Source organism: Adelges cooleyi, unplaced genomic scaffold (genome assembly GCF_023614345.1).
Source record: "Adelges cooleyi isolate 19-005CV unplaced genomic scaffold, UGA_ACOO_1.1 ACOO_flye_CR_arks_rails_tigmint_CR_PRNA_307, whole genome shotgun sequence".
NCBI lineage: Eukaryota > Metazoa > Arthropoda > Insecta > Hemiptera > Adelgidae > Adelges > Adelges cooleyi.
In genome coordinates, this window is record NW_026095978.1 from 2,910,013 (window position 1) to 2,982,101 (window position 72,089).

At 30.2% G+C, this 72,089-nt stretch overlaps 1 protein-coding gene and 1 pseudogene across 2 annotated transcripts; one reads left to right on the forward strand and one right to left on the reverse strand.

The window, feature by feature from the left end:
• Positions 1-18,995: 18,995 nt before the first annotated feature.
• On the reverse strand, positions 18,996-43,188 carry LOC126839602 (uncharacterized). 2 transcript variants are annotated; one of them, XM_050574996.1, is made up of 7 exons: positions 42,984-43,188; positions 21,755-21,863; positions 21,299-21,372; positions 20,539-20,689; positions 20,157-20,230; positions 19,509-19,659; positions 18,996-19,166 (listed from the first exon to the last, which is right to left on the reverse strand). In XM_050574996.1, the coding sequence occupies exons 1-7, from the start codon at positions 43,065-43,067 to the stop codon at positions 19,105-19,107; spliced, it is 705 nt and encodes a 234-aa protein (XP_050430953.1). In that variant the 5' UTR covers positions 43,068-43,188; the 3' UTR covers positions 18,996-19,104. The 2 variants fall into 2 exon arrangements, with proteins under 2 accessions (XP_050430953.1, XP_050430952.1); XM_050574995.1 differs by lacking the exon at positions 42,984-43,188 and adding an exon at positions 23,625-23,896 and having other exon boundaries at positions 18,999-19,166.
• An 18,908-nt stretch (positions 43,189-62,096) lies between these two features.
• Positions 62,097-64,071, forward strand: LOC126839777 (uncharacterized; annotated as a pseudogene).
• The last annotated feature ends 8,018 nt before the right edge of the window (positions 64,072-72,089 follow it).

Consider the following 72,089-nt stretch of genomic DNA (forward strand, 5'->3'; position numbering starts at 1 on the left):
GTTTTTAATTTTTTATAAATCCCAAAATAAAACAACTTCTAATGTGTTTTTTTTTATTTTAGTGGATGAAGAAGATATTAAAATCCTGACATCCAATCATGAATTTAAGTACCGTTGATCCGTATCCTTTTACTGTAATATTAATGGCTCATCACAAAAAATATTCTCTTCCTTTATCTTTTTACACTACATGGTTAACTACTATATATTTTATATGTTCTTCACAAAATAATTTTTAAAAATTTTATTGTACGTTTTAATTGTCAATTTTTATCCACCTAAAATATTTCTAATAAGAACCATTGATATTAAAACTGATTCTATCTCAAACATTTTTATCATTATTGCAATGACTGTGTGTATTAATTTGTTATTTTTCAGTAAAATGTGATGTCATATCCATGGCTTTTATAGATATATTTAAATATCTATGAACAGTTTCATTGAGGAACAAAACAAAATGGACCGTTGTGTATTGTTAACAGTTTCACTCGTAATACAATTTTATTTAGCGTTGAAGGACATTTTTCTAAATATAATATTTATTCACTCGTTTTAATAATGTATGAATAGCATAACTTCTTTGAATTTTTTAGTGAAATCAAAATAATGTTGGGGCTTTGTGTTTATATGTTTATATTTTTTAAATAAAAAATATACTATTGGTGATAAAAATAATAAAATTGTTGTGTTATGTCTATTAATTTTTTTGGATACAGTATAGTTCTTACTTTTGTTTATTTGTAAAATTATACCCTAAAGAATTTATATATATATATGTTTTTTTTTTTAAAGGAAAGTCTACCTAATGTAGAAACTGCTTTAATTATGCGACAAATTCATCACGAGTCTGATGCATACTCTCCTGAGTTACGTACTTTTGCTCTGACATTACATTTTTACTCGCCAGCTGCATATAATTATATTATATTGGTCGTAACTTGAAAAAGAAACAAATAAGTAGTGATTTTACAATACCTAGTGAATTTGTTTAAACTTAGATGCAGATCTGTGATACAATAAATTGTCTATTGAGTTTGTAAAGAAAAACTATTTTTCAAAACATACTCGTTTTATAAAAAGTTATACAGAATTTTTATTGATAAAATTTGAATGAAATTGTAATGGTTTTTAAGTATTTATTAACGATATACTATATACATATCTATTTAAAATAATACATCATACGAAAGCATTGGATACCCGACAAAATATTAGGATATAGAATTGTCCACAATTTCATAAGTGGATACATTGAATGGACAAGCGTCGCGAAGCGTTACTGTTATTTGTTTGGTCACGTTAAATTTATTCAAAATATGCTTTGTGCTCAAATAATTGTTTTAAACAATTTACACTAAATAAGGAATTTTGGATTTAATTTGCTTACTATTTTAATTCTACAGTAAATATTTAAAATGTTGCCTATTTTACATTTATAACTTAACTTTTTTTTATTTATATAAACAACTTTATTAATATAAAATAATACAATAAAGTGGACTGTGTTTAAATGATTAAGTTGTCTAAAGACTAGATATTTGTAAACAGTGATAAAGGAACCTACAACAAAATCACAGTTAAGTTTGAAATTGTATTAATTATCGACTTTATTTAAGTCGGTAGTTCCAAACTGTGATTCAAAATACTTTTACTTTTTTTTCGGTTTTCCCTATCCTGTTGGCAAAACAGATTTGATTTTCTGTAACGGTAAATTTTTCAACATCATTGATATTTCATTTTTTTTAAGTCAAGTTGTTTATTATCGAGATCCCGTTAATTAAAATATGGATCTATAGTTTGTGACTCAATTACACAAAATCACACAATTATACTCAAACTTCAGAAATAAAGTTAGTGTTTGTGTCACGCAAACATTAAATGATCTGAACTTGTCTTTTTTATTTTATTAATAACTATTAAATTAAATGGTTTATATGTTTCTAATATTTGTATTAGTACTTACTATTTATTATTATAACTTATAAGATATATAATGTTATAATAATAGTGATTCTAAAGCCTTTATAAAAAAATATGTCTGTTACAAAAATTTCAAATTGAAAAGTTAATTCTTTTACAGTTGAATTCGCTTTTTTTTGATTTTATGTATAATCAGTATTTTCTTATTTTTATTATTTTCTTCACTATTTTATATGTAGAAAATAAAAAGCTTAATAGATTTTAGTTGTTTAAAAAGAAAACCATTATTTGATATTTCCTTGTTTACTATAAAAATTAAAGTATTGACATTATTAAACTATTATAACAGGTACGTTTTACTAAGATTATGTAAAAGTGGCAATATCAAATCAAAAATAGCCTTTGCTAAATTGTAGTCTCTAAATTTAACAATTATTCTGTAATAAAACGCATTTTTAAGGATTTAAATTTTATGGAATTTGTACGCGACAAGTTTGTTTGATTTTATAAACTTATATTTATGTATAAATACAAATAATTATAAAATCAATTATACTGACTTATAATGCATAGTTGTTAAAAATAATATTTTTTTACCTTTAATGATGCAAATAATGGTTAAAAGAATTTTTGCTGTAATGCGTATGCGACAATTTGCCTACTTTAAAGAGTTAAAAAACAATTTTCATTAATTTTTACTGAGTACTTTACAAAATTTAAACATTGATAACACATAGTAAAACAGTTGTATTGATAAATTTCAACGACAAATATATAGTATAGTATAACATTTAAAGAACAATAATACTCTTTTGTCTGATAATATTAGTATTTAACTAATAAAATATTCATAAACTAATTATTATTATAACAATAAATTTAAAAATTACAAATGTTACTGTTTTGAAAATATTCAATCAAAAATATTAAACGAAAACAATATCTATACATTTGAAATTGTTCAACTTCTATAATACTGATTTAAATTTTTTTCTTTTAATAATCGTTGTAATTAAACAAATGAAACAAAATCAAAATTCAATAAATAAAATTAACTAGAAGAATTATCTTAGGCAAGTTCAATTAAATAATTTACTTGATTAACTGAATTCATTAAATACAAATTAATAGAATTACAACTTTTTAAAGAGAGAATTATTGTATATTAATAAATTTGATATAAAATTGAACTTTGATAGCCAAATACCTGTGTCAGTTATAGCTAAAACTTTATGATAAAATATCCGTAATGTATGTCAGACACACAATATATGGGTTAAATCATTGTAAGAAATAACTAAACTGAAAGCAGACATTTGAACTAACTTAGATAAGTTTAATCAAATAAAAATAATACACTTACATAGGCTTAAATTTTTCACAGGCATCTAAAGAATTAAAAGTTGAACTTTCATCACTACAAAGGGGTTCTATTCTTTTAAATCGTTATTTTCATTCATTCCATTATCTGATGATGTTCTTGATTTTGGTTTTAACACTGGTGAAATATTTGTCACTAATCTAACTTGTTCATGTTTGGTACTTAGGCCTGTATTTTCTTCTAGTTCAAAGCTTGAACAAATATCTGAAATTGATTCTTCATTAGATTCTGACTTTGAATTTATCTGAATAGAATTATAATAAATTAGTGTTTCATTGGTTTTGACATACTCTTCAGTCCGATCCTGTGATCTGCATCGATGACTGAAACGCTAGACAGTAGATGATCATCAAAATCATGTCTAAGATGTTTACTTCGAAATAGTATGGCATTTCCTTTAATTGATTTAAAATGTTTTGCCATAAACCGATCGGCAGTCATTGGTCTCGTTTCAAAACGCAGAATACGTGTTTCAAATCACAAAAGTCACTTTCAACAGGAGCTGAAGAAGCACAGTGTATGGAGATTGAATAATTGAACCATAACTCCAGTCCACATTGGAAAATGTTTGCATAAGCGTAAAATAATATTACTTAATTAATGTAAATAATACGCAGAATCGCGGTCACCTTTCACCTTTGAATTTGCGACAGCAATATTTTTAATGTCCTGTTAAAAGAGTACCTACTATCTTACGTAAAATTGCTTCAATTTTAGCTTCGATGCAGAGCGGCGAAGGTGTTGGTTTTACTCTGATGTGGGCTATTTTTTGTCATAATTAAACCAATTGCTCTATATGCATGTGGTACATCGGCCACGACAAAATCGGACGAAGGAAAGTTAGGAGTGTTTGAAAGAAAGATATTAAGGAAAATCTTCGGTCCAAAGAGAAATAACGATGGAGAGTATGAAATGAGAAACAACGAAGAATTGGGTAATCTCCATAAGGAACCTACTATTCTTGGGTCCCTGAAGAGCACGAGGATAAGTTGGGCGGGGCACGTATGGAGATCAGAGGGAATGATTGGATCAATAACTAAATGGAAACCCGACACTAAGAGACCTAGAGGACGCCCTAGACAAAGATGGACGGATAGAGTACAAGAAGACTTGAAACTTCTGAACGTAAGGAACGCAGAAGAATGTGCAAACGATAGAGAGGGTTGGAGACAATATGTTGTTGCGGCGATGGGCCTTAAAGGCCTGTAAAAGCCCAGAAGAAGAATAAGACGAAGTGGGCTAATTTTTTTATCTGTATACACAATAACTTTTTTAATACTGAACCAATTCCTTCGAGTAGCAACTCTATAAATCACAAATTTCATCTAGTTGGTACTTTGGGGATGGTAAAAGTTGAAAAAGTTTACTTCTTCACAGTCGAAATTTGAAAAAACAAAAAAAAAAACCGTACGAGTTTTTAAATTAGAACTTTTACTGGCTATAATTTCGAGAAAAAAAGTCGGATCGAGTTGAAGTTTATAAGGACTATTTATTTGCTATGCCCGCACACGTCAGTTGTATCAAATTTAAATTATACCAATTTCCCACCCCCTAGGGGGATACAAGATATTTTGTTTTTTGGAGTTTTTAGCTGTAATTTTAAGACCTTTGGATTAAAAATTTGCCAGTAGTTGGAACTCATATGTATCCATAACATATTAAACGAAAAAAAATTCGGCACTACAGTTTTTTTCCAATTGCCGGAAAACTGTGTTTTTGCAGATTGCGTATATTTTAACAAAAACACCTAAAATCTTAAAAAAAATGTATCAAGTTATTAAAACAATTATATGTAGATCTATGCACAATGATACTATTAAGTTTTGTGCTCAAGTACCACTTTTGACTTTAAGTTTATACAAATTAAATTTTTGTTTACACTACAAACACGGTATACCAGATGTGAGAATCGAACAGACGCTAAAAACTGTCGGTTGGTAACGTCGACCCGTGTTAGGTTAGGTTAGGATCCAATGGTCTGTATCATAATATGGTGTTTATTACATGATTAAATCGTGTAACTGATTACAGTAGATACACGATTTATTGGGAAAAAACCGATCCGCGTAGTTATTAAGACACTTAATCGTTCTGACACGGCAAAACCACTGTCGTTATCTCGTTTTATTACCGTACCGAAGGTCAACTATGAGTATATAAGGTCCAACTACCTGCAAATTATGAAGAGCACTGTTTTTTAATGGATCCATATTAAGTGTTGGTTTTTATGAAGTCTACCACCCCAAAATTTATTTCATATTACTTAATTTTTTTAAAAGAAAACTAATGTTTTGCATATTGTTATACTGTTATTCATTTAAAGAGATTCGCGCTGGATTGTTTAAATTATCTTATATTAGATAATCTGCTTCGTGCTAATTAAAATTTTTTAGTTTATCAACTTGTAGTTCTGTTAATTTATAAAATATTTCATTATTTTACTACTATGTTCAAATTAAGATATATTTTAATAATAATTAAGTCATGAATGATAATACTTTATTTTATGACAAGATCAAATCTCGTGAACATTTAACTTTGTGATACTTCTCCTATACTACTCGTATTATTAAAAAAACACAATTTTTAAAATCTCCATAAAATGTTATTGTTAAATAACAGGCAACAGCCGACAGCTAGTGGCTATAAACGTTAGTAATATTTACTAATAAGTAATATATGTAAGTAAAATTTCTTGTTTTCTCCATCACAGTACCAGTATAAGATTTAATTTTAATTTAAATGTTAAAAACTTAATTTTTCTTTTTAAAACAACAAGAAATTAAAATACAAGGTGGGGCAGTAAAGCGGCGATTTTTCAATGTATTTTTTAGTTGCATTTTGTTTTGTACATTGTCAATCTAGTAAAATAGAAGTATAATATAGCATTGAAATAATATAATCCATGAAGTATAAATAGTTAGTGTGAGATTGCTCTAATGGAAGTATATAATACATAAATATTAATTTTATTGAGAATAAGCGATTATAATTTAAACTATGGAGTACAAACGATTGAAACATGAATCGTCGACCATTCCAACTCAATTTAACAAGACATTGTATACGTGTTATTTGGTCCACTATGTTTTTGCAAAAAAAAAAAAAACAGTACAGTGAGGTCTGCTTTGATTCCATTATGCCTATACTCTACTGTACTAGTCCTCTCGGATAAAATCACTTTCAAATTAACGCTTTGATGCTTATTTGTAAATACAGAACCTTAATTTAATACTTTTTAACTTTGCTGGTTTATACTGTGCTTGGTTTTTATAAATTTACTAGCTAAATTGATGAGTTGACCAACATTATTTTACATACATATTAGCGCTATATTTCACACAATTTATTGGGAATTAAGTTATTTTTTTACCTGTCGTGCCTTGTAGAGCAACATTATATTAACCAATGATGAAAAACTTTTTTTTTAAAAATTGTCTGCATATTTCTGCTATTTTGTATTGTTATTTCAAAGGTAACAAATTAAATGTAGAAGTTCAAAAACCAGAAAAAAGTTAATAACTTGGTACAGTAGAAAATCCATTTTAAATCATTTCGAACTACTTTAAGCTAACAAGAATGCACACTAAAGTATAACGCAAACAAACCAGGTATACTCCATACCTGGTTCGAATCATTCCGAAAATTTGATTTAGTATTTGAATTTTTTTTTCAACATTTTTCTATACATGTGTCTAATTATTATACATAATTGATCAAATTACTAAGGATAGATATATGATTTTATATTATGTACAATCTAAATTCGTATCATTCGTTGTCTTACTTTGATCCACAACAAAAACTTCAAATTTAATTACAAAATTAAAAAGCAAACGTCCTATTTAAGATACACTGATTAGTCTTAGGTATCGATATTTTTTTCTACACATGTTATATGGTGTTTGTTAGACATATCTTTAAACTAAACTTTCAGCCTTTCTCCCGAGGGGAGGGAAAGTTGTCTAAATTTCTGGGTTTTCCACGTGCAATTTTTTGTTACAAGACTTTTTATATTGAATATGCTAAGGTTATAATAAACTGAAAATATTTTCGAAAATCATACAATGTCGGCACTTGTACATACATGAGAATGTCTGGGTACATTTTTTTTGCCATCGATAAAATATATTCATACATTTTAAGCTGAAAAATACGTCTATCTAACGACAAAAACAATTGTCAATTTTCGAATTTCAAATTTCTTTTTATTGTATGCACATTAGGGTGGTTCTTATTTATAAACTTTTAAAACTTTAATGGGCTGCCCCGCAATTTTGTTCATTATTATGAGAAAAAAATTTGGGTAGAATTTGGTTTTGATAACTCACCCCCTTCACGTGCCGCAAGGGGGTTGAAAAATGACCAAATGGGGTAGTTTTATAGTTTTTTGTTTAAATAAAAAAATATTGCATTTAGCATAAAATTACATATTAACTTTATGATAGATCATTAAATTCTCTATAAAAAAGGTTTTCACAATTTTTTCCAAAAATGCATTATTATCCAAGAAAAAAAATAAAACATAATTTTTTTCATTAACGATGAACGATTGGAAATCGAGTAAAACAAAATAATTTATTATACAAAATTTATACAAAATTAAATTGTCTACAAAATAGATCATTAGGAAAAATTTCATACGATCAACCATCATGTATTTAAAGATCGTTTAAACAAATATATTGTGAAAAACGAAAATTATCGTTAGAAAAAAAAGTATAGAAATCGACCCGGGAACGAAATAAAATAATCATATTTTTTCCTATAAAAATGTTTTCCAAATAAATGAAAAAAATTATGTTTTATTTTTTTTCTTGGATAATAATGCATTTTTGGAAAAATTTGTGAATACCTTTTTTATAGAGATTTTAATGATCTATCATAAAGTTAATATGTAATTTTATGCTAAATGCAATAATTTTTTATTTAAACTCAAAAAACTATAAAACTACCTCATTTGGTCATTTTTCAACCCCCTTGCGGCACGTGAAGGGGGTGAGTTATCAAAACCAAATTCTACCCAAATTTTTTTTTCCTAGTAATGAACAAAATGGCGGGGTAGCCCATTGAAAAACTTTTAAAAAAAATTCTTCATCTATGACTAAGGACCACCCTAAGGACCATCTTAGTGCTACTTTTTTCATTGAAAATTTGAAGGTCTTGGCATGTTATTGAATCGGATATACTATTTACATACTATTTAAGCACATGGCTATTTTTTAAACTACTGTCTTTAATAGTCCGTAAAACAAATAGTAACCTAACCTTAAGTATGGCTATCGACGGATGTTCACAAAGGAAAAAGCCATTACAATTGGGGTTGGGACTTGAGTTGACCAAGCTGACTAAACTGCGTTTTTCTTAGATTTTATGTAAAAAAATTGTAATATATCATTAAACACTTCTATTGACATCTGTGCAGATTGATACTATTACGTTTTGATATTCAAGTACCAGTTTTAGGCTTTAATTTAATTTTTATTTTTTTTTAAATTTGGGACTTTTGATTTTTAATCTTAGTTAATTGAACAAAAATTAAGTTTGTGTTTACATTTAGCCCAAGGTCAACACGAACATTAACTGAATAACTTAAAAAAAACCCTTTGGTTTTGATATTATACAATATTTTTTTCGTGTATACAACCCATAATGTCAAATGTAACAATTCAAAGTAAAATTTGTAAAATACTGCCACACCAAGTAAAAATATTATGTAAGTCCGTGTGCACAGGTGCCAAAGCACTATACACATTTAATGTGAAAAACAAAACCAATCGCTTGTGTTCTAAACGACATAACAAGTTTTTTTATATTAAATTCGCTTTATGCGATTTTATATTATATTTTCTATACTATCTGATACCAAGAATGTGTTATTAAATAAAAAAATCACCATTCTTGTATATAGATTTAGACGAGTATCAATAAAAACTTGGTTTGGTTGTTATATTAGAGAGAAACCATTGTCCAAAAATAAATTACCTAATATTTTCCAAGGTATATTTTGTAATAAATTGATTACATTTCCACAGGCATCGTGTATTATGCTATATGTTCGGGCCCTGGGCGAACAGTGTTAGGCCGCTTACTGGGTCACCAATTGCTCTAACTTACCGGTCAGTCTGTGTGTGTGTGTAGTGATGTAAATAGCTCTACTGGAAGTGAGAAGAGTTGCTTACACAAAACCAGAGAGCTATGTGGTGAATTAGTGTGTTATGTGTGTACTATGTGGGCGTGTAAAGGTCACTCAAACTAAATAAATAAATAAATGGAACTCAAATTTTGATAGCAATAATAATAATATTTAATAAAAAAAAACAAATAGCCCTTTTGGCTTAACAACAATTAATGATTGAATATTGCTTGTGAATAATAATTCACAAACACAAAAACAGTTAAATAAATAATTAAATAAATATTGAATTGGAATAAAATAATATAATTATAACTCACAGATTACAAATATTGTAGAGCTGCTGGCCAACACTGCTACCCTAGCCTAAAATAAAACTAAAACACATATAAACAACAATAATGGGTAATATAAAGGTAACAACTTTTTGTACAATCATTGACTAAGAACTGTATATTTTTATCACTGTAGACTTTAAAGTTAATTAGTAACAATAAATGCCTAGTATCCTACTGCAATTAGTGCAGATGACACTGAATCAAAAAACAAGACAAAATTAGTTTGCAACTTTATTTTAAATGTAACGGACGAATACCGAACGACAACAAAACAAAAACTATATTATCACAGACGTGGCACATTTTTTTTACATTATTTAGTCCGATGCATGTTGTGTGTTTGTGTGTGTGAAGCTGACCTACAGTGTACGTGATCGTACGTGTTATCAGTACGGCGGCAAGTAGCGGGGTAGGCTGGTTGACCGGTTGTGGCCAGGTACAGCTATTGCTATTCTTATCGTGCCGCAACACTATATATTCTGTTATTTAATTGGAACAACGATACAACTGATTTTAATTTTTAACAATTAACCAAATCAATTTAAATACTAACACGTACTTTCATTTTATACAAATATCATGGCAGTACAATACGGACACCATGCTTAGTGTATTATTTTTATATGACTTCGTATTAACAAATAAAATAGTTTTGTCCTGCACCATAACGAAAAGTAGTAAACTAGTAAGCTAATATTAGCATAATAAAAAAAAAAACTTTATCACCGAAGTGTAATTTGCTAGGATTATACTTGAGTATCCAATCTCCAGAATCATACATAAATACGCATGTATAATTCACGCAAAGTAGAATTAACAATAGAATGTCTTTTATGTGGCTATCGTGTAATAATACCTCAAAAATTTCGAAATTTTATTTAAACGGAACTTCATTCTTGCCATATAGGCATGACGAGTATGAAAAGCTTAGCAAGATCGTATTTTTTGGGGCTCTCGTTAGATAGAGAAATTAAAGACATCGCACGCAACTGCAACGAAAGTTTAAGTTCTAAACCAAATCCACCCAAGTCAGTCATAACGCCTTGGAAATGGCCCCAAAAGCAGTGGACTAGGATACATATAGATTTTTTAGGCTCATATCAAAATAAAACATTTAAATTATTATTGACGCAACAACAAAGTGGCTAGAAGTATTTCCAGTAAATGCGATGACAGCAGAAACAGTCATTACAAAAATGTCTGAGTTAATTGCACGTTTCGGAATCCCGAGAACAATAACAAGCGATGGCGCTAATTGTTTTTGCGGTGTTGAATTTCAGGCATACTGTAAAAAACTTGGTATTAGGCATTTAACAGGAGCTCCATTCCACCCTGCTTCAAACGGTTTTGCCGAGCAGGTGTAAAAATCATAAAACATTTTTTTTCTTAATGGTTTACTTCATTAATTCATTTAAATACATTTTTGCTGATGTAAACTATATATACACCACATTCAGCCATACACGAAGCTCCCGCTCAACTCATGTTGGGTCATTCGATACGAACAATATTTGATTTATTAATACCAAATACCAACGAAGTAGCTATTAATAATCAAGTAACCCAAATAAAAATGGGGGTAAAAGAGACTTAAATTTAGATAAGGGGATGGCATGATGTTATTTAAAGATTATAGATAAACAGGTGAAAATTGGCAAAAGGGTAAAATTACTGATAATATTAGTCATAATACTCATAAAGTAGTTTTAAATGATGGTTCTGAATTGATAAGGCACAATGATCAGATATGGCCACACGGCCAAAAAGAAAATGGGTTATCTCCCGCTTCTAATTATTCAGACACCTATTGTTGACCAAACAAACTCCGATTTCTTTGAAACTACTGTACCAATAAATACCAAAACAGAAACATCTCCTAAACCCGATTATGAAAGGTACTTAATTTGGCCAAAAATTAAAAAAGTTCCCTCCTTCCCCTTCAAAACGTTGACAAACCAAACAAATATTTATAATCCGTTCTCCAAAAGAGAACGAGACGTTTTCTTTGTTTCACTTTTTATGTGTAGTTTCAGAGTTTAAGTTCGGAATTTTGAGTAGAGCTATAATATGTTATACGATTTTCTCAAAAGTCTGTAGTCAAATTTCTTTTATTAAAATAGTCAACTGGTATCTTAACAAAAATGTTGATTTATTGCTAATAATTAACAGCTTCTAAGATATATGGAACCCTAATCGCATCCACCCTAATACTCAAATTACAGTTATAAGCACATATTGACAATACAAGTGTCATCTCTGTTATTTAGTTATGCATAGTTTTTTTTGTATATTTTTTTTTTAGAAAAATGTTGTATGTATTCAATACGGTTGAAATACATTCTGTTGTTTTGTTCAAAGAGTCTATGAGTTTTTGTGTAACTTAAATTTCACATGCCGAGACGCGTGTGAAGGGTAATAATTGATTTTTTAGATGTTAATTCGACGTTTAATTTTTTTGTACAGGCAAAAAATCTGTAGTTATGCTGTTGTCGATTCGTCATGATATACCTAAAGACAAACAATTCGATAAAAATATATACCTACTTGTTTTTACGAATATTGAAAATTGTTCGAAAACAAGCTTTACACGAAAAATACATAATTTATAGTACAATGATTTCTGATTCGCAGAACAGGATGCTACTTGAGTACACCGTTCCAGCAAAAAGCAAAAAATTATATAAGTTGTTTACAAGCATAAAAAATATATTATTGCACGAAATTACATTTCTTCTCTACCCACAAAAGTTTCAATAAATTAACACCTAATAATATTACATCAATTTTCAAATCCTAAACTATAGGTACAAATTTAACTACACTGGACTCTAACAACCCCATACAGACTTATATTATAATTATGGTGACTAGTGTTATGTGTGCTTATTTTACTAAAAGTGGTAGGTATATTTATATATTATCTACCAATAACTTTGTTTACAAAGAGTGTACTCGATGTACTTATTTTAAAGCTTATAGAAACGTATATATATTTTTTCTAATATGTCATTAGCTTATGCAGCCGGGTTAGAGCCCTTAAAAGGCAAATTTGGGAAATTTTGCCATCAAAAGTCGATTGTTGATTTGCATAGCAAAGGCCACCGACGGTCGGCTATCAACTTAGCAACCGCTAATAGAATTTTTAGTTCGGAGAAGGAGACGTCTTTTGGACAATTCGAAACAGGGAATCGATAGTGGCTGTAGGGTTACTTATTAGTTAGGATTTTGAGGCCCTGGAATCACTCTAAGACCAATTTATCGACGAAAACTACTATTTTACTCAAATAGTAGTAGTTTATGTTCATCCAAGGATAGTTTTATACATAAAAACGTTAAATCGTCTATCATGGACAGCGAAAGCAGTGTAATGTCTGTAAAATAATTGACAGGTTTTGACTTGCTATAACTTAGCTAAAAACGGTCGCAATGAGTCAGACACATTATCGAGTATTTAGTAAGGATGTCCATATTCGCAAATAGCCTGAAATCCCAATTTTCTTTAACCCTGCACCCCCCCCCCCCGCCACTATGTAAATTAGAAAATAAATTTAAAAAACCACAGATACTTTATACCACAGTTGGTTTATGCTCTTTAAACAAATTGAGGGTTGAAGCTTGCAATTTGGTAATTTCCTTTACCAGTAAGTTACGATGGAAAAATTAAACGTATTTTTTTGCGGTGGCCTTTGAAGAAAAAAATGGTTTATTATTCATTTAAGTGGTGCCAAGTAGAAGTATTATAACGATAGAGGCGGTAGGGCTACCTACTTTTTTTTTTTTTAAAGTTCCCCTGACATAGTCATCTAAACTTATTGTTAATATAATTTTACATTTTTAGCGTTTGGAAAATAGATAACATAATTATGACAATATATATATATATATATATATATATATATACATGGTGATTAGTTACGAAGTTTAACAGATACCGTGTGGTTAACATTAGAGAATGGTATAAAACATTTACGTTTTGATGTTTAAATTACAAAATATGATTGAATTATAATAATAGGTCGTGCGGACGACCACGCTTGAGACGGCGTATAGTGGGTGGCTCCCTTAGCCTGTAGAATTTCGCACTGCTAGCAGAGTTGATGTGGTTGAAAAAGTTGACAGTTAACTTTTAATGTATTCAGTTATTGTGGGTTTCTGAAAATCTTGATGGAGTGCAGCATTACGAACAAACCATGGAGCATTTGATATTATCCTTAGAATTGGAGCAGCAATGATCGTGGAACTGTTTGCGAGATATTTGTATAATTTACGTCCATTAGCATTATCAGATTTGTATTTCCAAGTTGTGTGTTTACAGTTAAGGTCACCTACTAACAATATATTTAGATAGCTTTTTAATATTTTATCAAAATCATTTATGTACATTTGAAAGCTAGGCGACTGATATGCACTAATAATTGTAGTGATTGAGTGATTGATTGAAATAGTATTTGCTACGGCTTTTAGCGTTTGTAAAGGAGGTAGAAATATTTGCTGATGTTTTATTTTGGATTTGATTATTATCGCGACGCCACCTGCAGGTCGAACCGCTAGCCTATCTTTGCGATAAGTAGAATAGCCGTTAAATTTAATATTGTTGCTATCAATTAGATGAGTTTCAGTCACGCATGCTACATCAACATTATGTACAGATAAGAAGGTTGCAAATGTATTACGATTTTGTTTAATTCCATTAGCGTTTCAATTTATGATGACAAGCTTATGATTATTTATAATATTAGACGACATTAATATTATTTAATAAAGCAGGTAAATTTTCGATAACTTTTTTAATGATTTGTGACATCAGTGAGCTGATTATAGGCATTAATGACTTTATAAGCTTGTTACTGATATTTGAGTTGTTTATTTCTTATTTGTTTATTTCCTTCTGGTGTTGATGTTGGATTTTTGTTTTAGTTTTTTTGGCGTAGGTTGGAATATTACTTGAGTATGGATTTATTTGGTTAGGGGCTTGGTTTTTGGGATTTATGATAACGGTATTAAGCACTAATTGGGTATTATTGTTATCTTTTTGACTGCGTGATTGCGTTAGGTGATTAGGAGAGATTTGTATCGATTGGAGGTAATTTTACTTATTTTTATTTCCTTATATATTTTACATCCTCGGTAATTGGCAAGGTGATTTTCGTTGCAGTTGACATATATTGGTGGGCTATTTTTGTCCTTAGTGCATTTGGAGTAATGGTGGTTTTCTAGGCATTTGACGCATCTTGGGGGTAGTTTACAAAAGTTTTTGGTATGTTGAAAACGTTGGCAGTTTTGACATTGTGGTATGGACGAATCGCTTTTGCGACTTTCGACTGAGATAACGCAATGAAGAAGGCGGTCAAGTAAGTATATATTTTTCTCGGATTTTTCTAGAAGGGCAGCAACGATTGGTATTGGAGAGCTGTGACGATTTTGAAGACGAGTGACTGAGATGATTTTGAAATTTAATTCGGTAAAGGCCGAAAATATAGTTTCTTCTGGTATAAAAGTTGGTATATTTCTGATTATTACGGATAGGTTTATTTCTTCAGGGAGTTGATAGGTATGATATTTGATATCAATTTCGGATAGGTATTTTGTGATTGTACGTTAATCGTTAACGGTTGTAAAATTCAATTTTAAAAAGATATTTTTATTATTGATGTTAAAATTTTCTACTATCATAGGTGTAATTTTATTAAGAAAATCAATGTAATCGTCGATTTCATATATATATATAGTGAAGGAATTTGTACTTTGGCAATTTGTACAACCTTTGTAATTTGTACAAAATTGTATTTTGGCCACAAAACACAAAAACATCTTACTTAAATTTGCAGTATACGTATAATTCTACCTAAAAAAAAAAATCATGGTGATTTTCCGGACCGTAATACTATTACATATCCATGATTTAATGTTTTGAAAATAGTTTTTTTTTTTAAATTTCTACAAAAAAATTGTGTATTGCACAAAATGGTCTAATACAAAAATAGTCTACAATAATGTCAACTAGAAAAAATACTGTTCAACTCATTCAAAAATGTCTATTATGTAACATGCAAACAAAACTACATGGCAAATTATTCAGCTCTGTTAAAATATATTTTTGTTTAAAAATAGGCCGTTAAAAAAATTGCCCAACCACAGGGCCGTATTTCAAATTTTGGTGCCCTCGGGCATCTAATTTATGCAACCCCCTCCCCTAATTATAAATATTACAGATATTTTATCCATTGTCGATATTCTTTATTAATTTCTACTTACAGGGTCCACTTATCGCGAACCACTCACTATCTCATAGGGTTTAATAAGAAATTAAAATTACATATATAATACATTATTCTCAATTAAAAACGTTAATGAAATGTATGCGTTACCATTTAAGTTACAAAAGTTGCTATCAATAAAAAAAAGTTGGGAGGGGGATAAAAACAAACAAATGAGTGGAAAATCGAGATCATGTTGTATAAAAACAATATGAAAAAAAATTCGTATTTTCTTATTAAACCTTATGAGATATTGAGTGGTTCATGATAAGTGGATCACCCTGTGTTTAATCTTCGTAATATAATGTAGTTCAATATTAAAATCTAACAATTAATATATGAAAATTGTTTAATTATTAAAAGGTTTTTTTATATGACAAATTGACCTAATAAAATACAATATAAAATAATACCAACATTTTTTTTTTAATGTAATTATTTTCTTGCTTCATTATTAGCGAAATAATTAATTTTATCACTATAATTAATTTTAAGAGTTAGTTGAGATTCAATGTTTAGAATTGCCAGGGTACAATGCGTTTATTATTTTTTTCATTACATTTTTAAATTAATTTTGCTTAAATATCTTGCCACCCCTATGAAATGACGCATTACACCGTGTAGCTTTAAATATTATGCATTTTTATGGGTACTCTTATGCTTAAAACAGATAATGTGGTAACGCTTTTATAAAATGTGTAGGAAATATAATATCTGTTTTTTTCTTTTTTAAAACCGATAAATTTGCTACATGGGTGATCATGATATTTTTTGCGTTTAGTATAAAATCATTTTTTTCGAATTATTTGAACAATACACGTGCACATTATTTTTGTACTTATTTACCACGTCTTTAGACGTGTAAGAGGCCCTCGGTTAGGTTAGGGTGTTTTTCAATTATTGACAAAGTCTACACAACGTTTACCGTTTTGAAATAATGTGTCCTATAAACTACACTGTGTATTCTACCTACGGTATATTATGCCACACTAGGAAATGTGTCAATACTAGTCTTCAGTATAAAAACACTCAATATAAGCATGCGAATATAGTAAAAAGACTTTTGCATTGTATGTTATTTCCCCAATTCTGCAAATATGATAATAATTCCAACTATCTTATCAGTCCCGCGGAGTTGAAATAATAATTATTAATAAATATCCGTCAGCCTAAAATAAATCACATTTTAGCTTTCTATAAAATTTCCAGATTAGAGAGCAGTGGTGAACATAATTATTAATATTTTGGCAATTTATTGAAAATAACAAATAATTTGATAGATATGTTTATCATCTAGCATGGTTAAAGGAAAAAGAGGCTGGTATTTCATAGAGAGAGCAGGATGATAGATATCACGGGGAACTAGATAATCAGGAGATTTTTTAACAGTTGCACCTCGGATGTTTGAAAAAAGTAAATCGAGAAGGGACCCAGAACGGTTGCTAATTGTAATTAATTGAACAAAGTCCATACTGATAAACAGATCACCAATTAAAGAAGACTCGTTGTTGAACGTACCGGTGTAAATTAAACCTTGGGTAATGGTATTCCAAGACACTCCTGGAAGGTTGAAGTCCCCACAAAATATACCATTGTTGCAGTTTGCTAATTCCCAGGCAATGTTGACGGAATTTACATAGCTGTCTTATAATGATTTGTTGTAAGAATATATATCACACTGATAAGAGCTGAAGGGCCATTATGAATGGAAATCCAAATAAATGGTTGTTTAATACACCATTGGAAACAAGCATTGGATTAAGAGATTCCTGAACGGCGATTAGAACTCTACCATTGCGGGAGCGAATACAGATTTCTGTCACATCTAAATATTAGGTAGTCGATAAAACTTAGTTCAGCTTTGTTTATAAATCTTCAGAGAGTCATGTCTCTGTGAGTATGAAAATGTCATAGGACTAAAGGATAAAGTTGGAATACAAATTGATTAATTTTGATCTGAGGCCTCTAACATTCTGATAATATAGACTTAGATTAAACAAAAAATTATTTAACGGTGAATAGTAAATTTTAGAAAATATATCTTTGAACAAATAAAAGTCTTGGATAAAATTATCTAATGAATAATTAACATTATTACAAAAAATACATTTAATGTTTACCGCAGATATTGGATGATGACAGTCTGTGTAATTGAAAGTATCATCCTCTAGTTTTTTGAAGAAGTGGTTCCGACTTTCGGTATTGGAACTGGGTTATAGAAGAGTTATTTGGCATAAACACCGTCGGTTATTAATTACCCGTTATCCATAACACTTACCTTTTCTCTATAGCATTGTCATTTCATTTTAATTTTACATTATTGTGTTGAAAGCAGATGGAAAATATTTAAAGCAAAACAACAAAAAAGCTTAACCCGTAGAACGTGGGTTCTCAAATTCGTATTTTTTTTTGTATTTTGAGATCTGCCTGAATTCCTCCGTCGCCTCGTTGCCTATATTCTACTGTATAGTCCTCTCGGATAAAATCACTTTCAAATTAACGCTTTGATGGTTATTTGTTATTGCAAAATATCAGGAGTGGCCGTTAAAGTATTCGCTGAACATAGGGAAACCGCAACGAAAAAAAGGACGTAAATGGAAACGTATTAGATCCTTTGATACTTGGAAATGAGCAGACAGAGATATTATCATGTGTGAGTAATCCAATAATATAATATATCTAATTAATAATATAATTTTTTTTTTAATCCTCCTAAAATGATATTAAACAAATGTTTCAAAATACAATACGTCATAACGACTTTTATAACTATAAAATCCCTGTTTCTTTTCAAATAAACACTTATAACTTACTATTTGTGCAATATTATTTTAATTTATAAAAAAAAAGAAAAATTACTACAATTTAGTAGGAATTTAAAAGGGGACTGGTTTTGTTTACGGGTTTGATCCGTGGACTGATTTGCTGGGATTCGGTAATAATTTAATAAATAGTGACGAAGTATAAGAGCAAAATAGTATATTAATCAATCAAATCTACATTTGTATGTGAGTATGTGAAATATTACATACATGCAGTAATTCGAGAACAGTTAATGTTATAATCAAACTATGAAGAAACCGAACTTCGAAAGATGATATTTTCAACTGTTTCCGCTGTGAATCTCCCATCTGAAATTATAAAATATTAATTATTATACATTATGTAAACAAACATATCAAGCAAATTGAGTTGAGAATAACAATGTTACAAAAAAAAAACGTCTTTGTTTCAAATAATTGTATGAGTAGAATAATGTAATATCACGTATCTCACGTTTTGCTAATTCTTTTTTTGTACATCAAAAAAGGTTTTTTAATTTGTTAGTTATTTTTCGAGTTTTAATATTTAGTTTGAAAAAAAATAATTTACATCTATAAAAATGATAAATTGTATTATCATAATATTTTCGCATTAGTTTTTGAACATTTTACTCAACACATTTATTGAATATAATTCTATTGTTTTATTACTTTTCCAATATTTTATGAAGTGCTCATATTTGGGTACTCCTATGGTTACTTCCGGCGCTGCATCTGCTATTATCCTGCATATTGCTATGATATCTCTATGGCTTTTCAAATTACTAGTATTATAACTCTGGATCACACTTTTTACTGTTGCCTATTATTATAAGAGTAATAATTAGAAATTAAATAGTGTATTACAAGTTACAAATAAAACTGATTCCTCCTTAGCGAAATAAATACTGCTATCTACAAGACACAAAATAGGCCATGAGGTTTTTATATGCAAAAAACATCAATTATATAGTAGTTAACGTATTAATTTCATATTATGTAAAAAATGGAAGAAGATATTGTATTTTATTTCTCTCTTACTGTATCAATAATTGGAAAAATTCGTTCGAAAATGGTTCTTTTATTAAATATTTTTTTATATGTAAAGAATCAGTGGCAAAATCATTTACCATAAAAATCCTACTGTTTTACTATTGGGAAGGTCGTACATATCTTTTAGGTTTAAAAGAAAGACAATATTTATCGAGATCAGAAAATAAAAAATGGCAGATGTCTAACTTTTTTGAATATTTTGAATATCTCACAAAACCAACCTAACAAGCCATTTATCTGAAATACAGTATTATGGTTGTTATTTACCTTTAATTTCGGTGTTTTTGTAGCAGCAAACGCTAGGGCATAGGTCATCACATCATCCTTATGAAACATACGGTCTGAAAGTACAAAATATTACACATTTTTTAAACAAACGAATCAGGTCAAATGAGTTGAGAATAACTATGTGGTATACTAGAAAAACATTAATATTTAAAATAATAGTTTTTAGAATAATAATGTAATAAAAATATGGTCCCAATTTTCTAAATTTTTTATTAGATTTATTTATTACTAACTCTTAGTTAAAAAAAAAATACTTTTTTATAGTTATTACATTTGATTGTTAATGATGATGTCTTTTCAATGGTTTTTGACCATTTTACTCAACATATTTATTGAATATTTTTATAAATCGTTTAATTACCTGATTGTGATTCTAGGCTTTCAAACATATCCATATTTTCATCTGTCATGTCAGCTTCATTAGCTATTTGGTAAAATATAGCTTTTATTCTATCAAATTTTACGGCGCGATCTTGCTTCAAATTTCGCTTGACTATATCTCTAACAAAGCTCTATAATTTTCAGAATAAGAATTTAATTTTAAAATGTATTTTATAGTTAACACAAAAACTAATCCTTCATTAGCGAACCAAAACGCTAAACTATGAACAAACGTTTGGAGAAACCCCCTTCCCGCGGAACTTTTTGAAGCGTACCCAGCATGTATGTTACGATAAAAATAATTTTCTTAAATTGTTTTGGTATTTTTTCGATTATTTTGGGCAAAAAAAACATGAGAAAAAAAAATCATAAAACATTTTAAATAATCTTTTTATCCTAACAGACATGCGGCTATAAGTTTTATTTTAGGAAATTTTTTAAATTTTAATTCTTCATTTCTGTTTAAAAAAATGGAAGAAATCTTTTTGTAAGCTTATATATATATTTTTTTTTTGTGTAAGAAACCAACAACAAAATCATTTTATGGTTTGAGAGAAAAACAATATCATTCAATAAGCTGAGAATTTTTATACTTATAATAAAAACTTATACTTTTTAAAGTTATAAGTGTTAATCCTGTTTTAAATGAGAGAATTAAAAGTTTGATTATTTTGAATATCTTAACACAAACAAACTAACGAGCTTTTTATTTGTAATATAGTTTTATAGTTTTTATTTACAATTAAACTTTGATTTGTGTTAGCTGTAAACGATAGGATGAAGATTACAGCTTCGTCATTTGTATATCGAAAACCTGAAAGTACATAGTAATATTTATTATTAAAATGACCAAATTTAACAGCAAGGGAATCGAGAATAGTATCGTGTTACAATTGAAAAACATTTGTTTTTTATGTTATTGTAATTTAAGAATAATAAAGTCAAATCACATTATATATTCATAGTGATATTAGTTAATGAATATATCACATGATAATCATCACATTTTATAATTTGTTTAGTACATCATCAAAATGTACCCGTTTTTTTAACTTTTCATTTGGTTTAAGAGTTATGATTTTTTGATTACAATTTTTTTTTAATTTTCAACTATATAAGTAACAAAATTGATTATTAAATTGTTTTTTCAATATTTTTCTACTATCTATTACGTAAATCCACATCATTTTCATTACAATTTTCGTTGATTGTTAGTCCTACTTCGACTGCTACTTCTTGTAATTGACTAAAGTCCATTTTGCCATCATGCCCCACTTTTGACGCGACTAGTTCTCGAACCATATTCTATAATTTTCAGAATAAGTGTAAAAGTATGTTTAGTATAAGTGAAAAATATTCTTCTAAGCGTAACTGGCGATTGTAAGAACATTAAATACGTTTTCTAAACAATATATCGCTTCTCCAGTGGACCAATGGTGCAAGTGCAAATTTTTGACTTTTTGACTTAAATACGAAAACAGTATGATAACATTGAATTTTATCGAGTAAAACCATGGCATAAGTGTAATACCTATTATTGACCGCTAGAGAGCAGTTTTGTCGTTTACCATCGTGTACGGTTACCATTGCACTAAATATTTAAAACACGTTTTCTGTTGAACAGTTAAATTTGCACTTACACAGGCGCGTAGCTAGGAATTTTTTTTTTGGGTAGGCCCACTATAAGCCATTGATAAACAAAGTAATTAATGTTTATTCTTATTAATAATTTAATTTCTTTTTCTATATATATGGGGCATTCTGAGTCAAATCACGCGGTCATCGGCCTGACCTCAAATTTTGTTGAAATTTTTTTTTTCAAACTTCTTTTAGTCTAATATAGTACACTTATTTTTTGGAAATTTTTATCACTAATCTTTGCCCCAAAAATAGAAGTTTTTTAAGTTTTTTATTTAAAAAAATCGATTTCGACCAGTTTTAAATTTTTGAAATTGTTATTATAAAATCAGAGATTTAAATAAAATCTTTTCGTCTACTAAAGAAAGTGGGGCGAGATTTATTTATTTATTTTTTTTTAAAAATGAAAATTTTCCCGGGTGGTCACCCATCCTGGATCAAGCAGCAACGGACACATAGCGCTCACACTATGCCCCTGTGTATTATTTTTAATGTTATTCGTAAGGAACATTTTTCACTTTTTACTCCAAAAATATGCAAAAAATCAAAATTTACCAAGACTTGTTTTATTTTTTAATAAGAAAATTGAAATAAAATTTTTTTAATTCAGATTTAAAAAAAAAAAAATTTCTTTATTAAAAAAAAATTAGAAATATATCTCGACCCACTCCCGTTATTAGACTAAAAGATTTGATTTGTCTGTGATTTTATGAAAAAAAATTCAGAAATTTAAAACTGGTTGAAATCAATTTTTTTGGAAAAATGACTTTAAAAACCTCTATTGTTGGGGCAAAAATTAGTGATAAAAATTTCCAAAAAATAAAATCTAATATTAGACTTCAGGAAGTTTGAAAAAAAAATTTCAAAAATATTTGAGGATGTCAGGCCGATGACCGCGTGATTTAACTCAGAATGCCCCATATATAGAAAATGTTGGGTAGGCCCGGGTCACCAAGCCTACCTACTGGCTACGCCCCTGCACTTACACCATTGTTCCACTGGAGAAGCGATATTACGTTTGGCATATAGTCTTTTTTATTCAATATTATTTAAGACTATTTATTCCAATACTTTTTTTATTCTACAAAATCTAAGTTGCTTTCTAACAATTTTTATACGACAAATTGTAATACATTTTTTTTTAAATATGTCAACAATTAAAGAACATAACTAAAGAAAAAATTAATATTTATAAAAAATAAAACATATAGTCTAAGGTTTTTTTTTATTAGCATAATAATTATCCAATTTAAAAATTATATGTCAATCATTCGAAAAATTATTCGTCGGTCATTCGAATAAAAACATGATTTAAATAAATATTTAGGAAAACAATTTTCTAAATAATATCCATCTCTGTATAAAGTTAAACAAGAATTTCAGCGTTTTATCTCGATCATAATAAATAATAAGTGCTGGTTTACTTACAATCTGTTCTTCAGTTGGGGGGACACCTTGACATTGGAAAAAGAATGACGCCATGCAAAAAAACAGTATACTTTTCAAATACATGTTAATTTATCAAAAAAATAAACTCGGATTCAGAATGTTAAATTATAAGTTTTGAAAAAAAAACTGTTTTGAAACTATTCGATACTTATGAAGATTTTATAATGTAATTTGAGTATTGTATTATTGATTGGTGACTGTGATTCAAATAGTATGAATTAGCGCAGTACCTACTATAAGAACATATACTTCAGGACTGAACACAATTTCAAATTCGTAACTATTGAGTTGTGCCGTTTTAAGTAAACAGTAGATATTCAAAAACTTTTTTATTTGCATTGTATGCCATTTTTCATACACGCACTCTCTCGTTGTTATTTTTTAGAATAACTTACTACATTTACTTGTAAAACCGTTTTCTCGTGTGTAAAACATATGCAAATATTGCTAACGTTTTTCGATAGTGTTCTGTCTAAAGAATATTTCATACAATTTAACTTTTTTATACTAAAATTTTTAAATATATAATATTTCTGTTAGTACCTCTCGGTTGTGAAAAGGGAAAGGATAAACTATTTTTGGCCAATTAGGTTACTTTAAGTTCTTACTTATTGGTTAAAAACAATTATGATTTTTAACATACACGAAAAACAATTTTAATGATAAAAATCCACGGTGTATAAACAATACTTTCTCAGCTCCGCATCGTAGCTGAACATAATATACAATATTTACAATTTTCTCAATTGAATCAAAGAAATAGATAATAATTGAAAATTGTTTTCGCTTAGTTATCTAATCAATGCTAAAAACATAATTGGAAAATCCAAACTTAACACGCCATTTTTGTGTTTTTTCAGCTTCAGTTGTGTCTTGACCCACGATATAACGTAAACCGCTGAACTGATTTCTTCGTGTAGCAACTCTATAAATCACAAATTTCATCTAGTTGGTACTTTGGGGGGGATAAAATTTGAAAAAGTTTACTTTTTCACAGTCGAAATTTGAAAAAAAAAACACGAGTTTTTAAGTTAAAACTTTTACTGGCTATAATTTCGATAAAAAGAGTCAGATCGTGTTAAATTTTATAAGGAATATTTATTTGGTATGCCCGCGCACACGTCAGTTATATCAAATTTAAAATAAACCCATTTCCCACCCCGTAAAAGGTGGGTCCAGGTTTTTTTGTTTTTTTAGTTTTTTAGCCGTTATTTTAAGACCTTTAAGCTGAAAATTTGTCAGTAGTTAGAACTCATATGTATTCATAACATATTAAACGGAAAACAAATTCGGCAACACAGTTTTTTTTAATTGCTGGAAAACTGTCTTTTCGCAATTTACGTATATTTTAACAAAAAAACCTAAAATTTTAAAAACAATTTTTATGTAGATCTATGCAGAATGATACTATTAAGTTTTGTGCTCAAGTACTCCTTTTTACTTTTAGTTTACACAAATTCAATTTTTTTTTTTACCTAAGTTTTTTCTGGCTGATTAAAATTGAGAACTGATATAAAATTCGTAATTATTATACCATAGTATGAAAGTAAAACACAATTAGATTAATGTAAATAATAATATTCGCTGACGTTTATTATGAAACCCAAATTACACGAATGACGAATTGTGCTGGTGCAGCACTCGCGTATGGTAGACAATCCCCACCATATACATATATTTATATAACCTGCTGACACGTAACACCTCTTTTCTTTTTTAAATATTTAAAATCAAATCAAAAATAATATACTTAACCATAATTACATTTTTAATATTATATAGGTAGACAATACAAATTATTACAAAAGCAATATCAAATTAGAATATTTCGTACAAAAGTAATATTTATGTGTAGTAAACATGTTTTTATAATATGCAAAAATAATACAGTAACATACTTATTAATAATCACAAGGAGAAAAACGTTGAATAGGGTTTTTAATTCTAACAGGTCTAGGATGTAAGAATGTCCTTAATTTTGTATACGCTTTGTCACAATTCGGTGATCAATGCCATTTAATATCCCTATTTAGAAGCAAATAAAGTGGTTTTAAAATATCTGTTGCGTTAGGTTTAAATTTAATATAATATGTTACTAATCCTGAAAACGATTTCAGTATGTTTTATTTTCTGGAATTTGAGCTGAAGAAATAGCGTCAGTGTGTTCTGACAATGTGTGTAAGGCTTGCTCAACAATTTTATAACCTAGATATTTAATACGATATTCAATATTTAGTAAGAGTAGCAGAGAAGTATAAAATCAGATGTATAGCCCTGCAAGAAGTGAGATGGGAAGATGCAGGATCTAGTAAAATATCTCAAACAACCATCATTAACGGAAATAGTGAACAAGGACAGATTAGGGACTGGTTTCGCGATACATGAATCAATAATTCACATGGTAAAGGACTTCAGGGATATTAGCCCAAGAATCTCCACATTAACACTAAGGACCAGAGATTTTCGAATAGTTCTAATTAATGCTCATGCACCAACCGAAGAAAAAGACGATGAAGAGAAGAAAGAGTTCTACTCTACATTAGAAGACGTAATGGATACAGCAGTTGGTGATGTTAAAATAGTTCTATGTGATTTTAACGCTAAAATCGGCAAGGAAGCGCTGTATAGAGCGGTAATTTGGACACAAAGCCTACATGAAGCTTCGAATGACAACGGTATGAAGCTGATTAATTTTGCAGTAGGAAAAGGACTATGTATAAAAAGCACTATATTCCCACGCAAGAAGATTCATAAGTACACCTGGGTATCCCGTGATGGAAAATATAAGAATCAGATAGGCCACGTTCTGGTAAATGAGAGGTTTAAAAATGGAATTACTAATGTTCGAACATTACGTGGGGCAGACTCTGATTCTGATCATTTACTAGTGGGTTTTTGGATACGAATAAAGCTAAAAAAGCACATTAAATGTAATGCAACATCCATGAGAAGATATGACGTGGAGAAGTTGGAAGACAAGAGGATTCTCAAGGATTATAACAGCACAACCAAGAAGATTTTTGAAGAGAAGCAGATAAAACATACCAGTGATGTGAATGAAATATGGAATATTGTCAAAGATACTATAGAAGCAGCAGCGACGGGAGTAATAGGAACAAAAAGAAATGTATCAAAAGTTTTGTTCAATAATATATGTGAGGAAGCACTACAGAGAAGAAAAGCTCCTCGTGAAGAATGGTTAAGGTTACGAACAATGAGACAAAGAGAACAAGGTTTATCACACGACGAAAGGAGGCAAATAACATTTTAATATGTGAGAAAAGAAAATTTGTATGTAACTTGCTAGAAAGGACAGAACAATATTTTAAAGCAAATAAAACACGTGATATGTATAAGACTATTAAGAATTTAAGTGAGGATTTCAAAAGAAGCGAACGTTTTATTAGAGATAGTAATGGATCCTTGGTTACTACAAATGAAGATATAGCTAAATAATGGGAGAAATACTTTGAAGAGCTACTGAACTGTGAAGAACCAGACAAATTGTTCATGTATGACCTAGGAAATATAAACGACCAAGAATGCCTAGAGCCAACTTTAGAAGAAATAGACTTACAAATAAAGAATCTGAAAAACAATAAGTCTCCAGGCGAAGATGGTTTCCAGACTGAATTGCTTAAAAAAGGAGGGGAGGACGTGACACAATGGATCTGACAAGTGATAAAAAAAGTATGGATAACGGAAGAATTTCCAGAAGATTGGAAAACGTCCCTAATCTACCCAATACACAAAAAAGGAGATAAACAAGACCGCAATAATTATAGGGGAATTGCCCTATTGAATATGGCGTCCAAAGTGTTCTCAAATTGTATTCTAACAAGAATAAAGGAAAAAGCAGAACAGACAATTGGTGAGTCTTAAGGTGGTTTTAGACCGGGGAAGTCGACGACGGACCAAATATTTATTATTAGACAATTATACCAAAAAACATGGGAATTCTATAAGAAGATACATACGTTATTCGTTGACTTCAAAAAAGCATACGACAGTATTCATAGGGAAAGTCTCATAAACATTTTGAAAGAGTTCGATTTCCCCCAGAAGCTGGTCAATTTAGTCTCAATCAGCATCATGGAAACCGTGGTCAAAATAAAAGTCGGAAATATGAAGTCGGATCCAGTTACAGTAAAATCCAGCCTTAGACAGGGTGATTCCATCTCACCTATTCTCTTCAACCTGGTTTTGGAAAAAGTAATAAGAGAGATGAAAATTGAACCCCACGAAGGAATAAAACTCCGGAACTCGGCTATTCCATTATTGGCATATGCCGATGATATAGTACTGATGGACGAATCTCAAGATGGAGTTAAACGGCTCTGTGAAATACTTAATGACGCAGCACAGAAAGTAGGACTACAAATTAATGAACAAAAAACTGAATATATGATTATAGGTATAAACAATTGGATGGATCACGTTTTGGAGGTAGATCATTTTAAATTTAAGAGAGTTAATTCTCTCAAATATCTTGACTCAATTGTGAGTGAAAAAAATGATATCAACAAAGAAGGTGCCGCGAGAATCCAAGCGGGAAACAGGACTTATTATGGTTTGGTGAAACTATTAAGTTCTAGATCATTATCAAGAGAGATAAAGAGACGTTTGTATATCAGTCTAGTACGACCAGTGATATTGTACGGATCGGAAACCTGGGTACTAAGGAAATCAGATGAGAATAAGTTCTTAATACTAGAAAGGAAAATATTACGGAAGATCTTCGGTCCAATAAAAGATGACATCACAGGAGAATGGAGAAGAAGGAAAAATATAGAGCTACAAGAAATTTTTAATGAAAATAATATAGCAGAGACGATCAAGAAAAGAAGGTTGCGATGGGCAGGACATACAATAAGGAGCCAGAACTCTCTACTAAGAATGGTGTTGGAACAGAATCCAGTAGGAAAAGGCCTTGGAAATACCAAAATTGAGATGGGAAGATATAGTTAAGAGGGATAAAGAAGACTTAGGAGGCGGAGCAAACTGGAAGGATTTGGCGATGAATAGAGATGGCTGGAGAATTGGTTGTGAGACGGGATGGTCCTAGCGGCCGATTAACCCAAAAGAATAAGAAGATATTCAATTGGTTTTTTGAGAAAACAACATTTATTTCTTTTAACTCTTAAACCAAATTTCGAAAGAACATTAAGTAATATTAACCTATCGTTATGTTGTTTTATCATTTTACCCGCAATTATTACATGTAAACAGTGTAAAATTTAAACGCACATTGAATCACACTAGTGTTTTTTTAAAGTAAAAGAACTATGTTTTCGAGTAAACGCTTAGGCAAGAATTCAGTAAAAAATAATTTAATACAAAAATCCAGTACGCAGGGATGAAGTGAAATTTCTATCAGTCATTCGACTGATACATTAAACTAGCGATATCATATTATTGACTAGATTGTAATTTTTAATCACATATAATGAATTCCAATAAGAGTTTCCAAAAATTATTCAATTTTTTGTTGATTGGGTAATCTGATAAAAATTTCTTATGTTTTTTTTTGTTATTCCATTCTTTATACCATGGAGTTCATTAAAAATATGTAGATAATACCCGTTGTTTGAACAATTAAATCTAATTAAATTTTAAAAATGCAATTAACCACCAATAATTTGAATAAAAATCCACCGTTAGTTGTTCCCGCACGTTAGCCGAACTCAATAAACACAAAATTACAATTGAAAACGTGATATCTATATATTTAATTATATATATATATATATATATATATATATTATATATATATATAGTCGGTAACGTTAAGCGTTTGCACAGGTTTTCCAATTGACCCCCAGCCCAATGACATATTTATGTTAAAAAATTAGGGGCCTCATTTAGGTCAAGACGAACCAATAAGTCCACTGATCAACGGAATGTCGCAGAAGCCTGTTATATATATTATATATATATATATATATATTTATATACAAGGGTGATACATTAATGATAATAGGCTTATTTTTTTTTTTTGAAAACATTTTTTTACACAAACTGAAGTGTCTCCAATTACCAAAACTACAAGAATTACAGGCTTTAGTGACAAATTTGAAGGTATTTGTATATTATTGTAAGGTGTATGTTTTACAACGATATATTATTTTGTTTTTATTATCGATGAACAAAAAGTAGTCCAAGTAAACGAATGTAGTCAAATAACGGCTAAAAACGTTTAGTACTTTTTCTTTTTAAACTTAAATGCAAACTTATACGCTTGACTTTTTTTTTAAAAGAAAAATATTTTGCCAAAAATACAGAGCAGTTTTTAGCAATTTATATTTTAATAATTTTTTTATGCTAGTTACTAAAAGTAACGATAATTATGAAAAATATTGAAATTTGTCATAAACAGTCGAACAAACGGTGGCCTTAGTTGACAGTTGTTAAAGTATACTTATGACGTGAGTCATCTTTTTTTTTGCAATTCAGCTGCTACGGCTGACGATACACAAATACAAATTTATACGTATTAAGACAAAATAAATGTTATAGGCAAATTGTGAAATGTAGTACCTACATTTTTTTTATGTAACTTACTAAAAGTTGTAACAGTAAATCATTAAAAAGCTCTTTGTATTGTAGTTTAATACATAAAAAAAAGTAAAGGGAAATAGTAAAAAACTTCAAAATTATGGAAAAATGCAAAAAAAATAAAAATTGTCATTAGTCGTTACAATTTATTAAATTGTTTAAATATAATTTGATCATCTCCAGAAATCATTTATGTCAACTGATTGTATAACGAATGAACGCAGAATATTGTTGTGTCGCTTTTGACTTATTGACTTCGAATGATAATTTCTGAGATTAAACTATCCTTATTATTGTCATACTGGTTAAATTTGATTTGCCAATTTTCTATAACATCCTCACTCGCTTCATTAATAAATTATTAAGTTATAATTTCAATTTTATGATAACTAGTACCGTCATTTGGGTAAAGGTTGAGTGGGCATAAATAGCTATCACCTAAAATTTTGGTGTCTGGCTGAGATTTAACTAAGTAGTTTAAAATTAAAACAACAAGCATCTGGTAGCAAAAATAATTGCAAAGTATTAAAATTAATCATCTGGGAGCATGTTTTATCTTTAAATTAAATTTTCTCAAAAACATGATTCGTACTAATTGTATGCAATAATTATAGGCTAATTTTAAGTACACTATTGCCTTCACAGTGCTTTTATCTATACCTATTTCATATTTTTACTAAATAAAAAATACTATTGGCGGCAATGTTACATAAACAATTTTATGCCTTTTTTATGAAAACTATTTTATCAACGAGCAATTGTTTTCGTCTTGACTTTTTCCGTTTATTTTCCCTTTAACCCTAATTATTTTTATTACAATTTTTGCTGTTTAAATACTTTTTTAAAACACTATCGACATTTTAAAATTAACAGTATTTGCTTCGTTTGATTGTCAAACCGCACAATAATACAATATCTATGTGCGCAAAGTGTATGTTAGAATGTACTAAGATTTAAGAACTGATACTTGGTCTGAAGATAGGTCTAACAAACAAAATAAAACATCAGTGTAGTGTATTTATGAATAGGACGTTTACTTTTTTTTAAATTCTGTAATTCGATTTAGTTTTTTTTTTTTTTGTAGATCAAAGTAGGACAACGAATGATACAAATTTTGGTTACATATTTTATTAAATCACATATCCATCTTAAGTAAGAGGAGTCCAATCATAGTCATCGTGTTGATGATAAAGAATATTGTCAGTCGTATGGTGTCAAAATAATATTTATCGAAAAAAATAAGAAAAACAGTAAACTCAGACACACACTTTGGTCATACAATTGTAATTACAGCTATTACGTTTTTGGGTAAAATTTTGGAAACGTTAACTCGTTTTTGTTATTATACCATCTAATACATAGTAGTAATGTTTATAACGTTTTTTTTTCTCATTTAATATTATTTGTATATCAAACAGGTATGAAAATTGTGCTAAAAAAATTGTGTTTTCGTGTAAACGCTTAGGCGAGAACTCGATAAACAACACTTCAAATCATATTTTTAAATATTCGTTTACTTTTGAACTCGGTGTCACTATTAAATCACGTGCGCCGATTTGTGAAAATATACAAAAACTTTTCTAACAATAAATTGAAATAATTTATAAATCGGCATTGGCCTAAAATGAAACCACTGATTTGTTGAAAATTTACCACAAACTTTTGGTGTCACCGCGATAATAAATATTTTAAAATTGAGTAGAATACAAAGCAATGAGCGTTTTTAAAATTGATAGATCTTTTTTATAACTTCGATGGGGAGCATCGATGCTATTGGTTTTTGCAATGATGTGAGCTTTTTTTGTGTTTGTATACATTGTAACTTTTTTAATACTGGACCAATTCTTTTGAGTGGCAACTATATAAATCACAACATTTATCTACTTGGTATTAAGTGGGATCGAATTGAACTTATAGTTTCAACGTTTACTGGCTCTAATTTTTTTTTTTTTTAATAAATAAAAGATCAGAGTACGGTGTATTATTCTTGAAAACTAATTTATCCAAAACATTATTGCATATTTTTATATATTCTACAGTTGTTTTTTTTTTTGGTTACATCGAGGTACAAAAGTAAACTACAGTAGCATAACACATGTGTTTTACGTATATTTGATTAAGCCAAGGTTAGTCGTAAAGTATAATAGATAGTAAACCTATGTAAAAAATGTTTTACAGAAAAAATACTAATAATTTAAAGTATTAACCACGTTTTCTCGAAAAATAAAATGCACATTAACCATTATAACAATTTATTAAAACTCATTTTCTTCATAGAAATATTATAAGTGATTTATTAATTAAATAAGCCGTTGTCTAATTATACTGATTTTGTAGTATACCTATATATATACAGGGTGACTGGTTAATTATGCCCCAATCAATATTATAAAAAATGAAATACTTTACTTCATAGTTAGTACTGTTCACTTTACAGAAGTACGGTGAATACCTAAGAAAATACCATAGACCGTTTCCGTTTTCTGCTTTTAGACTAAACAAGATTTTTAAATTCTGTTTTTACTAATTAAACTATTAGGTTACTTATAGTTGTATATATTTTATGTCAAATATTACAAACACAATTTAGCACTTCCGTTACTTGGAGTAGTTAACAAAACTACTATTTAGTCATATACAGTTTAAACCAGTATAATAAAAAAATAGCTTATCAATTCAAGGTGATTATATTTAATTAAAATATGATTAATCACTGTCGAACGCTTCCAAGTAATTTACTTTTTTGGCTTTTAATACTTTTCTCAGGTCCTCGTGAAGCTTATGTGTAAATTTTTCTATTATTATGATAAGCTAAGCCAAGTCGGCTAAGGATAATTTATATTTTTAATCATTAGAAAATTATTACTTTTGTACGAAATATTGTAATTTGATATTGCTTTTGTAATAATTTGTATTGTCTACCTATATAATATTGAAAATGTAATTGTTGGTTAAGTATATTATTTTTGATTTGATTTTAAATATTGAAAAAAGAAAAGAGGTTACGTATTAGCGGGTTATATAAATATATGTATTTGGTGGGGATTGTCCACCATACGCGAATGCAACACCAGCACAACTCGTCATTCGTGTAGTTTGGGTTTCATAATAAACGTCAGCGAATATTATTATTTACATAAATCTAATTGTGTCTTACTTTCATACTATGGTATAATAATTACGAATTTTATATCAGTTCTCAATTTTAATCAGCCAGAAAAAACTTAGGTAAAAAAAAAAATTGAATTTGTGTAAACTAAAAGTAAAAAGTAGTACTTGAGCACAAAACTTAATAGTATCATTCTGCATAGATCTACATAAAATTATTTTTTAAATTTTAGGTTTTTTTTGTTAAAATATACGCAATCTGTGAAAACACATTTTTCCGGCAATTAAAGAAAACTGTGTTGCCGAATTTGTTTTCCGTTTAATATGTTATGAATATACATTTGAGTTCTATCTACTGACAAATTTTCAACTTAAAGGTCCTAAAATAAAGGCTAAAAAACTAAAAAAACCTGGACCCACCTTCTAGGGGGTGGGAAATGGGTTTATTTTAAATTTGATATAACTGACGTGTGCGGCCATACCAAATAAATATTCCTTATAAATTTCAACACGATCTGAGTCTTTTTATCGAAATTTAAGCCAGTAAAAGTTCTAACTTAAAAACTCGTATGTTTTTTTTTTTCAAATTTCGACTGTAAAAAAGTAAACTTTTTCAACTTTTATCCCCCCCAATGTACCAACTAGATGAAATTTGTGATTTATAGAGTTGCTACTCGAAGGAATTGGTTCTGTATTAAAATAGTTACAGTGTATACAGATAAAAAAAAAGCTCTGCATCGAAGCTAAAAGCCAGTACAGTGGGGTCGGAGTGGTCACAGGCCTACAGAGTTTACTAACACTGAAAGTGATAAACTCACTTTTAAATAAACGCTTTGATGCGAATCTGTGGATAGTATGTTCAAACCATTTATAACAGTTTAGAAGATATCGTGGGACAAGAAATAATGTACTTTATTTTTATATTTAGTCTTGTGCAGGGTGGATACGATAAGGGTTGATCGTCTACCTATAAAAATGTACTGTCATAGTTACCCATACATCGTCATTAACAATATAATGAAAATATTTTCATTACCAGTTGACTGTTGATTCACTCACACATAGCAACCTAAAAACTGACTACGGCCAAAGTGTAAATTTACCCTACTTTTTGTTTTTCCTTAATAAAAAAAAATTTTGACTACAGATTTGTGTAATTGAAAGTATCATCCTCTAGTTTTTTGAAGAAGTGGTTCCGACTTTCGGTATCTATTTTAAAATATTACATGCAAACCGGATTCACCATCAGTAGTTCTCTTATCAAGTTTAATATGGCACGCACGCAGGAACTGGGTTATAGAAGAGTTATTTGGCATAAACGCCGTCGGTTATTAATTACCCATTATTCATAACACTTACTTTTTCTCTATAGCATTGCCATTTAATTTTAATTTTACATTATTGTGTTGAAAGCAGATGGAAAATATTTAAGGGGGAACATCCCAATGAGTTATCGACAAATTCCGTAGGAGCGCGCTGCTATTATCGGTTGCAATAAAATAATATAAATAATTATATACGTCGGCAACGTGCGACGGTCTGGTGCGATAAACAACTTACAACAATGTTATCAGTTGAATAATGTTGTCATATACCCATCGGCCGAATTCACAAAACCGTTGTACAAAATAAAATGCGATCTCGGCAGCTATCTAGCCGAACGTATACCGGTCGCCGTCCGGTATGTTCTCTTTTGGAATGGATAATAAATCCCGGGAAACGCCGGGTCGGGACATATTATATATGACATAAAAGCTGGAATTTTCTGATTATTTACGTTGGTTATCTGAGTAGGTAAGATAATCGTACTGAAAACCAAATGATGTTAACTGATTAAATAATGTTTTATTACATAAATATTATTTAGATTTTAACTTTTATAGACTCACACAAATGACCAATTCCTTTTTTTTAACGCGCAACTTGAAACTTTACCATCGATATCTTTGTATTAAATAAGGCTCTGAATAAATATAATTTATAAATAAAAAATGAGTGATCCTAGGTAATTTTTTCATATATATAAAAACCATAGCGCACATCATACATGGTGTTGCGAAAACGAACGGTATGTGGAAGAGTTGAGATCGACTCGACAAAAAAAATACCCTTGCCCCTGGCGGCGCGATGAATCGGCAACCTAACGGGCTTGGTTCAGCTCGAGACGGACCTCGTGGTCGGCTCGGTAGAGAGAGAGGAAAGTGAAGGAATGGGAATGAATTTATACACTGGGAAAGAAGGTCGTACAGGTTAATTTTGGGACCACGGGGCCCTGTGGCCGGTTCGGTTTGGTGCAATGACCACAGGGTACAATTACATACAATAGGGACCTTAACGATAACTTGAGTTTATTTTGTGAACGGTGAGCTGCTGGTCTTGTTGCTGATTGCGCTGCCGGGTGACTGGGAACTGGACGACCTAGGCGGTCTCTCACACAATGCACTGTTGCTGGCGGACTTACGCGGGATGACAGCGCCAATCTAGACATCGGGCGAAGGCGGTGATCACGGTTGACTGATGTCGGCGTCGTAGTGACGGACAACAGGATTAGCTATAAACAACCAGGGTACTGGTTCTCTAGTAAGAACTCACTCGAACGGGGTGAATTGGAGTCCCGGGATCGACGCACTGTCGACTGAGACTTGGGTTAACCCGGACGCAATGTCACGGAGTCACATACAATACACCGTTTGTGTACAATGTGCTGTTGCAGATATTTACGCCGTTGTCTGCACAATTTAACGGCCGTAATGGCAAGAAAAATAAAGAGAGATTTGATATAAATGAAAACAAAAACGATTTATATTTTTCTTGAGTGTGTAGTAACAACGCGCACACACACGACAAGAACAGAACGAACATACATACAAAAAAAAAACAAGATATCATATAGGTGATAATACAGTATGTGTTAGAAGGCAAAGAGAATAGGTACAGTAGTAGTGATCTATTAAGATTAACAGGTGTGCGACGCATTGGACGGAGAAACGGAGGGAGAGGAAACCGGTTACAGCAACGAGCAGCGCGGTCGCGTTGTAAACACATGGCTCAAGTAAGTATTACAAATAATAATAAAAATAATAATTGAACCGAACAAATAAATGCATAGTCGGGAATAACAATAACCGGTTCGTACAGAGATAAGCAACTATTGCCGCGCGCACCACCGTTACCGATAGTGTGTTCGTTTGCGTGCGTGCGTCGGGTAACACAGAAGCACCTAACAAAAAAAATATACTTCAAAACTTAGATCTCTCTCAAATCATCAAAATATTTTTGATCCGAAAAATGACATTGATTCAACATAAAAATATCTGTATACTGTCGTTAAGTTATTTCTCGTATTTTGATTATTAAAACAAAAAATCGATAAAAATAATTTTACAAAAAAAGGTAAACATTGAACCTTAGTAACTTTAAAAAAAACATATATTTAAAAATCGGCCAACGACAGTATATCAGACAACACGTCTAGATTATATATTCTAAGTAACAGATTCCTAAGTACAAAATCCAGACCAGAGAGAAGGATCTCAAAATGCAAACTTTCAGCATTAAAACAGCTTTTACTGGTTAAAAAAGCGACAACAATTTTTTTAAATATTTTTTTTTGATTAATCATAAACCTAGTATTAACTGTAGGTATACTTAATTAATTGATTTAACAAGAAAAAAATGATGGGATATTCCTCCTTAAAGGCAAAACAACAAATAGGCTTAACCCGTAGAACGAGGGTTCTCAAATTCGTATTTTATTTTTGTATTTTGAGATCTGCCTTAATTCCTCCGTCGCCTCGTTGCCTATATTCTACTGTATAGTCCTCTCGGATAAAATCACTTTCAAATTAACGCTTTGATGGTTATTTGTTATTGCAAAATATCAGGAGTGGCCGTTAAAGTATTCGCTGAACATAGGGAAACCGCAACGAAAAAAAGGACGTAAATGGAAACGTATTATATCCTTTGGTATTTGGAAATGAGCTAGACGGAGGTATTACTATATCTGAGTAATCCAATAATATAATAATATATCTAATTAATAATATAATTTTTTTTTAAATTCTCTTAAAATGATATTAAACAAATGTTTCAAAATACAATACGTCATAACGACTTATATAACTATAAAATCCCTGTTTCTTTTCAAATAAACACTTATAACTTACTATTTGTGCAATATTATTTAAATTTATAAAAAAAAAAAAAATTACTACAATTTAGTAGGAATTTAAAAGGGGACATATCTGTACTAAATTTCAATAGGCATAGACATTATTAAGGACATCATCTACATAATAGTTATTACAACTCATTACGATACCGTTTTTTTTTTAAATTGTCAACCAGCCAAAAGTTGGATTCATCTCTATAGCTCTGCTTCAACATTTACGGAATAAAATGTACTCATTTCCAAATGATATGCGCAAATCCTATTATTGGTTCAAATTTTCCGTTCTGACTAGAGGAGTTCTCTATATGAGATATTTGAGATATTTATTCTCTATATGATATTTCTACCATATAAGTGGTCATGGTAGATGACACGTTTAATTTCATCCATTGTATCCCTTTTAATCGACTATAATGTTTTTTAAACCTTTAAATATTATTCCCTTTATCTCAGTAATAGCTCTCAGCAAAAATCATGAATATTTTATACAGTTAACGGAAACCCAACCCAAAAATTGTAAAGTCTTAGTCTTTTCATTGTGTACAACAATTTGATTTTAAATTTACATGTTTACTGCTATTAATAATTTTTACCAAAAAAGTCTTTGGCTTATTTTGAAATAGTGTCACTTAAATTGTAGCAAAGCGCCGAAATAATATGGACAAAATGTCATCAAAATTTCAATACTTGGAAAAACAGTTCGAATTTTACTTAGAGGTTTTTCGTTTTAAGAAAAGCTAGATTGTAATAAGCAATGTGTACTTTAGATTTCATGTAGAGCTTAAGAGGTCCTTAATTTCATTGATGCGATATTTCCTTTTATGGTTTTTGGATTTTCTTCAAATACACAGACTACTGGACTTCATTAGAAATTAGCATACTAACAGAGTATTTGAAAATTTCACGAAGCTTACAAATTCGAAATCGTACTTGGATTGGTATTATTTTTACATTATAAAAAGTGACTAGTTACAAAACAAAGTCACTGGTTTTGTTTACGGGTTTAAACCGTGGACTGATTCGCTGGGATTCGGTAATAATTCAATAAATAGTGACAAAATATAAGAGCAAAATTGTATATTAATCAATCAAATTTACATTTGTATGTGAACATGTGAAATATTACATACATGCAGTAATTCGAGAACAGTTAATGTTATAATCAAACTATCAAGGAAAAAAATGTTTAATGATGACATTTTGAACTGTTTCCGCTGCGAATGACCCATCTAAATGTATAAAATATTAATTATTATACATTTTTTAAACAAACAAATCAGGCCAATTGAGTTGAGAATAACAATGTTACACTAAAAAAAATGTCTTTGTTTCAAATAATCGTACGAGTAGAATAATGTAATATCAATTAATTTGTTAGTTATTTTTCGAGTTTTGATATCTATAAAAATGACAAATTTTACTATCATAATGTTTCTGCAATAGTTTTTGAACATTTTACTCGACACATTTATTGAATATTATTCTATTGTTATATTACTTTTCCATGGCTCTATGAATTGCTCATATGTAGGTAATTCCATGGGTACATGCGCTGTATTTTGTACTTCCATGCATATTGCTATGACTTCTTCATAATTTTTAAATAGACTAACATCACAACGCTGGATCTTTTCTTTTACTATTTCCTATTATTATAAGAGTAATAATAAGAAATTAAATAGTGTATTACAATTTACAAATAAAACTGATTCCTCTATAGCGAAATAAAAACTGCTATCTACAAGACACAAAAAAGGCCAATGAGGTTTTTATATGCAAAAAAAACATCAATTTTATATTAGCTAACGTATTGATTTCATATTATTAGAGGTGCGATGGTAGTCAGTACCAACTTCACCATAAGGTGAGAACATACGTTTAACGTGTCAAACCCAATAATTGTGTAACTCTAATTGTAAAATCACTCTACTAAGTATAATGTAACGTCATACGATAAACCAGTAAATTATGTAAAAAATGGGAGAAGATTTTATATTTAAATTCTCTCTTACTGTATCAATAATTGGAAAAAATCGTTCGGAAATGGTTCTTCTATTAAATATATTTTTATATGTAAAGAATCAGTGTCAAAATCATTTACTATAAAAAAGAAAAACAATATTTATCGAGACCCAAAATGAAAAAATGGCAGATGTCTAACTTTTTTAAAAGTTTGAATATTCTGAATATCTCACAAAACCAACCTAACAAGCCTTTTATCTGAAATACAGTATTATGGTTGTTATTTACCTTTAATCCCGATGTTTTTGTAGCAGCAAACGCTAGGGCATAGGTTACAACATCATCCTTTCGGAACATACGGTCTGAAAGTACAAAATATTATACATTTTTTAAACATACGAATCAGGTCAATTGAGTTGAGAATAACTATGTGGTATACTAAAAAAACATCTATATTCAAAATAATAGTAGTTTTTAGAATAATAATGTAATAAAAATTAGGTCCCAATTTTCTCAATTTTTTATTAGGTTTTATTAGTTAACTCTTAGCTTAAAAATAATACTTTTTTATAGTTATTAAAATGACACATTTGATTGTTAATGATGATGTTTTTTCAATGGTTTTTGACCATTTTACTCAACATATTTATTGTATATTTTTATAAATTGTTTAATTACTTGATTTTAATTCCAGCCTTCTAAACACATCAATACTGGTGAAGTCTCTGGGTGTTATTTTAACTGCCTTAGCTACTTTGACACATATAGCTTTTATTTCCCTAAATGGTACGAAGGTTTCTGGCTCCAAATTATTCTCGACTATGTCTCTAACCAATCTCTATAATTTTCAGAATATGAATTTATTTTTAAAATGTGTTTTATAATTAACACTAAACCTAATCCTTCTTTAGCGAACCAAAACGCCAAACTATGAACAAACGTTTGGAGAAACCCCCCTCCCCTTGGAATTTTTTGAAACGTACCCAGCATGTATGTTACGATAAAAATAATGTTCTTAACTTGTTTTGGGTTTTTTTCGATTATTTTGGCCAAAAAAAAAATAAATTTTAAATAATCTTTTTGTCGTAACAGACATGCAGCATAAGTTTTATTTTAGGAAATTTGTTTTAATTTAAATTATTCATTTCTGTTTAAAAAATGGAAAAATTCTTTTTGTAAGCTTTTTATATTTATTTTTTTGTTTTGTATGTAAGAATCCAGTAACAAAATCATTTTATGGTTTGAGAGAAAAACAATATCATTCGAGAAGGTGAGAATTTTTATACTAATAATAAAAACCTATACTTTTTAGAATTACAAGTGTTAAACCTATTTTAAATGGGAGAATTAAAAGTTTGAATATTTTAAATACCTAAACACAAACAAACTAACGAGCTTTTTATTTGTAATATAGTTTTATATTTTTATTTACATTTAATTCTGGTTTTCCTATAGCTATATACGATAGGATGGCGATTTCAACTTGATCATTGTCATATTGAAAACCTGAAAGTCCATAGTATTATTTATTATTAAAATAACCAAATTTAACAGCAAGGGAATTGAGAATAGTTTCGTGTTACAATTGCAAAACTTTTGTTTTTTATGTTATTGTAATTTAAGAATAATAAAGTCAAATCACATTATATATTCATAGTGATATTGGTTAATGAACTTATCACATTTTATAATTTGTTTTGTACATCATCAAAATGTACCCGTTTTTTAAAAGTTTTTATTTTGTTTAAGAGTTATGATTTTTTGGTTAAAATTGTATTTTTATTTTCAACTATATAAATCACAAAATCGATTTGTAAATTGTTTTTTCAACATTTTTCTATCATCTATTACCGAAATTAATATTATTTTCATTGGTTATGCCATATTTTTCGTAGATTTTTTGTTGTACTTGGAGTACTACTTCATTTAATTGACTAAAGTTCATTTTGCCATCATGGTCCAATTTTGGCGCGATCAAGTCTTTAATCATAGTCTATAATTTTCAGTATAAGTGAAAAATATTTTTCAAAGCGTAACTGGAGATTGTAAGAACATTAAATACATTTTCTAAACAATATATCGCTTCTTCAGTGGAACAATAGTGCAAGTGCAAATTTTTGACTTTTTGACTTCAGTACGAAAACAGTATGTTAACATTTCATTTTATCGAGTAAAACTATGGCATAAGAGTAATACCTATTATTGACCGCTAGAGAGCAGTTTTGTCGTTTACCATCGTGTACGGTTACCAATGTACTAAAATTTTAAATCACGTTTTCTGTTGAACAGTTAAATTTGCACTTACACAGGCGCGTAGCTAGGAATTTTTTTTTTGGGTAGGCCCACTATAAGTCATTGATAAACAAAGTTATTAATGTTTATTCTTATTAATAATTAATTTCTTTTTCTATATATATGAGGCATTCTAAGTAAAATCACGCGGTCGTCGGCCTGACCTCAAATTTTGTTGAAATTTTTTTTTTTCAATTTTCTTTTAGTCTTATATAGTACTCTCATTTTTGAGAGTGGTCACCCATCCTGGATCAAGCAGCAACGGACACAGCTTAAACTCAAATGACGCGCGGCAGCTGAGATCTCCATTGCGCTCACACTATGCCCTTGTGTATTATTTTTAATGTTATTCGTAAGGAACATTTTTGTCACTTTTTACTCCTAAAATATGCAAAAACTCAAAATTTACCAAGACATGTTTTATTTTTATTTTATTTTTTAAAAAGAAAACTGAAGTTAAAATTTTTTATTTCAAATTTTGAAGAAAAAAAAATTCTTTATTAAAAAAAAATAGAAATAATTCTCGACCCACTCCCGTTATTAGACTAAATCATTTGATTTAAGTCTCTGATTTAATGAAAAAAAATTCAGAAATTCAAAACTGGTTGAAATCGATTTTTTTGGAAAAATAATTTAAAAAACCTGTATTTTTGGGGCAAAAATTAGTGTTAAAAATTTCCAAAAAATAAAGGTCTAATATAAGACTTAAGGAAGTTTGAAAAAAAAATTTGAGGAGGTCAGGCCGATAACCTTGTGATTTAACTCAGAATGCCCCATATATAGAAAATGTTGGTTAGGCCCGGGTCACCAGGCCTACCTACTGGCTACGCCCCTGTACTTACACCATTGTTCCACTGGAGAAGCGATATTACGTTTGGCATATAGTCTTTTTTATTCGAATGATCTTTTTATTCAATATTATTTAAGACTATTTATTCCAATACTTTTTTTATTCTACAAAATCTAAGTTGCTTTCTAACAATTTTTATACGACAAATTGTAATACATTTTTTTTAAATATGTCAACAATTAAAGAACATAACAAAAGAAAAAATTAATATTTATTAAAAATAAAACATATAGTCTAAGGTTTTTTTTTATTTGCATAATAATTATCCAATTTAAAAATTATATGTCGATCATTCGAATAAAAACATGATTTAAATAAATATTTAGGAAAACAATTTTCTAAATAATATCCATCATATAATATCTCGATCATAATTAATAATAAGTGCTGGTTTACTTACAATCTGTTCTTCAGTTGGTGGGGCACCTTGACATTGGAAAAAGAATGACGCCACGCAGAAAAACAGTATACTTTTCAAATACATGTTAATTTATCAAAAAAATAAACTCGGATTCAGAATGTTAAATTATAAGTTTTGGAAATAAAAACTGTTTTGAAACTATTCGATGCTTATGAAGATTTTATAATGTAATTTGAGTATTGTATTATTGATTGGTGACTGTGATTCAAATAGTATGAACTAGCGCAGTGCCTACTATAAGAACATATACTTCAGGACTGAACACAATTTCAAATTTGTAACTATTGAGTTGTGCTCATTGAAGTAAACAGTAGATATTCAAGAACGTTTTTATTTGCATTATATGCCATTTTTCATACACGCACTCTCTCGTTGTTATTTTTTAGAAAAACTTACTACATTTACTTATAAAACTGTTTTCTCATGTGCAAAACATATGCCAATATTGCCAACGTTTTTCGATAGTGTTCTGTCTAAAGAATATTTCATACAATTTAACTTTTTTATACTAACATTTTTAAATATATAATATTTTTGTTAGTACCTATCGGTTTGAAAGGGGAAAGGATAAACTATTTTTGGCCAATTAGGTTACTTTATGTTTTTACTTATTGGTTAAAAACAATTATGAGTTTCAACATACACGAAAAAAAATTAAATGATAAAAATCCACCGTGTATAAACAATACTTACTCAGCTCCGCATCGTAGCTAAACAACATTTATTTCTTTTAACTCTTAAACCTGATTTCGAAAGAACATTAAATAATTTTTTGAACCTATCGTTATGTTGCTTTATCATTTTACCCGCAATTATTACATCATCTTGAAATACACCTACCCCTTCTAAATTTGCAGTGGCAAACTCCATAGCTTTCTGTAATTCACCTGTTGAATTTTTGTACCAAATGGATTTCGAGTGTAACTGAATAAACCTTTGTGTGTGTTAATGGAAGTATATTTTCGATCTATCTCTTTAATTACGATTTGTTGGTACGTATCTTTAAGATCAATTTTAGAAAAATAATTTGAACCGCTAATGTTTGCGTATGTTCTATTTCAGACAATGGATACTCTGTTCCCTAGTAGGTGTTGCCTATTCACTGTAGTCAACAGGAACTAGAATTTGATTGACTACTAACCGATTTGTCTCTACTTTACTTTTTAACGCTAAAGGAATTGACCTGGGTTTAAAAAATTTGGGTATAGCCCCTTTTTTAATATTTGATGAAATTTATTATTTATTAAATGTCCCTAAATCATCTTTAAACAGTTCTTCAAAGTTGTTTAATATTTGATACAGATCTAAATTATTACTGTCATTTATATTTTTATATAAGGGTGAGTAATTAATTGTACGTAAATAATTTCTTAGGAGGAGGAGTGGCCGTGTGGATAAGGCGACAGTGTGTTAGCGCTCACTGTCGCCGGTTCGACACTCGGTCACAGGCGCTCCATTTGCTAGGCGAGCAATCTTGCGGTGAAAAAGAACCGCCATCCCCTCTCTCCGGTGACGGGTTGACGACCCGTCCCGGAAGCAAATCGTCAAGAAACCATTTCATGATGGCAGTGTTTAGGCTTCATGGCCCTACCTATCAAAGGAGGGCCTCCCTTTTCAATGACATATATACACATTTTAAAAGCCTTGTTTGAATATTTCGCATTTATCATACGAATAAGAAGTTTATATTTTTTTTTTTATGTTATGTTGGTGGTTTTTCTCGTATTACCGTATATATTTCAAACGTTTCTGAAAAACCCATAAGCATTGATGATCTTTTAGAACCGTGGTTGCGTTGAAAAGGTCATGAAGAATTCATTGCCAAAATTGTCAATTTATATTAAAAAATAACATAAATTATTTAGTCACCATAAATATGAAAAACAATATAATAATTATTATATAGCTTCATTAGACACTGCCGTTGGACGAAATAAATAAAACTAATACTAAACAAGTGTCCTATTTTTTCCTTCTTTGGTTTTACAGTTTTAAGATTTTGATGGAATTAAAAAAAATAAATTATACGATATACATTTTTTTTTTTATATTTTAATAAATTAAAACGAGAAAAAAAAATTAGTTTTAAACAATATAAAAAACGAAGCTAACGACAAACCGACGTTCAACCAAAACCTATTAATTCAACAGTGGATATTTATATAAAAATTATAACAACCAAATTTATCTAACAAATCGATTTAAAGTCTTTCAAATGCTTTACGGTTATTATAGAAATCTAATTTTCTTAAAAAATATTTCAAAAGTCTACGAATCTTTGGATTGACGTTAAAAACTTCAAATTTCAGTAAACTTCTCTTTTACCAAAAAAATAGCTTAACAAGCATAACTAAAATTATTTACAAGTTGCTATAAAAGATTCCAAAATCACCCCTCCCTAAATCCTGTTACCCAAGGGCGGAAAAATCACAATGACCTGAAAATATCATTGTATGGTAAAAATAAAAAATAATTCACGTAGGTGGTTTTATCATAACTTTAAAAAAATCGTCAACAAGTCATGTTGGCCGTGGAATTCTAAAGACCATGAGTATTTGTCGTACACAGTTATTAAAATGCAAGTTTAACATGGGTATCTAAAAAATAGACACAGTCTTTTGGCTTCGTATATATTTTTAATACAAACAAGCACTGTATTTCATTTATGCAAACAGTGCAAAATTTAAACGCACATCGAACCACACAAGTGTTTTTCTAAAGTAAAAGAACTATGTTTTCGAGTAAACGCTTAGGTTCAGTAAAAAATAATTTAATACAAAAATCCAGTACGCTTTTTGCTCATCGATGAAGAAAACAAAATAATATATCATTATAAAACATACACCTTACAATAATATACAAGTACCTTCAAATTTGCTCTAAAACCTGTAATTCTTGTAGTTTTAGTAATTTGAGGGAGACACTTCAGTTTTTGTGAACAAATGTTTTCAAAAAAGAATAAGCGTATTATCATTAATGTATCACCCTGTATATATATATATATATATATATATATGTATATATAACAGAATTCTGTTGATCAGTGGACTTATTGGTTTGTCTTGACCTAAAATAAGGCCCCTAATTTTTTTAACATGGATATGTCATTGGCTGGTGGTCAATTGGAAAATCTGTGCGAACGCTGAACGTTACCGAGTATATACAGGGTATCATAAAGTTCTATCGAGCTTTAAATGAGACATTCAGGATGCTCTAAGGGTACAATAAATAAATGGTATCCATTTTATTTTTATTTAAAAATTATTTAAAATAGAACTCGTATCTCATTAAAAAATGGTCTTACGAAAAAAATAATTTCAGATTTGAAATCAGGAAAAAAAATCTTGTTGAATTGATATGTTTTTTTTTATTTATTTTTTTTTTTTATTAAAAATAAAAATACAATCTGTATAAAATATACAATAAGTATTTACGATAAAAATATATACATATAACAGTGAATAGCCTGTGGAGAGTCCGTCCAATGGCGGAACTCCTACTGACATTAGTAACTTAAATTACAACGTTTATATTACATTTTTTTTTTTTTTTTTTATTTATTTATTGTTGAAGAAGGTCTCTACACCAGGATCTTTTTAGGCGGCGAGGAGGGTTATCTGGGATTGTGAGTGAGGACAGGTTTTTAATAAGAGGGTTATGATGATTTTGGAGACGGTTGTGAAAGTGTTTATATCGAGAGATAGCAGTTTGTTTTACAGTAGGAAGGTGGGGCGTTGAGGATTCGGCGAAGGCACTTGGATTGAAGAACTTGAATTTTGTTAATATTTGATTTTTTTGCTGCTCCCCATAGCTCAATACCGTACGACCACATTGGTTTGATAAAACTTTTATATATTACAAGTTTAGTGTGCAAGTTAGTTTTAGCATTTTTTTGGAGTAGTGGCTGGAGTGCTCTAAGCCGTTGGTTTACACTTATTATTTTAGCATGAATGTGGTGCGACCAGTTAAGTTTACGGTCAAGGATAAGACCAAGATATTTAGTTTTATTTGACGAAGGGATAGGACTGTTATTAATAAAAACTTGGGGAGGATTGTTAAGACGGAGAGTAAAAGTAATATGAGAGGATTTATTTTTGTTTAGCATGACGCGCCATTTCTGGCACCAGTCGTACATGCAGTTTAGGTGTAATTGTAGTTGGGCAGCAGCGATGTTATGGTTTTCATGAATTGAAATCAAAACTTTGTCATCCGCATAGTCTGCCACATGGGTATTGATAGTTGTTGGTTGGTCAGCAGTATAATATTAAATAGTAGGGGCAAGGATATTGCACCTTGGGGAACGCCAGATTTTATCAGATGTAAATGGGAGATTTTCGTGCCGACTTTTGTCGCAAAATTGCGGTCTTCCAGGTAGGACTTATAAAAAAGGAAATAAGAAGGAGGAAGAATGTTACGGAGTTTGAGTAGAAGACCTGGATACCAGACTTTATCAAACGCTTGCGAGATATCAAGCATTACAGAAGAACAATAAAGTTTGTTTTCCAGACTAGAGGAAATCAGATCAACCAAACGGTGTACTTGATGTATTGTGGAGTGTTTTCCTCGAAAACCAAACTGATTGTCTGGAATAACGTTATTTTCTTTAATTATTACATTTACTCTCTTTAAAATAAGTTTTTCACAAACTTTTGAAAAAAAAGGCAGAAGACTTATTGGTCTATACGAGGACGGAAGGTCGGGGGGTTTATTATCTTTGTGTATGAGGATTATTAAGGAGAATTTCCATTGAAGTGGAAAGTATGATAGTCGAAAAATTGCATTAATAATATAAGTCAATAAAATGATTGCTCTTTTAGGGAGTTGTCGAGCAATCTCGAGCAGTAATTAAATCGTAGCCTGGGGATTTCTTAGGAGGAAAGGAACAGATACAATTTTTAACTTTACCAGGAGAAAAGGATTTAGGTGGGAGATTTATAGGTAAGGGTATAGAGAGTAATTTATTAATATCACTGAGTGACGCATGTATTGAAATGTCGGGGTGAGGTTGAAAAACTTGGCTAAGATGGCTTTGTCATGGTCGTTTATAGCCCAGTTCGAGTCCCCACTTTTTAAGGGTGGTAGAGTAGCTTTTTTTCGTAAGATGGAATTCGTGGCTTTCCATAAGGAACCATTTTTCGCCGAAAGTGAAGAAGTGAACTTTTCAAAGGATTCCTTACGAATTTCGGAAAGCATTTTTTTAACTTTAAGAGTTAAATTATTGTATGTGTGTTTGTCAGAAGGAAGTCTAGTTCTTTGCCACGTAGTTCTGGCTCTTCTTTTATGTGCAATCCGGTCACGGGAATACAATGGAAGTGGAGTGGAATTCGGTAGGATGGCTTTTTTTAAAGTAGGAGTAGATTTCCAGGCAGCAGTCTGTATTAAAGATGTTAAACGATTAGTTGCGTTTTCAATATCATCACCGTTTTTAAGTTTAGTATTTAAAGTTAAATTTGTGTCAATGATGTTTCTGAATGTTTCCCAGTTCGTGTTTTTATTTGTTAAAGTTACCGGGTTGGAGCGGATTGGAGGATTGGTATTTAAAGTGAGAAGGACCGGAGAGTGATCAGAACAAGGGTCGAAAATATTTTTAATTGATTTTTTAATGTTACTTGGGATGTTAGAAACAAAAATGTCCAGAATATCAGGACGTTTACTGTTAGATGTTGGCCAGTATGTTGGACTGTGAGGAGCAGTAATAGAGTATTTTTTTGATATGGATACTTGACTTAAAGAGATGCCTTTAGAATTGTTAGAGTGACAACCCCAGTTAGTATTTTTCGCGTTTAGATCACCTCCTTTAATAAAGTTATGGCCTAGTGAAGAAAAGTAATCATAAAATTGCTCAACAGATATTTTGTTTCTAGGAGGGCAGTACACAGCAGCAAAAGTAATAGGAATGTGATTTAAAACAATTTGTATAGAGGCTGATTGTAAATAGTTTGTCTGAAATTGTAAGTGGGTGTTATATTTTATACATGATTTAATAATGATAGCAGCACCTCCTCGTGCTGAGTTGTTAGGATGGTTTGTGTGTAGGACTTGATAGCCAGGAAAAGATGTTTCTGATGTATTAGTAAAGTGGGTTTCAGATATAAAAGCTAAGTCAATATTAAGCCCATTTAGTGTAGATAAAAGTTCATTTTTGTGGCTGTATAAGCCGTTAGTATTCCATAATAGGATGAGAAAAGATTTTGAGGTTTGTAGATTATTAGACATTATTTTTTGATAATAGGTGGTTTAACACCGTAGTCAGAAGGGAGAGGAGTGGATTTATTAAAGATTTAAACTCGTTTAGGAAATCAGAAAATAATTTATTTTGGTCTTGAGAATAAGAAACAATAGGAGAATTGGCAGTTATTTTTGCATAGGATGGTGTATTATTATTATTATTATTAAAGTCAGATGGAGTTACCCCCTTATTATTAACAGATGATGCGTGTAAAGGCTGAGCTCTAGGTTGAGGATTTTGGTTCGACTTTGACATCCGGATACGTTGGAGGTCCTTGTAAATACGACAGCCCTTGTTTGCTGGGTGATCGTTTTGGCATAAGGCACATTTAGCGGGAGTATCTCTTGGGTTTTCACATTCTGAAGATGCGTGATTTTGGCCACAGCGTACACAGCGAGGACTATAAGCACAGTAAGATCTTGAGTGACCGTACTCTTGGCAGTTCTGGCATTGTATAATGTCTTGCCGTTTATGTGGTTCTTCTATTTTTATACGAGTGTGTAATAACTGTTTAATAGAGAAAATATCATTATTAAGTTCTGAGGGCTCAAGGTCAACAAAAAATATAGGCAAGGGGGCCTTCGACTGTCTGTGTAGTATATTTACTACTTGACGAACAGCATAACCAATTTCTTCTAGTCCTTCTTTGATTTCATTAACTTATTAGAAGATACTCTATGTCGTTTTACCGAATTTTTTGGCGTTTGGAAACCGTCTCCGTCTGTCATGACTGAAGGAGTTGGTGAAATAACATCGCCTGCATTTTATTGCGCGGAGGTTGTGTTGACAATTTTATTATATCTTATTATTATTGGCGATACCGTTTTGTCAGTTTTATTTGTATTATTCCGATTGTTGCTGTTGTCCATTGTGTTATCGTCGGAGATTAGATAACAGTACCGATGTCGGTCGGTAACGAGCCGTCAGCCGGGGACGGCCCGCGATAAGGTAGTTAACTATTCGCTGCACTAATTAGGAAAGCCGAAAATATTAAATAAATACGTTAAAGAAACACTTAACGTAAAACTGAATACACGCACTGTGCGTAAAATTTAAAACTACTTAAGGTAGTATAAATTTAATTTCGCAAAACCGCATATTAAGTTGAAAAATTTGAAATATTACGACGACCGGTAAGAGCGGCATGTGAGCGCTATCGCAGTCGGGGTGGAACTAAAATTGATATGTAACATGATTTTATGATATCTGGCCACACACTGAGTGGCCGGCATGTGATTAAAACCAACACATGGCATGCGACACGTAATTTAATATAAAATAAAACTAAGAACACCACTGAATTGAGAGTAAAATTCTAACCCAAAATAATGTGTCACATTTCATAAGTTGGTTTTGGTCATATGCCGGCCACTTAGTGGCCACCCTGTGGACGTATGTATCTTTATTATCGTCATACTGGTTAAATTTGATTTGCCAATTTTCTATAACATCTTCACTCGCTACATTAATATAATATTAAGTTATAATTAGGCAAAGTATCTTTGGTAGACCTTTTCCTGGACAGGATGAAATCAAGGATACTGGGATTAAAGAGTTACTGAGATTTATAAAGGAATCAGGACTATTCAACTTAGAAGGTTATTAACTAAGCAGGACATGGGCATGACAAACTATGTGAAACAGGACTTCGGTGAGAGGGTGTGCACAATGGACCTGTAGGTCTGAGTTTTAGTTAGTTAACGGGTGGGCCCAGAATGGGCCCACCCGTTAACTAACTAAAACTAAAACTAAGTTATAATTTAAATTTTATGATAACTAGTACCGTCATTTAGGTAAAGGTGGAGTGGGCATAAATAGCTATCACCTAAAATTCTGGTGTCTGGCTGAGATTTAACTAAGTAGCTTAAAATTAAAACAACAAGCATCTGGTAGCAAAAATAATTGCCAAGTATTAAAATTAATCATCTGGGAGCAGGTTTAATCTTTAAATTGAATTTCCTCAAAAACATGATTAGTACTGTTGTATGCAATAATTATAGGCTAATTTTAAGTACATTATTGCCTTAAGCAGGCGATAACGATAATATCACGTATTTATTATTATTTAATTCTATTTTAGGCTTTAAAGTTAAAAGAAAACTTACATCAAAATATTTTTCTTTTTTTTACATTATTTTCAGGAATACATACTTTAAAAAAAACATAAAGGAAAGGTAATACATATATTTTTCGATGAAATTTCGGGGGGGGGGGATTGACCTGGACAACCCTCCCCTCCCCTAAATACGGTCATGCGTCACAGTGCGAAAATAAAAAAATAATCATTAAACTATACATATAGCTAGAATTAAAATTAAAAATTTTTTTATGATTCAGAATAAAGTTTACAAAAAAAAGCCTTGTTATTAAGAAGTAAGCTTGATAAATAGAAATTTTATGTAAACAAATTTGGGTTTTAATATTAAAAAAATAGCAAATTTAATTATAAGAAACTGAAATTTTTAAATGATAACCTATTTCCCACATAATAAATACATAGTAAATTAACCAAAGAATTGGAATCTCTTTACAGAATTAAAATTGGACCATCCTATATCGTCGACAAATGTGTCTGGCTTTTTGGTCTAAAATATACCTATAAATGGCTGTTACTCATAGAAAAAATGTGATTTAAATTAAAAATGATAGCTTGAAGCTTATACAAATTAACCGGTAAATTGATTGAAGTGGTCGAAATATATGAAAACATTTTTTCCCTTAAATATTGCCTATAGAAAACTCCTTAAAAACAGACCGCATGCAAACCCCTTAAGTATAAGAACATTTTTTTTTTGAATATTTGAACAATACACGAGTCACGTGCATATTATTTTTCTACTTATTTACTACATCTTTAGACGTATAAGAGGCCATCGGTTGTTTTCGATTTTTGACAAAGTCTAAACGACGTTAACCGTTTTAAAACTACACCGTGTATATTATGCCACACTAGAAAATGAGTTAATATTTCCGTAGTCTTTAGTATACAAATACTCGATATATGCATGTGAATATCGTTAAAAGGCTTTTGCATAGTATAATATTTCCCGAATAATCCTAGCAAGTGTAATAATAATTACAATCACCGCAACAGTCTCGTGGAGCCGAAATAATAATTATTGAAAATTATACATCAGCCTTAAATAAATCCCAATATGGCTTACTAAAAAAGCTCCAAATCAAAAGCAGTAGTGAACATAATTAATTATTTTTTTGGCAATTTATTGAAAATTATAATATTATAACTATCGGTAAATAAAAAGTTGTTTAATTGAAGAATGCGTATCAAAATAATTTCTATTTCTTTGAATTTCGAAATGAGTTAATAATTATAAAATACAAGTTCTCAGACATGTCGAAGGCCATTATTATTTAATAGGTTGTAACGATTATTTTTTAACAGTGACATTATTTTAAGGAAAAAATTGTTAATTATTTATTTAATAAAATATTTTATTTGTAACAATTTGGTTATTCACAATGTACCATGCTGCTTACTATAATTATTTCGATTTCGTAATTTTGGATTTTGCATTTAAGTAACAAAATCGTATAGTATAGCCAGAATTTGCACGCATATTAAGTATAAACATATATATTAACGACGCGTAAGGTTCATTTGCTGTTAAAATGAATCCGTTTTTGTGTTTTCTGCAGTTGTTGTCGTTGTAATTGTTCTTATTTGTACAATTTTTTCAAATACGAAAATATTTCACTGAAAAACAATTTTTTTTTGTTCGAATACTACCAATAATTTTTATAACATTATGCATATTGTTGTTTTCAAGTTACCACAGTATTTTTTGCCCTTGAAAATTATTTTTCTGATAGAATAAATATAAAACCAATTTTACATGTAACAGATTTACACTATACAGTAAAACAACCGCGGTTAAAAAAATCAAATAAAGAAAACTTTTCTGCCGCCTAAAAATGTCTACCGGTCATTTTCATTTTTATTTAAAACCTTTTGAAAAATTGTATAATATGATTTTATTATTTTCGTTACTTCTCGAAATAATAATTGTATATATATTTTCTTACTCAGAAGTGTCAAGAACATTTTTCAGCTCTACCAAAAAGAACTGTTTACAACTGAGGCAAATGTGAAATGGTCCTCTTTCCTTTCTAATATGTCATCGTCTTGAGAGCCCAAAACTCAGTCCCATTTGACCCCTTGCCTTGGTTACACGGCTTTAGTCTTACATCATAACATATTACTGTTTTAGTCCGTCTAAGATTCGGTCATTTCCCATTGCTCTTAATTCCTTGCCGTACTTCTACTTGCTAAAAGCACCTACTATATTTTTAATTTGGCCCATCCTCTAGCCCTAACATCAGCCCCTTGCCTTGGTTACATATCATATCTTAATGGCTTTTCCATTAAAAAATATGTGCATAATTTTTTTGTACTGTATTTAATTATATTTAAAGTTGGTTACAACCTAAAAACCTAGGATGATATTACAACTTATGGCGTTGTTTTTTAATAAAGGCCAATTAACGTTCCGGATCCGAGATAAACATTAAGATGTGGGAAATATACATTGGTGTTCTTTTGAAGTCATAACTTATAAGGTCGCGTGTAACCAACAGGTGTTTTTCATATTTTGTTTGCAACGCGACATTCAAATATTCAACCAGCCATGAGAAAAATACTGCACAATAATATTATAGTGTGTAAGAAAATAATAGCTATATACCGTTGGTTTCTGTACAACGGGTGAATTTTAACTCAAACCAGAAATATCTAAGCGTATACTTGTAATAATTATGCGTTAAACGCTAATTGTATCATTAGCATGATTAAGTGCTGCATGTCTTTAGGGATGAAATTTACAAATAAAATCATTCTATACACTTCAATAGTGGTAAAATACGAATGTACAAAATAGGAATTCGCTGTAACTTAGGTAAATACACAGTTCTACCGTGCAAGAAAATAGTTCAAACATATAAAGACACAAACAACCAAACGGAATACTTAAAAAGAAAAAACATTTTTTCTTATACTAGTACGAAAATATATACCTGCTCGTTTGTAAAGTGACATTGCGCCGAGAAAAAAAAATAAAACTTATAACATGATACCCACGTCGTTTTGAAAATATTTTACCAACCGACAAAAGTGTTCGATATTTCAACTCTAATAATTATTATAACTATGACAAATAATTCAAAACGGTTATAATCTATGTATTCAAATACATAAGAGAAACGGAATGGGCTATTTATTAAGGGGTAAAAAATTGGGAATTTTCGACAAAAATTGAACTAGTTGCTATTTTAAATATGCCGACTAATTTTAAGGAGAAAAAATATTAAGTTTTTCTAGTTATAAAACGTTTTAAGTTAATTTTCTCCTAATTAAGGAGAAAGTTTGAAAAAATAAATAATTCTAACTGTACTCAACCCATCTTTGTACTATAATGAAAACATTTTGTTTAAGTGCCCAATTCTATATAAATAAAAACTAAGTTTTATTAATTTTAAAAAAGCCTATTCCTTCGTGTTCTAATCAGTTTCAAAATATTTAAATTTACGGCAACATTAAAAGTGCATGTAAGATTTTCAAAAAATTAGAGGTCTCATTTTAGGCCAATACCGGCCATCAGAATCTGATGAATTACTAGTTACTAATTAATAATAATAACCCAGAACGGGTTGTATATTTATATACATAATATATACAGAGTGATCCACTTATCGTGAACCTTTCAATTTCTTATTAAACCCTATGATATATTGAGTGGTTCACCCTGTATATAAATATACAGATTTAAGAACTGATAATTAGTCTGAAGATAGGTCTAACAAACAACATAAAACATCAGTGTAGTGTAATTATGAATAGGACGTTTACTTTTTTGTTTTTTAATTCTGTAATTCGATTTAAAGTTTTTTTTTGTAGATCAAAGTAGGACAACGAAGTAAGAGGAGTCCAATCATAGTCATCGTGTTGACGATAAAGAATATTGTCAGTCGTATGGTGTCAAAATAATATTTATCGAAAAAAATAAGAAAAACAGTAAACTCAGACACACCTTTGTTCATACAATTGTAATTACAGCTATTACGTTTTTGGGTAAAATTTTGAAAACGCTAACTCGTTTATGTTATTATACCATCTAATACATAGTAGTAATGTTTATAACGTTTTTTTTCTCATTTAATATTATTTGTATATCAAACAGGTATGAAAATTGTGCTAAAAAAATTGTGTTTTCGTGTAAACGCTTAGGCGAGAACTCAATAAACAACACTTCAAATCATATTTTTAAATATTCGTTTACTTTTGAACTCGGTGTCACTATTAAATCACGTGCGCCGATTTGTAAAAAAAAAATATAAAAAACTTTTCTAACAATAAATTGAAATAATTTATAAATCAGCATTGGCCTAAAATGAAACCACTGATTTGTTGAACATTTACCACAAACTTTTGGTGTCGCCGCAATAATAAATATTTTAAAATTGAGTAGAATACAAAGCAATGAGCGTTTTTAAAATTGATAGATCTATTTTATAACTTCGATGGGGAGCAGCGATGCTATTGGTTTTCGCAATGATGTGAGCTTTTTTTTGTGTTTGTATACATTGTAACTTTTTTAATACTGGACCAATTCTTTTGAGTGGCAACTATAAAAATCACAACATTTATCTACTTGGTATTAAGTCGGATCGATTTGAACTTAAAGTTTCAACATTTACTGGCTCTAATTGTTATTTTTATTTAATAAATAAAAGATCTGGGTATGGTATATTATTCTTGAAAACTAATTTGTCCAAAGCATTATTGCATTTTTTTATGTATTCTATGGCTGTATTTTATTTTTTGGTTACATCTAGATGCAAATGTCAAACTACGGTAGCATATCACATGTGTTATTTGATTAAGCCAAGGTTAGACGACAAAAGGTGTTAACACCAACGGTAAAAAAAATATAGTAGATAAAAACCCTATGTAAAAAAATGTTTTACAGAAAAACACTTCAAATATTATAATATTTGCAAAACATCCATGATGTTCAACCTTTTTCATCTTACTTTAATTTAACGTATTAACCACGATTTCTCGAAAAATAAAATGCACATTAACTATTATAAAAATTTATTAAAACTCATTTTATTCATAGAAATAGTATAAGTGATTTATTAATTAAATAAGCCGTTGTCCAATTATACTGATTTAATAGTGTACCTATATATACAGGGTGACTGGTTAATAATGCCCCAATCAATATTATAAAAAATGAAATACTTTTTTGAATAAAAAACTTCTGTACGGTTTTCAGCGTACTTCTGTACGGTGAAAACCTAAGAAAATACCATAGACCGTTTCCGTTTTCCGCTTCTAGACTAAACAAGATTTTTAGATTCTGTTTTTACTAATTAAACTATTAGGTTACTTATAGTTGTATATATTTTATGTCAAATATTACAAACACAATTTAGCACTTCCGTTACTTAGAGTATTTAACAAAACTACTATTTAGTCATATACAGTTAAACCAGCATAGTAAAAAATAGCTTATCAATTCAAGGTGGTTATATTTAATTAAAACATGATTAATCACTGTCGAACGCTTCCAAGGAATTTACTCTTTTGGCTTTTAATACTTTTCTCAGGTCCTCGGGAAGCTTATGTGTATATTTTTCTATTATTATTATAAGCTAAGCCAAGTCGGCTAAGGATAATTTATATTTTTAATCATCAGAAAATGAGTTTGGTAACATTTTTAAAAAGTTTTAATGATTTGAATATAACATTTACAAATTACACAAATAATACAGTAATCGATTAAAACAAAAATAGGTCACACACCTATTAAAATTTTAAAAATAAATACATAAAAACTAAAAAAATAGGATAACAACATTGTAAAATGATTTTTATTATTACTCATAATGGTATACGGCAAAATATTTGTATCATATGTGCAACGTTCATGCGCACAAAAGATTTTTTTTCGCCGGCTAGCACATCAAAACATTGACCTACATAATTTTTCATGCTGGAATTGCAAAATGATCTTGTAACTGCATCTAATAATGCACTAGAGCAGTCGCAAACTACTTCATGTGGCGTTTTAACACGCGAACGTAACGACTGCGTAAGCGATGAACATATTGTCAGCGTACCTTGTTTTTCCGAAATCATTTGGTTTATCGTAATTTTACCGTACGATGACTGCCTCATTTAAAAATATATGGACTCAAATTAAATTCTTTGAAATTCGCTTTAATTTTTTAACAAGGCCGCCTTTATTTATTTAAAAGCTAACGCCCCACAGAGGGCAATGAGTACAGTGAAAACTTAACTAAAATTAAATTAATACAATATAATACATAAGATAAGCTAAAATACAAAAATAATGTTTTTTTTTTTTAAGATACATTTTGGATGGACAATTTTAATTTAAAACAATTATCATAGAAAAAATCAAAATTATATAATTTATTACAAACATTTAACATTCTATTTAATGAACTATTAATAGCGTAGCTTTTAGTTTGATTTTCAACATAAAAAATGTTATGGTGCCGTGTATTAACGTAAGGCACAACTAAATTAATTTTATTAAGTAATTCCGGGCTATCGACCAAACCATTTAAGATTTTAAAAATGTAATACGCATCATTCATAGAATGTCAGAATTCTAAGTTACATTGGTGTTCAACATTAACTATAGGTTGACCTGACATGTTGATTTTAAAAGCAGCAAAACGAAGACATTTTCTTTGAATTTTTTCAATTTTTTCTATTAGGCCTACTTGGTTAGGGTTCCAAAGTACCGATGCAAATTCTAAACCAGAGCGAACAAGAGCAGAATAGAGTACTGTTAAACATTTCAGATCCTTAAACTCGCTACAATTACGCTGAATAAAACCTAATTTTCTATAGGCTTTTGCACAAATTGTAGAAATGTGTGATTTAAAACTTAAGTCAGATGACAATATTACACCCAGATCTTTTATGTTACTAGCTATCTCTAATTTACTATTATTTATTATTGGATAACGGCGACGATGAAACGATATCTGTTTGCACTTACTTGAATTGATTTCTAGACCATTATTGTTACACCAATCAACAAATCTGTTTAAATCTTGTTGCAATTTAATACAATCATTTTGGGATTTTATCACCATAAATAATTTTAGATCGTCAGCAAACATTAGAAACTTACAATGCTGAAAAACTAGGGCTAAATCATTAATAAAAATTAAAAATAAGATAAGTGATAAATGTCCTCCTTGGGGTACACCAGATGTTACAGTGATAGGACTAGATAATGTGTTGGATACTTTGACTAATTGAGTTCTATTTGTTAGATAAGAAGTTACCCATTTTACTAGATTAGTACTTAAGGCTGAATTTTTAAGTTTATATATCAATACGCCATGGTCAACTGTGTCAAACGCTTTTTTGATATCAGTATAAATAGTATCGATTTGTAAATTTGAGGCAACATTTTCTGTTAGATATTGATAAAATGAAACAAGGTTGTTTCAATAGATCTTTTATTACGAAATCCATGTTGTTCGCTTACTAAGCTATGGCCAACTAAATTTGAAATTTTGGGTTCTATTAGTTTTTCTAATAATTTTGGTAATGTACTCAGCTTAGAGATGGGTCTGTAGTTAATAACTGAAGAACAATCTCCAGACTTCCAAATAGGAGAAATAATGCTAACTTTCCACATTTTAGGAAAAACGCCTGATCGTAAAGACCAATTAAATAGTTTGAAAATAGGGTACGTTAATGGATAACGACAATTTTTTAAAAATACAGCTGGAATAGAGTCAGGACCTGGCAATGGATCATTACCTAGATTTTCTAGGTTACTAAAGATTTCAGCTATTGAAAATGTGCACTCGGATATATGATTGATTACAACTGCAGAATTGTCATTTATTTGTGTACGTGGTAGGGCATAAACAGATGAAAAATAACTTTTAAATAACTCAGCAATTGATTCTGGACCTGCAGCCTGTTTATTATTTAAATTCATTATTGCGGGTATTTCAATTTTATTTTTCTTATTTTTAATGAACTTCCAAAAATAACGTGGATTGGTTTTAAGGTGATTTTGTGTATGGATTATGTAGTTATTGTAACAGTTTTTAGTGATTTTTTTACATTGAGCTCTTAATTTAGAAAAAGTTAAGTAATCAGTAGGGCATTTGGTTATTTTGAATTGACGATGGGCTTTGTTTTTTACAAATATCAATTTCCGCAATTCACTACTGAACCAATCGGGAAATTTAATAGTACTAATGTGATATTTTGGAACATATTTACGTATTATATTATTTAGGATTAAATAAAAATCATTTACCGCAGTATCAATACATTTATTTAGAAATAAATTGTTCCAATCTATTAAGTTTAAAGCTTTCGTAATTTCATTATAATCAGCTTTCATGTAATTAAAGCGTTCGATTAGTAAAGATATACTTACTATTCCATTTTTATTTACAAAACTACTTAAATATAAAATAGGATGATATTCGTCCATTGGTACTAGATGGATGTCACCTATTTCGACACTTAAAGTATTATTATTCGTAAATATTAAATCTAGCTGAGAACCATATTTGTTGCAAAAACTGTTTAGTTGATAAAATCCAAAGAAAGAAAATTTATTTACTATTAATTCCGATTGATCTGTATGATTCCCTACATAATTTAGTCCATTATAGTCACTGGCGATGCGTACATTTGGTAAGTTATAGTCACCTACTAAGATAAAACGAGTATTATCACTGACCTTAGATATGACGTATTCAATAGCGCGAATATTGTTTTCATAACAGCTGATCGGGCTGGCCGGCGGAATATAGCAGTTACCAATAACAATTTGGTCATTATTAGGGAATTTTACTAGAACGAATAAATGTTCAACTGAGTTCATTGGAACCGGTATTAGTGAAGTATAATATTTGTTATGGACACAGATAGCAACCCCTCCACCTCTACTTAATGAGCTAGTATTACAGTTTCTATCAGCGCGATACACATTGTAGTTATGAAAACCCAGTTCATTGTCGTTAATATCACCATGTAACCAAGTTTCAACGAGTGCTAGATAATCAAAGTTAATTTCATGGATATTACACCGCAGTAAATTCAATTTAGTTCTTAAACCTCTTACATTTTGGAAATAACCCGTGAATTTATTCATCACATTAATGCTGCTAAAATTATAAGACTTATTACTATCAATATTGTTAAAACTATTATTATAATTAAGATTATTTACATTATTTATAATTCTGTGGGTCCAAGTTAGTTTTTTTGAAACAGTGATTGTTCTCCTTTGGTGTACTTGATTATCCATGAGTTATCTCCATTTGAACGCTTTATCCTTAGTTCCTCACGTAAGTTTTTCATGACGCTTCTTTGAATACTAGTAGAATCCATATGAATAAATACATTTTTCCATTTTTTATTTAACCGAATATTTTTTTTCATTTTCAAAACTCCTATGACATTTTCTTTTCTATTTAATTCAACTAGTATAAGGCGTGGCTTATCAGTAAATTTACCCAATCTTCTATTTATTACTGAGTAATTATCTACCTTCATCGCATGGAATATTTCATTTATTATGCAGTTTGTTGTAGATTGATCTTCATTTGGATTCTCCGGAACTTTAAAGAGAATTACATTTTTTTCTTTCGATAATCTTTCTTGAGCTTCGTGCATAACGTTTAAAACCATATCATGTGGTGCTATTTGTTTGCTTTCGAGAAGTATAACTTTATTATTAAGTACTTGTATATTAGACTCTAATTTTTTGTTAACCTCTTTAATTCTAGTAAGTTCAGAAGTAAGATTATTAAAAGTAGATTTAAAGTTAGCTAAACCAGTTTCTAAACTTAATAGTTTCCTGTTGAGGTCTTTAAATGCCGTATCATTTGATGACTTATTTGCATTAATTAAATCCCATAAGTCTTCCAAAGTAACTTCCTTTTTTGATGTTGATTTTTTAATTGGTGTATCCAATTTGCTTTTTTGGCTCATTTTAAATGATTGAATAATTAAAAACTAACGTATTAATTAAATTACTTGATTAACTAAAAAAAATCGATAGTTAAGGCGATAACGAACATGTACTATCGCCGACGAACAGAACGGAACTTTATGTTGCTTAATTTGCTGTACTTTTTACCAACGCAGTGGTTGGTGGAGTCAGGACCGCGTCGTCCACCTCCATCGGCGATGTCTACTCCCTCGTTTTCTCCAACCTTCACTGCTGGCTCGCCTTCACTCTCTCCTCCTTCTTCTTCAGTTCGAACTTTTTCTGTTTCAAGTTATTCTTCCGTTGGCGGAAAGGCGTCTTGTGTCGGCGAGGCTGTGCTGACGAGCCAGCCGCAAAACCATCCCACATGCACAAGCCCGATGTGTACATAGATAGCTTACACTATAAATACTTTAAAAAGTGTATATCGCAACAAAATGTTAGTATATAACATCACACAATTGTAAATGTTTATTAAAAGCTTTACCTTCTTTTTAGGTATTTGGTTTGCGAAAAGCAACGTAACAAGAAGACTGATGGTTATACTGTCCTGCCAAGGCTACAATTAAGCTTGACGATGCAAACAACCACATTGAGCTTCAACATGAGGGATAGAATCACTTTCCAGTGCAGCAAAACTTAGAAGTGCCATTTTTAAGGAGAAATGTAGGCAGAAAAGCGATTGGGTTAGTCTCTGATACTGCAGTGCCCCTCGGACAGCTGTACAATGTGGAGATCATGCAGTAAGAAAACTTGTTACACACAAAATAAATAACATATCAGTAAATTGTGTTACCTGTGCTTAACATATTACTATATTGTTGCAGTCATCCACGTGGTAGCTTTAGCTACACTTTTCAGCAGGCCCAATTGAGATGAGAGAGGATGAAAAACTTGTGAAGGCCACCAATACCGCAGACTATTGAAGAGCTAGCACAGTTAATGGACTTAGATGCGAATGTTGAGTATCGGGCCACCATCCAATAGGAACCATCACCACTGTTTCAGCAAACTCTTATCGTGCAAAATAATGTAGTGGGAATTATTTTTGCGAACTTAAACTTCATTCAAGCTTTTGAGGAACAGTTGCAGAATTTGACTGTAGCAGGATGTGATGGTACTTTTAAAACAGTGCCAAACATGCCAAGACAACTTCGACTGGACAACTTCAACATTCATGACGTTTTAGGTCATCTACAAAAATGTCGTAAGTTAAAAAAGAAATTTGTTTTAATTATAAGTTTATCTCTTTTCATTCACCTTCTTCCATTGTTTTATCTACAGTCTTTTCTATTGGTATACACCTTATTGTCGAGTGCAACTGAAGAAATGGTCATTGAGTTCTTCAGAGTGGTCCGCTACATGCTTCTATTGAACTACAGCACTTGACCATAATAACGGATTATGAACGTGCCCTGATGAATGTGCAACAAGTGGTATTACTGAATGTTTACACACTTCCTAAAATTATATATTTACAAATTAGTTAACTGTGTTATTACTTTTTACTGTTAATAGATACATTTCTAACTTTTGGATGGTTCAGGTTGGACCACATTTTATTAGTGTCTTTGGGTCTGAAATCCGCATAATAATTATTTGGAGAGTTTCCACAACTAGCTTCAAAGATTCGTCAGAAGGCATCCAAACATCTGGGACTTCTTGAGTAAGAAAATAAGTACTAAAGAATAAATATTTAATTAAGTTTTATTTTTTATAATTAAATAGCTTTGATTCAAGATAAGCTTCACACAATTTAAAACCATACATATTAGTTACTTGAAATTTATAGCACATATGACAGTAAACGTTGGAACAAATTTATCTTTTGGTAGATTTTCTGTTATAAAATATTCTTATTCTTACATAAACAAATCCATTTTTAAACCTACTAAGCGTATGTCAACATTTTTTTTTAAATGGGACCACATGTTAAGTTACACTAGCCAATACAAGAATGTTCTATTATATACAGGTTCTGACTAATGATAACGGTTATTTGATATCCAGCAAATTTAATTATTATTTTCTAAATGCCTTTTAACAATCTTAGTTGGTTATAGTAGAATTTCTACCGAAATAACGAAAAACATTAATGTACAAACAAATTATGTAAATGTATACATTTTTTTTTACAAAAATTGAAAAATATCAACACTTTCCACGAATTTCAAATAGATTTGTAGAAAAACTTAGCGTATCTAGTTTAGAGAAATTAAGATCAGATTTGATTTTTTGATGAAAATGTAATTTGTTGGATACAATGTTGTTAAAAAAATTATGATTCTATGTGTAGCCTATAAAAATTGCTAACTATACTAATTATACAGCTAAAAACAAATTGAAGAGTAATTATGTTCATAGAATATTTTTGCATTATTGCCATTTGAATATTGGTAGTAATTCAAGTATCTTATATAAAAAAAATATATATTTTATCCGTCTAGTTGGCTGATTATGCTTGAGTATTTTTGTTTTTATCTTAACTTAGTTATTATTTGTTATAGAAAAACTCAGGATACTGGAAAACCAATATTATGTGGAAATGATCCAGGCAAGCAGAGACTTAAAGGTATTTTTTATGTTTCATCAGTTTTCATAAAAAAAATAATAAGTAGCAAAATATGTACCGAGTTTTTAAAACTTTATACTAACTATGCAGATAAGAGATGAAACAACAATAGACAACCGCGCAGCCAATACTCTTCGCTTAAGAATTGCTATTGAGCAGCTCAATGAAGATGGTGACATCCTAAAATGGAGCATGCCAATGCAGAATATATTAGAAGCTAAATTAAATATTTTATAATATATTTTTAAAATGTACTTAAGCTAGATAAAATTTAATTTCCACAATTTCTATCATTTCTTTTATATTAATTTTTTTAATTACCATACAATCAACAGTAGACAATGTGCATTTGTGCAACGGTAGTTGGTGCATTTGCTGAACATAATTTTATAGTATGATATGATCCTCTTAAACACCAACCACCATTCCCATCCATTATCCATGAGTTAAATATAGACTAAATAACACGAATAATACTTTCAAAAAACTTTTTTATAATACTTTTAAATACTTCAAATAATACGTTACTTACATTTTAATAAGACCCAGGAGCAAAATAAATCATTATCAACTAAATTATATTCGACGCCACTGGGTTACATCCCAGTACCTAACAAAATAACGAAAACTTCGAATAAACTATAGAATTTTGATGAGTCATGCCTGTGACTTCTGTACTAACGCGTAGTGTAGTATAACTCAGCTGCTCCCAACCTTTTTGAGACTTTTACCCATAAATCAGGTTGGATATTAACAAATACCCCACCCTCCCAAAAAAAAATAAGGAAAACAAAATATACATTATAATTTATTTTAATTTTTCAAACTAAGAAGACAAGAGTTTTTATTACAACCAATAAGTAATCGTAATGTTAGTTAATGAGACGGTTGATATTGCTTATTACTAACAATTTGTTTAATATTCCGTTCAGTTTTGGCCAAAGCACATCTTATGTCGTGTTCCAAGTTCAATCGGCTTCTTGCTTTTGTTTTCATTGTTACCATTGTTGAAAATCTACTTTCACACATGTACGTTGTGGAAAAAGAGATCTGTATTTTCAAAGCTTTTTCCGATAATAATGGATACGCGCCACCAATTTTTCGCCAAAATGTTGCTAGTTATGTGTTTTCAAAATCTATTTTCTGTGTGTTGTCTTCACAAAGTCCTAAAAATTGTGCTTTGGCTTCAATTTCAATACCTGGAAATACACTTTCATCCACTGAAAAGGGTCTTAGCACCCAACCATTTACTTGATTGGTTTCATACTTTCTGCTGTGAGTACTTTGTTTCACAGAACACATTGGGAAACACATTTTCAGAGTTCTACTGTGGTAACTCATTTCATAAAACGTATCTATAAAAAAACCAGTACAGTGGGGTCGGGACACGTTGGGGACGGAGCATAGCTGGGTCGGGGCATAGTGGGGACGGGGAGGTCACAGGTTTAAAGGAATTTTTAAATCTGAAAGTGATAAAATCACTTTCGAAAAAACGCTTCGATGCAAATCGGTAGTTAATATTTTCAAGCCAGTACAGTCCAAACCAAGCACAGTATAAACCAGCAAAGTTAGAATGTTTTAAATGAAGGTTCTGTATTTACAAATGAGCATCAAAGCGTTAATTTGAAAGAGATTTTATCCGAGAGGCTAGTACAGTAGAGTATAGGCATAATGTAATCAAAGCAATGAGGAAACGGAGAGGTCACAGGTCTACAGGAATTATTATAAATAAAAGTGATAAAATTGAATAAAATCACTTTCAAATAAACGCTTTGATGCTCATTTGTAAATACAGAACCTTAATTTAAAACTTTCTAACTTTGCTGGTTTATACTGTGCTTGGGTTTGGACTGTACTGGCTTGAAAATACTAACTACCGATTTGCATCAAAGCGTTTTTTCGAAAGTGATTTTATCACTTTCAGATTTAAAAATTCCTGTAAACCTGTGACCTCCCCGTCCCCACTATGCATCAACCCCACTGTACTGGTTTTTTTTTTCGCAAAAACGTAGTGGACCAAATTACATATACAATGTATTGTTAAATTTTGTTGGAATGGTCGACGATTCATGTTTCAATCGTTTGTACTCCATAGTTTAAATTATAATCGCTTATTCTCTATAAAATTAATATTTATGTATTATATACTTCCGTTAGAGCAATCTTACACAAACTATTTATACTTAATACATTATATTATTTCAAAGCTATATTATACTTCTATTTTACTAGATTGACAATGTACAAAATAAAATGCAACTAAGAAAACCTTTTCATAGATCCTTAAAATGTAAAGGGTAGGATAGTGAAACGGGTTTTCCCATTTAAATACATTAGAAAATCGCCGTTTTACTGTCCCATCCTGTATATTAATTTCTTGTTATTTTCTAAAGAAAAATTGATTTTCTTACATTTAAATTAAAATAAATCGTATACTGGTAATGTGATGGAGAAAACAATACATTTTACCTACTCGTACATATATTACTTATTAGTTAAATATTACTAACATGTATAGCCACTAGCGGTCGGCTGTTGCCTGTTATTTAACAATAACCTTTTATGGAGATTTTAAAAATTGTATTTTTTTAATAATAGTATATGAGCAGTATCATGATGTTAAATGTTCACGAGATTTGATCTAGTCATAAAATAAAGTACTATCATTCATGACTTTTAAATACTATTAAAATATATCTTAACTTGAACATAGTAATAAAATAATGAAATATTTTATACAAAATTATAAACTAAAAAATTAAAACTAGCACGAGGCAGATTACATATCTTATATGAGATAATTTAAACAATCAAGCGTGAATCTCTTTAAATGAATAACAGTAAAACAATATGCAAAACATTAGTTTTCCTTTAAAAAAATTGTTTAATAAAAAATACATTTTAGGGCGGTATACTGCATAAAAACCAACACTTAATCTGAAACTAAAAAATCAATAGTAGTCCTCTTCATAATTTGCAGGTAGTTGGACCTTATTTACTCATAGTTGAATTTCGGTAAGGTATTATAACGCAGGCGATAAAATAACGAGATAACGACAGTGGTTTTGTCGTATCAGAATCATCAAGTGTCTTAATAAGTACACGGATAGGTCTTTTTCCCAATAAATCGTGTGTCTACTATAACCAGTTACACGATTTAGTCGTCTGTGATATCATGTAATAAATACAATATTATGATACCGACCATTGGGCCCTAACCTAACCTAACACGGATAGACGTTACCAACTGACAGTTTTTAGTGTCTGTTCGTTTCTCATATCTGGTACACCGTGTTTTTAGTTTAAAAAAAAAAATTGAATTTGTGTAAACTTAAAGTCAAAAGTGGTACTTGAGCACAAAACTTAATAGTATCATTCTGCATAGATATACATAAAATTGTTTTAATGATTTGATAATTTTTTTTTAAAGATTTTAGGTGTTTTTGTTAAAATATACGCAATCTGCGAAAACAGTTTTCCGGCAATTAAAAAAAAATTGTAGTGCCGAGTTTTTTTTCCGTTTAATATGTTACGGATACATATGAGTTCCAACAACTGGTAAATTTTTAACCCAAAGGTCTTAAAATTACTGCTAAAAACCCCGAAAAACAAAAAAACTTGTGCCCCCCTTAGAGGGGTGGGAAATGGGTATTGCAATTTTTGCATTTTCTCGTCCACTTGAAATCGAATGTTATCAATGACACAAAATTCACCACATTATACAATAAATTGGCGGGAAACTAATCAAACACTAGTTATCATTTTTTCCCTCGTGATTCTTGATATATTAAACAGTTTGTACAACCAGCGAAAACTGAAATATTTGATGCACTGAATATTATTATTATTATGTGACTGTCCAGATCTAAAAACTTAAAAGTTATTTTATTTAACTGCTTATCATTCTATACTCTTTGACCGTTTTTATAAGCACACCCTACACTCGAATAATCAAAACTATTTTCTAAAAATTATTTTTACTTATTTATTACTCTTCAATTATTTTCCTATTTAATATATACTGATTGCCCTTTAGACATTTCATTCATGTTATGTACTCTTGAGCTCCTAAATAACCATCACAGGGCACACAAACACATCATTCTTCCACACTTTAAAACTTCTAGTAACCAATAGACCTTAAGTATCAAAGTACCTTTAATGCTCCATGCCACGTGTAATTCTGTATTTATAAACGTACAGTACGTCATTACCGGATACTGGCATAGACGGTGATTTCTGAACTAAAAAGGATTTTAATTCAATTAATATCTAGACATATAATATACTACGTTTGAACTGTAACGGAACTACTGGGCTATCTAAAATAGACTGATTCCCAAAGGAAAACGGTTGGCTAGGCCACTTCTGCGTCTAAGTAGCCTTAAAGTCTTCCTTATTACTTTAATTTATGTACGCATACTGGCGAGAAACATTTTCAATGTGAGATTTGTAAGAAGACATTTTCACTCTAGAAAACGATATTGAAATATACATATTTTTTTCCTTTCCAAAAACACATAAGTACATTTTTTCACACCTCATAAATCGTTAACAGTACATAAAAATAAAAATGTTCCAATCTAGTTTTGTATTAAGAAAATTTAGATGCAATTTAGCGACTGGGTCAATAACACTGTAGGCACTGTTAATTGGACTAATTAAAATTAAAAAAAAAATCATACTTAATTAACTTTATTTTATTCAAACTTGTTATTAATCATTACATTTTAATTCTATAAAACTATCATTTGAGTAAGCCTATCTAATAAAAAGGAAAATCAAATTCGCAGAACTTCTAGAGCGCGCAGTGTTCCCCACCAAGTGCCCGCGCTGCCTTTTAACTGTAGGGTTAACACTTTTACCCATTTTCGTTGGGCACATCAGCCTCGACGAGTACGCTAGCGGCGGCGCTCAAAAACCGTTTGGGGTTCTCAACTTTCTTTCCGCCAAACTCGGGTAAAGAATTTCGGACAATATCTATTTTATACTGTGGTAATAAAAAAGAATTTTGATGAGCCGTGCTATTTAGCTCGTGCTTATTATTAAAAATGATTCCCTCTCCAAAAGTTACATTCGGTTGACCACGTGGACGCCCATAGTTATTTTTTACCATTCCACTTATATTGTGTTGTGGTTCTTGATAAAAAAAATTATTTGAGCTCTGTCCGGTGGTTCCGTTTGTAAAATTAATCGGGTTGGGGAATAAAATTTCGTTATATTCGGTTCCTATACCAACACTTTAATTTTTATTCGGTTCAAAATTTGAGGAGGCAGTAGGCGGGTCTATTCCGTTTTTTGAACAAGACGGGTACATAGACGAATGGCTGACTGTCTCCTGATTTATTCCGTTATTTTGGTGTGGTTTAGGGTAAGATGAAGATTGCGCGTGTTTAGACAACATTATATTTTCCGTCGGTTGGTCCGTTTCCGTTGAAAGCGGTTTAAGGAGTCCATAGTCGTCTAAAATATTTTCTAATCGACCTATTCTCCCAATTAACAAATTAAATTGTTTTAGTCGGTTTTGAATAATGTCGATTTCCGTGTCTAAACCTACCACGCGGTCGGATATCGTGTCAACACCGTTTTCCAGTGTGCCAAGACGGTTTTCCATTTCGGGGCCGTCCAACAGACGTCGAGTTTCCTTGACGTTGTCGTTTACACCGTTTTGGTTTTTATCGTCATCATTGGCGTCACTAATGGACTGGTTTTTGACACTATCCAACTTAAATACTACATTGGCGGGCTCAACTTTCTCTACGTTCAACAAGTGGCTTTCCAACATGATTAACAAGTCGGCTTTAGTCCCTTGCGTCTGTAGATTCCGTTCCTGCGCTTCATTTTTTAATTCGTCGATATTAAGCTCCATTAAATATTTGTTTGCCATTTCGGGTTTATATCCAAATTAAAGCACAACAAACAAACAAACAAAATGTATGTATATATATATTTATATATTGAGCGCTATCGTACCGAGAATTAACTAACGGGGGATTTTTTTTTTCAACAACAAAAAAAAATAGTAATACTATTATACTTCAATATAAATAATTATGTTATGCGTACACCCGTTCACTGCACCGCTTAAAATTATTTATTCACTTTTTTTCACTAAAAAAAAATTTTTTGGTCGTAGGGAAAAAAGAATTGTACTACTTTTTAAATAAAATGTTGTACTTACGGTTTTTTTCCTTAAAGTCCTAAAACTACTGACTGCGCCAATTGTCGTGACCGTGGACAATCTTGGTATCACTTTAAGTAATTAAAATATCAACAACAAACTTTAATTCTTATTAACCTTTATTCGAGTATATAGGTACACGGGACTGATAATAATGACGGCTAATTCGACAACAATACTACAACTACTTTTCGGCGGTCACCATTGCTGATAAGCTGCGCCGAGGTTTTGCTTAATGGGCAATTAGGGAAGCACGACTCGGCCGGGTATTGTCATCGCGGTTCGGGTAATAGTCCAGACCGCGATGATGGCAATACCCCACCGTGTCAGATAGCTATTCGAAAAACCATTTAAATACTTGTATTCAAATAATTTAAATTAAGAAGTACCGAATTGTATAAATCACAAGTCGCAAAAAAATAATAACTCAATCAATACAACAGTTATAATACAATATTTTTCAGTATTTATTGACTTATCCAAATAAAAAATTAAATTTGAAATTATTCTGTTGCAACTAGTTTTTCTCTTTAAGAGGAGGTCACACACCCGTTATTTTCTTCAAAAAACCCGCCTTGCGCAGATTAATTTTACAAAGGCTATAATTAAAACTAAGAAATCAAATTTTTACATAATATAGACAACACCATTGTCTGTGCTCTACCATCGCCCTTTTTTTAATATTTCAACCAGTTAATGAATGGCTGTATTAACTATATATGTTGCCTGAGAAAAACTAATTCGCGCAAGGCAGTTTTGAAGGGAAAAAATTATAATTTATCCTATGGAAATGACTGTGATTGTCTGACAAAAAAAATGGCAACCAACAAAGTATCCTCATTACTGTATTAATAAATATGCATTATAGTTCAAACTCTAAGATCGTTTCAGTGTAAAGTATGCCTAAAGGCGTTCTCCCAACCGGGTTATCTCATAACGCATAAAAGGACACACTAGATCGGAGAAATGTAAAAATTAAGAAAAAAAATTGTTCTAAACTAAGTTTATAAACATTTTTTTTTTAGTTTATTGTATATTTTATGTACTACACAACACGTTTTGTAGACTACTTTGGAATAGAAACATAATATGTTATTGTACAAAAATAGAACCTGTAAGTGTTATTGATGTTGAAAAAAAAAATATGTAAATAGATTCCACTTTCTTGTGTTAAAATATATGTTTACTAAATTTAACTTAGTAAATGCATTTTTATTACAGTCACGATGTCCTTTAAAGGTAAATGAAAATTAAACACACATACCTAGCTTACTAGGCTGTGTAATAAAGATAGTTTTATGGAAATAAAATATGTGCACTAAAAATACCATTTTAGTAGGAACTGGGTTATAGAAGAGTTATTTGGCATAAACACCATCGGTTATTAATCACCCATTATCCATAACACTTAGACGGAGCTAGACGGAGATATTATCAAATATCATGTCTGAGTAATCCAATAATATAATAATATATCTAATTAATAGTATAATTTTTTTTTAATTCTCTTAAAATGATATTAAACAAATGTTTCAAAATACGATACGTCATAACGACTTATATAACTATAAAATCCCTGTTTCTTTTCAAATAAACATTTATAACCTACTGTTTGTGCAATATTATTTTAATTTATAAAAAAAAAGAAATATTACTACAATTTAGTAGGAATTTAAAAGGGGACACATCTGTACTAAATTTCAATAGGCATAGACATTATTAAGGACATCATCTACATAATAGTTATTACAACTCATTACGATACCGTTTTTTTTTTAAATTGTCAACCAGCCAAAAGTTGGATTCATCTCTATAGCTCTGCTTCAACATTTACGGAATAAAATGTACTCATTTCCAAATGATATACGCTAATCCTATTACCTATTGGTTCAAATTTTCCGTTCTGACTAGAGGAGTTCTCTATATGAGATATTTGAGATATTTATTCTCTATATGATATTTCTTCCATGTAAGTGGTCATGGTAGATGACACGTTTAATTTCATCCATTGTATCCCTTTTAATCGACTATAATGTTTTTTAAACCTTTAAATATTATTCCCTTTGTCTCAGTA

What these genes read in the sequence shown, in the direction of transcription:
- LOC126839602 (XM_050574996.1), bottom strand. Translation starts at nt 43,067, where the DNA reads ATGTATTTGAAAAGTATACTGTTTTTCTGCGTGGCGTCATTCTTTTTC. An exon ending in ACTAACAATCAACGAAAATT is followed by an intron (nt 21,373 to 21,754) that starts GTAATGAAAATG and finishes ATGTACTTTCAG; the next exon opens with GTTTTCGATATACAAATGAC. An exon ending in CAAAAACACCGAAATTAAAG is followed by an intron (nt 19,660 to 20,156) that starts GTAAATAACAAC and finishes TTATAATAATAG; the next exon opens with GCAACAGTAAAAAGTGTGAT.